This window comes from Cyclopterus lumpus, chromosome 14, assembly GCF_009769545.1.
Source record: "Cyclopterus lumpus isolate fCycLum1 chromosome 14, fCycLum1.pri, whole genome shotgun sequence".
Classification (NCBI taxonomy): Eukaryota; Metazoa; Chordata; class Actinopteri; order Perciformes; family Cyclopteridae; genus Cyclopterus; species Cyclopterus lumpus.
In genome coordinates this window covers 10108060-10180148 of record NC_046979.1, presented here as the reverse complement: position 1 = coordinate 10180148, position 72089 = coordinate 10108060, and the positions used below count along the sequence as shown (strand labels likewise).

At 40.7% G+C, this 72089-nt stretch overlaps 3 protein-coding genes across 4 annotated transcripts; 2 read left to right on the top strand and 1 right to left on the bottom strand.

Moving 5' to 3' along the window:
• The first annotated feature begins 1420 nt into the window (after window positions 1-1420).
• On the top strand, window positions 1421-11028 carry pygma (phosphorylase, glycogen, muscle A). The gene is made up of 20 exons (XM_034550117.1): window positions 1421-1663; window positions 3456-3557; window positions 3667-3745; window positions 3856-3959; window positions 4147-4278; window positions 4382-4493; window positions 4574-4656; window positions 6066-6209; window positions 6419-6511; window positions 6741-6887; window positions 7627-7790; window positions 8001-8115; window positions 8207-8308; window positions 8680-8827; window positions 9000-9058; window positions 9158-9299; window positions 9480-9687; window positions 10204-10338; window positions 10620-10686; window positions 10879-11028. The coding sequence occupies exons 1-20, from the start codon at window positions 1421-1423 to the stop codon at window positions 11026-11028; spliced, it is 2529 nt and encodes an 842-aa protein (XP_034406008.1).
• A 4174-nt stretch (window positions 11029-15202) lies between these two features.
• On the top strand, window positions 15203-20215 carry slc22a6l (solute carrier family 22 member 6, like). The gene is made up of 11 exons (XM_034550371.1): window positions 15203-15576; window positions 15736-16210; window positions 16287-16390; window positions 16598-16752; window positions 16888-17056; window positions 17184-17307; window positions 17396-17511; window positions 17614-17828; window positions 17913-18021; window positions 19056-19259; window positions 19479-20215. Exons 2-11 carry the CDS (start codon window positions 15806-15808, stop codon window positions 19564-19566), a joined length of 1689 nt encoding a protein of 562 aa, XP_034406262.1. The 5' UTR covers window positions 15203-15576; window positions 15736-15805; the 3' UTR covers window positions 19567-20215.
• Window positions 20216-22643: 2428 nt separating this feature from the next.
• Window positions 22644-71166, bottom strand: nrg2a (neuregulin 2a). 2 transcript variants are annotated; one of them, XM_034549722.1, is made up of 10 exons: window positions 71087-71166; window positions 58430-58598; window positions 57343-57461; window positions 39766-39886; window positions 36290-36366; window positions 30657-30759; window positions 30241-30364; window positions 29974-30101; window positions 29513-29734; window positions 22644-25734 (listed from the first exon to the last, which is right to left on the bottom strand). In XM_034549722.1, the coding sequence occupies exons 2-10, from the start codon at window positions 58573-58575 to the stop codon at window positions 25080-25082; spliced, it is 1695 nt and encodes a 564-aa protein (XP_034405613.1). In that variant the 5' UTR covers window positions 58576-58598; window positions 71087-71166; the 3' UTR covers window positions 22644-25079. The 2 variants fall into 2 exon arrangements, with proteins under 2 accessions (XP_034405613.1, XP_034405611.1); XM_034549720.1 differs by lacking the exon at window positions 71087-71166 and adding an exon at window positions 66563-66793.
• Window positions 71167-72089: the final 923 nt, after the last annotated feature.

Sequence of the window (72089 nt, the reverse complement as noted above, 5' to 3'; positions counted from 1 at the left end):
AACATTTATCCAAAATGCATTGCAATCCAGTACATCTCGACATTAAAGTAACAGTCACTCTTTCATCCAGCTTTTAACCAATTTCCGTCGAAAGGCAGAACCCCCCTTTTAGCCAGATAATGATAAGCGTGCAGTGCATCCCACCGAGAACAGCTTAGCAAATACTGCCTTCTCCCTTCTGCTGCGGTTCCACTCATAGTAATATACTAGTGTTGTCTGCTGGCTCTTGCTGACATTAACGAGATATGCCTTTCAAATATCATGGCCTTTGGGACTGGGTCAGAGTTGCTATTTATAGAAGGTCAAGACTTCATGATAGTTTGGCAAGAGTGATAACTGAGAATAGAGCGAGTTTTAGTCGCTATGCTGCAGCTGCTTTTGTGTCTGTTATTGCTGCAGGCTCTCGAACAGATGTGATCTACATAGACTCTGAATTGCTGGTTTATAACTAGTACCGCTGCTTACAGTACTTATGAAGTGATACAGTAGCATAGAAATATTAAACGTTGCAATACTGCTGTTGGGGTTTCAGAGCAGGTCCTTATCAAGTGTGGATTGTTAAAACACAATAAGCCCTGTAACTTGCTTCTAAAGCAGAAACTTATAAATATATCCCATCATACAATATGAGAATTAGCAGATTTGTGAAGTGCTTTGCTTTTTAGGTGCAACAAAATAAATCTAATGTATTGTGACCATCTGCTGTCCATGGCTCCCCCTGCCAACTATGGGGAGAAAAAAATAATTTAGCCACTGTAGCTGCCAAATATTGTCACCAGCACATGTTCCTTTGTACAATATCAGAAAATGCTTTCCACATGTGGGCAGTGGAGTAATTATATCATACAAAATATAACTAGAAAAAGACAATAATCCGTTTCTAAGTCATGTTATTATTTTCACGATGAAAATGAATCGTGTCACATGAAGTATGTAGCAGTAAAAGACAAGCATGACCCAGAATACAAAGAGAAAAGGCATTTTCTAAATGGGAAGATTCAAATTGTTTGTACTGCTTTGATCAGGTTGACTGAAAAATAATCAGTGATTTATTGGTTTTAACAGGTGTAAATCAAAGAAGAAAACTGAAAGGTTATTATATATGGATGTGCTGTACATGACATCATCATCCTTTTGGGTTGCCATGTAGTGCTGCCAATCTTATATTTGGGCCCCTTAGTTAATCATGTGTCACATAATTGAAAAGTTACAACCTCTATCCTCAACGTATGCCCCACCCTTTACCTAATATATCCACTACGCTCCACCCTCTCCTTAATATTCATAGCTGTGCCTTTAAAATGCTGAACCTGAGCCTGTGGTGTGTGCGCCTCTCTTGCTGTCTGGGCCTGGTGGCGTGTGTCACTGTTTCCCTTCTGCCAGAGTCAGAGAGCCCTGAGCCGCTACAACTAGTGCCACCATGTCGAAACCCTTGTCCGACCATGAGAGAAAGAAACAGATTTCAGTGCGAGGCCTCGCCGGCGTCGAAAACATTTCAGCGTTGAAGCAAGATTTCAACAGACATCTTCACTTTACGCTGGTCAAGGACAGAAATGTGGCGACCAGAAGGGATTACTTCTTTGCTCTCGCCCACACTGTGCGGGAGCACTTGATTGGCAGGTGGATCAGAACCCAGCAGCACTACTATGAGAAAGATCCCAAAGTAAGTCACAACAACATCAAGATGTATATAGAGTATAATAATGTTATAATTTGTGTGCTATTATTTTAATGACACAAAATGGCATAAACAGTATCATATCTTGTATTTGTGAAAAGATAACTACAATACTACATTTACTACAGTTTGCCCCACACACACGACACAGTGGAAAACCGGCTCACATGTAAGAAAGTCTGTTTCATTGTGCTCTCAGCACTTTGTGCTATAACTTGAATCTTTCACCGCGTCATGAAATAACTTTTGCACATTACGCACACATTGAACAAAAAAGCCATGAATGCTTTTCATAAAAGCAAGAGATTTATATTCTTCCACTGTACTCCCAGCAGCCTGAAGTGAGTGTAAGGTCATGGCATTTAAACTTCATCAGGGCTTCTTAGCACTCTGCTGGTATGCTACCGTTCTTATAGTGTGTTGAAACGTTAAACCTCTCCATGACCTTCCGTTCCCATCCTGTCTGACCATAAAGCACATATCCCTTACTTGTGTCATCTGAGCACACGCCTGGAAGGGCATCGGAGTTCATAGATAGTCTATCAGAGAAGCTATGTCTCAGCCACTGCAGTGTTATTAACGACCAGCTACAGAAAGAACCTTAAAACAACAATAGGAAGCTTATGAATGGAAGAATAAAGCCCCCATTATTCTTAGAAAATATCTCACAAAACTGTGTAATCACTATAGAGGTTTCAGAGGCAGAGTACAAATTGTATTTACTTAGCAGGAGAAAAATGTCCTTGCAAGATCATTAATAACTGAATAAAGAGGAGGATTTTTCCTTTTTTAACATGGGAAGAAAATGTCCCCCTCATCTCGGATTACCCAAGTTTAAGTTCCAAGCCCTCACGTATTGATCTCAGTAGGGAGTCATTTACTTCTCACATTAAGCTAGTTTTCAGACACTGTCTAATTAGATGTTGGTGGGCTGCAACCTCTCACTCAAAAAATGTCTGAGCTCCCAACTTTTATCATCTTGTTTCGGTGCTCTAGACTGAAAAGTCAAAGGTAAATCCCTTAAAGGTCAAAACAGAAACCTTGAGGAGGGAGGAAATCTAAGTTTAGGCTGGAGTTTTGTGTTGCATGTAAGATTGCATACTACAAAGTCACTGTTACAGCAACTTTATTGTTGACAATGGAAATATGCATTATTTGGGGTAAAACAAATAGCTAATCAGCTTAATGAGATGAAACTAGCCTTGAAGTCCCTATATATATGTATATAGTCATATATAGTTCAAGAGATACAGGTAGCTACTCAGTATTATGGCTCTGTCAGTCGTATTCATTATTATTCAACACATCTACTGTATCTGTACCACTTCCCTCTTGACTTGAACTCCGTAATGAAAGGGTATCAGGCTCAGGCTGACCTTTACAGCGACCTCTACAGGAGCTATTTTTGCCCGGGCCAAAATGTTGGTGTTATGTAACACCTAAAGCAATCTGTCCCCTAGTCCCTTCCCTTCACTCCTCTTCTCTCCTCCCCAGCCTCAGCCTGTGCCTGCCCCCTCCATGTCAGAGGAGAAGAAAAAAAAGAAAAAAAAACTAAATGGCAAAGGCTAACCACAGACTCGCATATTTCCCTGCACCCCCAACCATGAAGCGAAATAATTAAACTTAGTCTGGAGTGGATGTTATTGTGACTATTGGCATATGATTTCACAGATTTGTACCCGTCATGTTACTGTTAAGACTTTTCTGTAATACTAATCAGACAATGACACTCTGTTCATCCAGTTTGGTTATCTCGCCCCTTCTTCCCAAACTGTAGCGCGTGTACTACATCTCCCTTGAGTTCTACATGGGCCGCACCCTCCAAAACACCATGGTGAACCTCGCGCTGGAGAACGCCTGTGATGAGGCCATGTACCAGGTGAGACAAAGACACTCTATCGATTGCCCTTTCAACGGTGAGATTTCATTTTCCAACCGTAAAAGGGGCATCATCTCATTAGTCCAGGATGTGTTCTGTTGTTCTATAGTTGGGACTGGACATGGAGGAACTGCAAGACATGGAGGAAGACGCTGGTTTGGGAAATGGTGGCCTGGGGCGTCTTGCTGGTGAACATCTTTTAATCTTTTAACCCTGCCGACTGACTTAAATAATGCACTGTTTTATATAAGAGACCGATGTTGATTAATTTTTTTCATGTGCTCTGTCTGGTTTTCAGCCTGTTTCCTTGACTCCATGGCTTCACTGGGTCTGGCTGCCTATGGTTACGGTATTCGCTATGAATTTGGTATCTTCAATCAAAAAATTGTCAACGGCTGGCAGGTTAGAAATAAAAAAACGGATGTAAAACATTGTCGTCTTGTTTCAGTGAGCAAGAATAGCTGCTTCTGTTTCTTTTCACCTTACATCACCTGCACCATTACCATGTCCTATTATTTTCTGTCCGGCTCAGCTCAAAAGCCACGAATGAGTGTTTTTCCCTTCATTATGAATGTCTGTCATTATCCAGGTTGAGGAGGCTGATGATTGGCTGCGCTTTGGCAACCCCTGGGAGAAAGCACGCCCCGAGTACATGCGTCCAGTGCACTTCTATGGCAGGACCGAGCATCACTCCGATGGTGTCAAATGGGTTGACACACAGGTGAAAACATTATTTTATGAAAAATAAATATGAATTGTAATTGAGGTTTTTCCAAGTGAGGTGATTTTTTGATTTGGGTCTTTTCCTTTGTTGGTGTTGACAGGTAGTGCTGGCTTTGCCATATGACACCCCTATCCCTGGCTACAGAAACAACATTGTCAACACCATGAGACTGTGGTCAGCGAAGGCTCCTTGCGAGTTTAACCTAAAAGACTGTAGGTGTTCAAACGTTTTCAATCAAGCGACAGCTGACAAATGAGCTTGAACGAATGGAGTTTGCTTTTCCCCCTTACAGTCAATGTTGGTGGCTACATTCAGGCCGTTTTGGACAGAAACTTGGCTGAGAACATCTCCCGTGTGCTGTATCCCAACGACAATGTAGGTGAACAATATGACTATTGTACCTTTTAATCCATCAGAACTGCACAAGGATGGCCATGCAAACCTGGATTAGAGGAAGAAATAAGAAACGTTAAACATTATGGGAGCTGTGGACAGTATGGCAACTGTATGACTGCATGGCTCATCTTAAGTCAGATGGATTTCCATAATTTGGACCCCGACTAGTATCCTATGTCTGCAGCCAGAGCCACAGTGGGCTCTTTTAGCTTCCTCTGAAGCCGCCTTTTATAGTCGGCAAAGAGCTGCCCACCGTGTGCTGACTCAATAAAGGCTCAAGAAGAAGGATTTTGGAGATAACCATCTAGCTCCACCACGCATGTCAGCTCTGGTCATTTATGTCTATAGTAAGAGCAGAAACATGGTGGACCTGACAGCACAGCTTTGTTTGAATTCAGTCCAGTCAGTGATACAATGCTGTTCTATCATATTGTGTATTTTAACATTATTTTAAACACTGAGCAAATTAGTGGATTTCCTGATAAGGACACCCCTTTTCCTCAGGAACCACGCCATGTTTAATCTTATTATTGGTTTACAACAATGTCTCTCGGCTGATGGTCAACGAGGAGTTTAATCACAAGTTTGTCTTCAAGAAGCAGACTTTTAAATGTGTCCTGTCGAAGCTAATCCACATTGTTCGAGTAGACCACAGTTACTTTCTTCCTCAAACTTCTGCCAATTATACGATACAATGACATCAACAGTGAGCTACTTGGCAAACAGCCTATCAAATTGCAGCAGGACAACAGGCAATCAAGACTGTACCATCTCTATCTTCTCTAAGGTGCCATCCGGGGCCAACCACATTAATTGCAGGGCAAGGCTTCGGGCAAGCGCATTGTTGTTTTCCCACACTTGCCAAATAGCGGCCTCGATCTCGAGCCAAACGCCATTAAAACTATACTTTATCCGGACACTGACCAGACATTGTAAATAATACTAAATTACACCAACAAAGGGTTTTTATGTCATGTCTTTTGCCAGCAGGTGGGGTAAGGTAATAGCTTAGCTGTCTTGTTTTTGTTTACATCTATATATTTATCATTGATAAAGAAAACATTGTCTCCAACTCTTCAGTGGTCACCTCTACTTAGGTGGCTAAATGATAGATAAATAAAATAAGAAAAAGAAAACAACCAACTGTATATGGGTGTTTGATGTTATACAAAAGGGATTTTGCATGTTAAAACACACTATATTTTAGACACAGAGCCACTGCTGCTTATGTCTTGTTACCTTTAGTTTGGGTAACCACTTTTAAGATTCTAGTTGTCCATTAAAACCACGTCACGGAAATGCAAAATGCTATGTTTAATGAATAAAAAAAAAAGATTCATGTTTGCCCGCAGAACAGAAACAGAACTAATGTGTGTCTATATCCTCAGTTCTTTGAAGGAAAGGAGCTCCGTCTGAAGCAGGAATACTTTGTGGTCTCTGCCACCCTGCAAGACATCATCCGTCGTTTCAAGGTCTCTAAGTTTGGCTCCAGGGAGATTGTTCGCACAGACTTCAGCAAACTGCCTGACAAGGTGAAGCAAAAGAAAATTAACAAAATACTTTATGTCAAAAATGAAAAGATTCCCCTCCGATGTTCTCTCTGTGCTTTTCTTGAATTGCCTCTGTCAGTGTTAAACAGGTTGTAGGCGTTGTATCTTACTGAAACGAACAGTACAAAAGCACTTCATGCCATATTCTAATTCTGTGTTGACATTTTTATTTTTATTTGCTGCATATTCAGGTCGCTATCCAGCTGAATGACACTCACCCAGCCATGGCTATTCCTGAGCTGATGAGGGTTCTGGTTGATGAGGAGAAACTCCAATGGGACATGGTGAGGAAAGAGCAACACTGGTGTAACAACAGAGCTTCGTGTTTCACGACCTCATAGCTTGATTTTTCAAATGTAGAACTTACTTCTGTTGCTCTGCTTCATGTTGCAGTGTTTTTGATTGGGGCATCCCCATTTTGGTGTAGTTCATAAACTATTTACCACCACCATTACTACAAAAAATGGTATATAGTACAATATTTACATGTATTTCCTTTTTGCTGGGGTTCAGGCATGGGACATCTGCGTGCGCACCTGTGCCTACACCAATCACACCGTCCTCCCAGAAGCTCTGGAGCGCTGGCCGGTCGACCTGTTTGCTCATCTGCTGCCTCGCCACCTGGAAATTGTCTATGAGATCAACCGTCGCCACCTGGAGGTTATTACTGCACATTGCAACTTGTTATCGTTTCCATAATGCACTGCATATGTATATTTATGGCAGCAGAGGGATCGCGCACTGTCAATATTGCCTGAGGTTAAATGCCATAGTGATAAAGTGATATAAGCTCTGCACTTTCATCAGCGTGGTTGAACACGAGGTAGGCTACGAGTTAGGGAAGTGGGATGATGTCAAAGCTCGGTGCAATCAAAACATGTGGGTGAGGACTACTTTTAAAGTGGGACCATCACAGAGAGAAATAAATTAAAAACAATATGAAATTAAAAACATGTGAGATTAAGCAGGCAGAAAAAATGAAGCACAGTAATTCAAATTCAGATATTAGATGTGATTATGAATAGATATCTTGCATAGTATATTCTTGCCTCTGTGAAAAAGATAATGAACACATTAAAAGATTAGCATGAGGACCTAAATGTCGGAAGTCAAAGAACAACATGTCTTTATTAGCTTTTCATCGCAACATCTGTCAGAACTAAGTTACATGGCCTATGTTTCTGAATGGAAGGAGAACAATACTCAAACAATACACTGAATATAATATATTTACTTACATACTGATATAAATAGTCCTGTTGCTGCTCATTCGTATGATTTTAGATTGGCAATGTTGAATTACTTTGATGTATATGACAATATAAATCTCCAATTCAGCATGCAAAAACAAAAAAATACATTTGTACATCTGTGCCTCATGTTCTTTTAAACTTTTCAGAGAGTTGCTGCTAAGTTCCCTGGTGATAATGATCGTCTTAGCCGCATGTCCCTCATTGAGGAATGCGGACAGAAGAGGATCAACATGGCCCATTTGTGCATAGTGGGTTCCCATGCTGTCAACGGAGTGGCCCGTATTCACTCTGACATCCTCAAAGCTACTGTGTATGTCCGCTAAATACATATCTTATCCTGTAATACTCTGAAGTGGTAAATAACCAAAATACAGTACATGTATGTGTAGTATATGTTGTAGTATCTGTAAATCCCTCCATGCTTTCATGGGTTGCTGCATTGTGTATGTGTGTGCGCGCGCGCGTGTGTGTGTGTGTGTGTGTGTGTTCTGATATATGTGATGCTTCACTCTGCCTGCAGTTTCAAGGACTTCTATGAAATGGAGCCAGATAAGTTCCAAAACAAGACCAACGGCATCACTCCTCGCCGCTGGCTGGTCATGTGCAACCCTGGGCTGGCTGAGGTCATCGCCGAGGTCAGCTGTGTTTTAACGCGCGCAAGTCACACAAACAACATTGCCGGCTTATATATCTTTGATTTGCTTATTATTCCATTGCTGTTAACAGAGAATTGGTGAGGACTTCATTCGTGACCTCGACCAGCTGAAGGATCTCCTCAATTTTGTGAACGACGAAGCTTTCATTCGTGATGTTGCCAAAGTGAAGCAGGTGAAGTATTGTTTAGTCCTCAGTTTGCAGTTACAGTTTGGAGATACTTGTGAATAGATGATCAGGCTTTATTAATGCTGGCAATAGCACAAATCATCAGGTAATTATTGCCTTTTAATTATAACATGCAGAGATTATTTAACGATACACTGGACTTCTATCAGGCAGAGTCAACCTGCTGAGCTCTGTGATCAATGTCACAGCATCCATGAACAGATTTAGGTAGTCAGCATATATGAGAGTCAGGGACTTTGTCTTCTTTGACACACACCACATCTTATTTTCTTTTTTTAATGTTAATATCTGATAGCATTCATAATGTTGAACTTGTTGTCCTTTATGTAAAGAAAGTCAATGTTTTGATGAATTAGGAAAACAAGTTGAAGTTTGCTGTTCACTTGGAGGAACACTACAAGGTGAAGATCAACCCCAACTCCATGTTCGACCTTCAAGTCAAGAGGATCCACGAATACAAGAGGCAGCTGCTCAACTGTCTGCACATCATCACCTACTACAACCGTAAGCGCACATTCAAAATCCGCTGTGTGACACATTTTATTCTCTAATTTAAATACTGTGAGTTTTAAGATGGTTTCAGGGCAGATTGTGCGTGCGTGTGAGTGTGTGTATGTGTGTCTAAGACAAAAATGCACACACCCCAAACCTGTAATTTCTTTTATATCTCCGCCAGGCATAAAGAAGGAGCCCAACAAGCAGTGGACTCCAAGAACGGTGATGATTGGAGGAAAGGTTTGTATAGTTTAACGGCATGCAACTGGGCTTTAAAAACTTACCCAACCTCACAACTTAGGTTAAAATCATCTTTCTCCAACTGTTCCTCTCATGCAGGCTGCTCCCGGATATCACACTGCCAAGATGATTATCCGTCTGATCACAGCTATTGGTGAGGTGGTCAACAACGATCCCGTGGTCGGAGACCGTCTCAAAGTCATCTTTTTGGAGAACTACAGAGTCACATTGGCAGAGAGAGGTAATTTCCAAGTCACAGCCCTATCCCTGTGATCTTTCCCATCTCTTTATCTGCTCTCAGGCTTGTCATCCAGTTAGTTTCTTTATCTCCAATAACCCCAATCAGGCCTTTTTTATACACAGCATAAAACAAGAACAAAAAGCTTATTGGAGTCATCAACCCTCTACTTCTGTCTTGCAGTTATCCCCGCATCTGACCTGTCAGAGCAGATTTCCACAGCTGGCACCGAGGCCTCCGGCACCGGCAACATGAAGTTCATGTTGAACGGGGCTCTAACCATCGGTACCATGGACGGAGCAAATGTTGAGATGGCTGAGGAGGCCGGCGAGGGCAACATTTTCATCTTCGGCATGTTGGTGGACGACGTCGATGCACTTGACAAGAAAGGGTAAGGAAGGAACCATCATCAGTCCAGACTTTGCATCTACGTTCTCCTCGTGTACCTACAACACATTTAGTTATGTAGCTCATAAAATCACATCACCTTGTGATATTAGCTCTCCACCACATGTGTGTCCTGTTTGAGTGCTGTCAAGACCCCAAATATGTGTAATTGTAAAGTAAGGGGAGGTAAAAGGAGCAGATTCAAGAAAAAGATTCATCCCTGCCAGTATGTAATAGCACAGTGTGTTACTTGTTATTGGTGAAGTACCTCCTAAATAGTCAGTGAAGACATGTTGACATCAATGCAGCTCTGACAAGCTTTGAACTCCCTCACAAAGGTTTTCACCTCCACCAGACTCAACCTGATATTGTCCACTGGTGTGGCCTTTGGGAACCTGCTGATATTTCTGTACAGGCACTGGCTACTACGCCTTCATAAATGGGCCGGTTATTACAGCAACAAGCTTGTGCTTCTGTTTTTTCTGAATATGCATATCGTTTATTTTTTGGTCCCGCTTAGATACAACGCTCAAGAGTACTACAACCGCCTGCCTGAGCTGAAACAGGCTATTGACCAGATTGCTGGAGGCTTCTTTAGCCCAAAGCAGCCTGACCTGTTTAAAGAAATTGTCAACATGCTGATGAATCATGACAGGTAAAGACACATCTAACATTACCGGCCTGAGGCACACACACACACACACACACACACACACACACACACACACACACACACACACACACGCGCGTATACACACACAAATAAGAACGTGAATAAACTTGCATGCTGGCACATACAAATAAAGAGATAAAACAGTCTGTTGCATGCACACCAGCATTCAGTAGATGTAAGACTACACACACACACACATACACACCAGATGTATTTGCACCGCATTACATATCTGAGTTGATTGCATTTTTTTTCCCGCACAGATTTAAGGTCTTCGCTGATTATGAAGAATATATAAAATGCCAGGAGAAAGTCAATGCTCTTTACAAGGTATGTTCATTAAAAAGCTATATAAACCACACGGTTCCTAAATGTCTGTTATGCATTCATAGTAGGATTTTAATTAGTATGGGTATATTATGAGTATAACCATGGAAGAGGACTCAGGGCTACAAATCCCTTCACCTATTGATCATATTAATATTATGATTACTTAATCAATCATTTTCATCCTCACATCAGGACCCCAAGGAATGGACCAAGAAGGTGATCTACAACATTGCAGGATGTGGCAAGTTCTCCAGTGATCGCACCATTGCCCAGTACGCTCGAGAGATCTGGGGCGTGGAGCCCTCACTCGAGAAACTCCCCCCCCCTGATGACATGCAATAAACTGTCCACATGACGGCACCACACCCCAACTTTCCCCGCTTGTATCGCAACACGAACACCAGAAGAACCTACATGGTGGATCCTGTGCGTCTGGTTGAAGCCCCCACAAACCTGCGTCCAAAAGGCATTAGCATTGAATGTTTCCTCCATTACTGCATTGTGTCTCACACAAGCTCTTAGCTCTGGCTCAGTTTACATTCTTCACACCTGGAGATCCACCATAACCAGGTTACAGTGGATACAAGAGCATTGTGGTGAGCTTTGTGAATTAATCAGTGATATTTTTTATTTAAAAATACAAACTCTTGTATTTCCGCTCAGAACCATTCTGAATAAAATCTATCTTAAGCCTCTGTGACTTCTTCCAACTGATCACATCCCATTTCTGGGAAAACCAGACATTTCCAAGTAATTTCTTGAAGTATCATAGTGGAATAAATGTGAACACATATAATTTTCTTGCAAGGGTAACTATTGTCGGGTAATAATTGTATAAAACACTTTGATATTCAACAGTACATTGTATTAGGTGGAACTGATTGATTTTGCCAACGCTGCCAACAAATCCAATGACATTAACGCAGAAGCGAACCTACGGATATTTGCCCGTAACTGGGCTCATGACAGAGAGTGTGACATTGAATTTCAGGACTCTGTCTCTGCAGAGTACCACATCCCAGAATCAGGTTTGAGAAAAAGTAAAAGAAAATGTATAACTAGAATTATACACAGAAAAAACCTAACCCTAAAACTGAACTGAACGGTACATAGTGTCTTGAAGTACACTACAGCAGTCTTATCTGTAATTGAAAGGAATACCCACCTCTACATGTTTTGATGTGTGTGTGTGTGTGTGTGTGTGTGGCAGTTGACTGCTTTCAGATGATGAAGATCTGTAAAGGTGAAGAAAGGTTCTCAACATCTCCATAATCCTCAGATAGGTATATCAGATTGATATTAGCTGAAGTAAGACATCAAACGTTTTTATTATCTGTATGTCAGATACAGATATCATGTGGTTTTCCCCTCCTCTGAAATCATCTCGGCTTAGAAATGTTGAGTGTAGGCCGCTCAAATTCATCCTATTGGGAAGGGAATAAAAGTTAGCTATATAAAGTAAATATTGGGACAGAGCAGAGTTAAGTGGTGCAACACAAACAGGAAACAGAAAAGAGGCATACGAGTGTTTGATACAGCCCCCTGGATGACAACAGCTGCAGACCCAGTTCAGCAGCACACAGGACCTTGGCTGTGTGTCAGTGAAGGCAGCACTCCTCCTCACTGTGCTGGTGACGGGATGCAGCCAGAGGCAGTAAATCAGTCTGAATGTGTGTTATCACAGCAGCTCCTGACAACACGCTGGTGTTTTCTTGCAGTACACCGCCTCCACCCAGAGACTTCACACCAAAACAATCAATCCCAACATCACCGACTGCAGTGATTGTTTTACAGTTTATTAAATTACGCTTACAATGTGTATAGTTGCCACAGATGTTTACCAAGGTAATCATAATATGAAATGCAACTTGACCTGCATATTAACACAAGCCTCACCAAGTAGGTTAATATTGGTTGATGACATACATTTTGGGATGTCTTTTACAATATTGTTTTTGGTTATTTTCATTCATTGTTCTCACATTAAAACATGCACCTGCTTGGGAGGGATCCTGAAATATTTCCAGTGACTGAAACCACTCAAAAGTCCCCCTTGGTGCTGCAGATGGAAAGTTATTTGAGTGATGATGAAAGAAACAAAGCGGTGGCGCAAAAATCTCCTAAACAGAAAGCGGACACGAGCAGATACTTGGATAATCATACTGACATTTCATTTCTGGAATAATGTGAATTCTCAACCCTGATGTTTCGTTGACATTGGTTTTTATTCCTTATTTTTGGGGGTCTCACAGACTCCATTTCTGTATGGGTGAAATCGATTGATAATTGCACAAATAACTCCTTTTTGTGATAACTCTTCCATTTGACACAAACTGGACTCTCATCTTTGATTATTTGATAATGAAAAGAAAAGAAAAAAAGACCATGAACAATTCTTATTACATTAGATACATAACTGTTGTACGTTTCATATGTGAATTTTCAATTTGTGAATTTCAAATTCTGAAATATTGATGATTTCCCAGATTTAAAAAAAGTACAGTATGTAAACTTTCTGTGCATATTAACTTCCGCTTGGGGTTAGTAACTCCCTGTTCCCTGCTCTTATGCACGGCTATTAAATCTCCAATCTCAATCTTAATAAACTCATTTGGGAATTGTGGTCAAAATCATGTTTCATAAAATCAGCAATTTTGCACAAGATAGAGTGTATGTGTAATAGAGCTGTGATGCATCAGGTTGGGATGACCAGCCACACAGATGTGAATGAGCCAATGAGTGAGAAGCAAACTTGCAGGTCATAAGTGCAGTTGGTTCAAAAGTCTAACCATAAGAAAAGGTTTAACAGAGTCTTTATACATTACGTGGCATCTCTCAGGAAGAGCCATCTCTCATGCATGTTCAGCGTTAAGCGAAGAAGTTACATCTATAAAGTGCAATATGATACATTCCACAACAGAAAGCTTTTATTACTGTATAGAATTTGAATAAATAAAAAAACAGTCTGTGATTAACTCCTGCAATGACCCCTTTAAGTATATTTCCCTTGGCTTTGCAGATGAAAGATCAAAGTGTTATGGGTTCACTGTCTGTTTGTAACTATTAACCGAACAAGAAGAACAAAGCATGAGGACAGAATGTGTTGTCATTGTCAACGTGATTGCGGCCTTACCTGTGTAATAAATATGTAAGATAACACCTTTAGGACATGACTTTTATGAGTTTAAAGAGTTTAAAGTCCAAACTTCCATGAAACCTTAGATAACTGCAGAAGTAAATTCAACTAATTCTTTAAACAGCATATTCCTGTAGATTAGTCGCGAATCTGTAAAAGGGAATTTATTTTCTCTTGCAGTTTTGATTATTTAGGGATCTAAAATGTAATAATGGAGATTTTCATAAATTGTTTAAGGGTTGAAGGTGTTAAACTGTAAATCTTTACTATATTCCTGACAGCTACTGAACACTCAAGCTTCAAGGAGCTCAGGGTTCAGGGCCCCAATGTGTTGGGGGCCCCATAGAGAGGAGAGAGATGGAGGTGACAGGACCTTCTTTTTCATTTCAAAATGTTGCGGCTGCTTCGGTTTGTCTGCAGCTCAGAATGAAGTCTCTGTGCGACTATAAAGCCTCTCATAGATTCTGTTGAATATGCACATTTTGAGGCTCAAACTACAAAAGAACGTTGACGAAGGAGGAGGAATATAAAAGGACAAATCTTTCTCTGGTTAGAGTCTGGCAGCTGAAAAAACAGAAAGTTTATTGTTTTGCTTTGGTGCACCTGCAGATTCATTCTGCCTGACATGTCATGCTGATCATTACATAAGCACACATTCCTCACAACTAATCATCGGGAAACATAACTAGCAACATGTACTCTGAATACACAATACAATACAATACAATACTCATACACAGACACACATATATATATATATGCACATGCATTGCTGTAGTACTTTTAGTTTTTTGTTTCAGAACTGCGTCAGCATAACGTGATTATAACTTTTGCTCTCTGAACTGTCACTTATTGACTGCAGGCTGTTTTACAATAAGTGGAAACAGTGTGTTAAAAAGTTATGGTTTTGAAGTGCATTTAAATAGTTGAACATTTCTCACAATCTTTTGCAATACAGACAGACAGACAGACAGACAGGCAGACAGACAGACAGACAGGCAGACAGGCAGACAGACAGACATGCAGACATGCAGACATGCAGACATGCAGACAGGCAGACAGACAGACAAACAGGCAGACAGACATGCAGACAGACAGACAGGCAGGCATGCAGACATGCAGACATGCAGACAGACAGGCAGGCAGACATGCAGACAGACAGGCAGACAGACAGACAGACATGCAGACAGACAGATATACAGGCAGACAGGCAGACAGACAGACATGCAGACAGGCAGACAGACAGACAAACAGGCAGACAGACAGGCAGACAGACAGACCCTCTAGCACGCTGTCCTTCATGTTAATTAATCAATAAATGCGAGGGAGTGTGTCTCAGTGCAGAGGGGAACAGAGCGGAGCTTAGTTATGTGACCACTCTTGATGCTGGAGCTCAGAGTCACTGAAACTCTTCAACCAGACATTGTTCCTGCACAGCAAGGACCCGTCATTCTACCTCAGGGTTCAGTCAAGGAGCTGCTAATACCCCAAGGTTACATCGCACTCCTAAAAATAATCCAAAGTTCTTAAAAGCTTTGGAATTTGAGAGCCGATTACTTCCTTTAACACACTGCAGCAACGAGACCACTTTTACATCTTTTTTTATGTTTTGGTGTTTTTTCTTAAGGACCCCTTTCTGGAAAACTTTTATTTGAACTGTGTGTTGTTTTGATGAAGGTCTACACTTTGTGAGCCAGCATTTCTATTGTATTTTTGTAGATATTTTATGGAACAAGAGAAAATTAATTCAGAAGGTGAGTCTATAACATTTGGTATTATTAATGTAACACCCTGGAATGCACAAGACAAATACACTCTGAATAGTGTGTCAACTGATGTTTTATTCAATATTTTCAAAAGTGCTAGAACGACTTACTGTTTTTTTTGCTGTTTATCCCATCTAATTCTTAAAGAAACCACAAACAAAAGGATCTAGTGCCATTAACATTAAGTTACCTTGTGAAGTTTTGGTGGCACACAACTATGGCGTTTGGTGACCTCCTTGAGCAGGTGGGGGGCAACGGACGGTTCCAGGTCCTGCATGTGACCCTTCTCTGCATACCGGTCCTGATCATGGCCAGTCACAACCTGCTGCAGAACTTTGTGGCTGCCGTGCCTCATCACTACTGCAGCGCACACACAAACCTCTCTCAGTCCCATCTGAGCCCGGAGGAAATACTGCTGGTTTCAGTGCCGCTGGACAAGAAAGGGAAGCCCGAGAGGTGCCAGCGTTTTGTAGCTCCACAGTGGAACCTCCTGAATAAGAATGGGACTTCCATCTCAGGGGAGGAGGGCGACACTAAGGATGGTTTGGATGTTGCCCTTCAGCGATGCCAAGATGGATGGACCTATAACATGACTGACATGAGCTCCACGACCATATCTGAGGTAGGAATATATTTTCTTTTCCCATGTGTAAATTTTTTCCTGTCACGTGTGTTAAACTGTGTGACATTTTTGTCAGTGGGATTTGGTGTGTGATCAGCGTTCTTTGAAGCAAATGGGACAAACGGTCTACATGGGAGGGGTGCTTGTGGGAGCTGTTGTCTTCGGAGGTCTGTCAGACAGGTAACTTTAATTGTATCCCTATTAATTTTACAGTTATGGAAATAAGTTAATCAATCAAACATGTGTCTTTTAAACATGAATGAGTATAGCAAAAGACAACTTGTCTCTTCGTCATGCAGTTTTGCCCAAGATTTTTATTTTAGTTTTTCAAGTCATATGATGTGATATAGTCTGATCTGGCTCTTTGCAAATCCACCTGGTTTCCAGATACGGTCGACGCATTCTCCTGCTCATATCCAACCTGCTGATGGCAGTGTCGGGAACATGTGTTGCTTACTCTACCTCCTTCCCCCTCTTCTGCCTGTTCCGCTTTGGATGCGGCATGGCTCTGTCTGGGCTGGGGCTCAACACCTTCTCGCTCAGTGAGATACAACGCGCTATGTCTTCCTAGCTGGATAGAGCACAATCAGTGGAGAATGACTAGACTTGATGCATAGAGTACTAATTGTACAACATTTTATTAAATATCTCCTGTTCTGTGATTCCTTAATTTCAAGTTCTGGAGTGGATCCCCACTCGTCAGCGAACTGTGGTGGGGACAATAACAGGCTACTGTTACACATTGGGTCAGCTCATCCTGGCACTCTTAGCCTACTTTGTTCGGGACTGGAGATGGTTAACCTTGACTGTGTCTTTGCCCTACTATGTCTTCTTCCTCATTGCATGGTGAGACACCCAGTACTTGCAAATAAAACAATATGTTGCAACCAGAATTACTGATTAACGTAAAACAATTGCAAAGATGTAGTGATCAGAGATAAAGTTATGTTCATTCATTGAATGTCTCAAACAGGTGGTTTCATGAATCTTCAAGATGGTTAGCTCTGACCAATAAGCCGGAACAAGCCATCAAGAACCTTAAAAGTGTGGCAAAATTTAACGGACGGCATGAAGAGGGAGAAAAAATCAACATTAATGTAAGGGAGCGTGGTGCACAATCTATCTGTGTTTAGAATTGTGTATGAAATCAATTTGAACAGAGAACACTCTCCTCTTGATGCACAGGTGCTGCAGGAGTCCATGAAGAAAGAGATATCCTGTGTGCAGGGCTCCTACTCTTTTCTGGATCTGTTCCGCACCCCCACAATGAGGAAAATGACAATCTACCTCAGTGCTGTCTGGTACGCGTTGAAGAAAAACTCAGTGACAGTTTTTACGCACCATCTATGAAATTGCAATAACACTGTGCTTGTTGTTTTTTCCCCCCTATTTTACTAATTTAGGTTATCAACCAGCTTTGCTTACTATGGACTTTCTATGGACCTGCAGAAGTTTGGGGTGGACATCTACTTAATCCAAGTAATATTTGGAGCTGTTGACTTCCCCGCTAAAATCATCATGACTGTGTCTATGAGTTTAATTGGACGGCGACCATCACAAAGTGGTGCTCTCATCATTGCTGGAATCACTATTTTGATCAACCTGCTGGTACCTTATGGTATGTTAGAAGATATGCATTGGAGTAAAATATTATACTCCAGAAACCAGAGAGTGATCTGATAGATGTTTCACTCCTGTGCAGATAAACAGATGGTACGCACCTGTCTGGCTGTAATGGGTAAAGGTTGTCTTGCTGCCTCCTTCAACTGCTGCTACCTTTACTCTGGAGAACTGTACCCAACCATCATTCGGTAAGTCATATTTGTCAAATATACATGTCAATTAGTTCATGTTTTAAGGGATTTTAGCTTATGTTATTATAGAATTTAATAGAGATTATTTTTCGGAATTTAGTTCAATTTATTGAGTTTTTTTAAGAAATCCGATCTCTATTTAAGAATTATCTTACCAATTGTATTGACTGAATTGCTTTTGACTGAACAAATTAGAAATGTGGACAATGCTTGGTGTAGGTTCATATGTAGGGTTTATTCAGAAGAAAGAATAGGTCTAACACTTAGGCTGCAACGATTACATCCAGACATGGATGCAACAAATAACTTGTAACAAATGATCAAATTTACAATAAATAAATAAAACCACAGCAAAGAAGGGCTGTTTGGTGTGCATTTCGTTAGACTGCAGTTCATGCAGACAGCAAACAGAAGGTCAAAGGGGCAGATGAGCAGATACAAACTAATGTTCACTTTCTACCACACAAGAGCTACACAGTGAAGGATCGTTAGAAACTCAATGACAACATCATTACAAATACTTGAATCGTAACACGTAGAAACATTTAGCCAAACTCTGCATTCAACAAGGTATCGGAAGAATCACAGGGCTTTAGTTGCAAGTTTGTGGATTCATTGTGACTTTACTATCAGCAGAGGCTCATCGTGTCCTCATAAACTTTGTCATGTGCGTTCCATAGCAACCTGTTTGTCCTAGCACACTAGTTCGCTGCCTTCTCTTGTTGATGGAAATGTGCCCTGGCAGAAGTTTGCCCGTTACAAATTTTTCCAACAGACACCATCAAACAAACCACGTTGGTCCATTGTTTCCAGTTCAGTTAAACAGTCATTTAAAATGTGAGATGTGACCCCATCAAACAATCCACGTTTGTCCATCTTTATCAGTTCAGTTAAACAGTAACATAAAACGCCTTGTCAAACATTCTTCATATTGAAGTCTAGCTGCACTTTTACTTTATATTTGCTTCATCACCAGTACCACAAACACTGATTTAAAGGAAGAGTGTCGTAATGTTCTTTTTCCCTCTCAGTCAGAATGGCATGGGCTGGGTATCCATGATGGCTCGTATAGGGGCCATGGTGGCCCCTATGGTGCTTCTTACAGCCGACTCCATACCTTGGCTTCCAGGATTAATCTATGGAGGAGCTCCAATTCTCAGTGGACTGGCTGCAATATTTCTTCCAGAAACACTTGGCTCACCTCTTCCCGACACAATACAGGATGTCGAGAACAGGTAATATCGAGCTTGAGAAAACAGGATCTGTTCATTTTCTTAAATCTCTGCATGTTCCAAAATCAAAACAGAACTTTGCTAAACAGTCCGCATGAGGGCTTTAGATCGAGCATTTACAGTAAACCTATCAACATGGTTTACTCAAGAAAAAGCACAGACGATCGAAGTGAGCGAGAGAAACAGATTTAACCGTCTTTGCATTGTCTATATTCAACACAGGGGATCTGGGAGAATCTCCAAAATGCCACCAAAGGAAACAATAATCATGAACGACAAGCAGGAGAATCTCTTGAAGCAGGCTGCCTGAGGACATCTGTATTGTACTGCTGATGTTTTTGCTGACACTTTAATGATACTGCTGCTTTTTGCTTGGCCTGTTAATCTGTTTGATGAGCACAATAGGTTTATTGTGTGGTATTGTGTGGACAATTGGAGTTGCAATGTTATTTTTGGACAGGTCAATACAGTGGAATTAAAGACTGCAAATAAACAGACCTTTGTTTATTTGTTAAAGAGTAGCTTTGTGGGCTCTATTTTAATATCGGCGTATATATACAAGCCTTCTTCACGTCATACACTATGTTATGCTTTCACTGGTATATTTCGCCTGTGTTTGTTAACACAAACGTATGTTCATGAAGAGTTCCATGATCTTTTCTGCAAAATCAAAATATTTGTGTTACTTTTATTTTTTGGGGGGATTATCTCTGGAAGACTTAGACGTTTACCTTACATTGCGACCAATTGGCTGGTCACAAATGTAGCTGCATGTTTCCAACAAGGGCTCTGTTGCCATGGAGTCCGTTCGAGAAGCTTTGTAATCCATCCTGGAACTGCAGTATTTTTTTTTTCCTTTCCTGTCTGACTTTAGAAACTAACAAGCGAAGAAGTTCTTAATGTCCTTAACTGTTATCTGAAGTCAACCGAGCGCAAGATGTATCCCATGATACATTGGATTGAGAATTGTCGCAGTATGTTGTCAAATCAGTGTGTTCTTGTTGTGCTGACCTCGAAGGCCTTGCACAAAGGTAAAAATGACATGTACTGACTATATCCAATATATATATATATATATGTATATGTATATATATATATATATATATATATATATATATATATATATATATATATATATATATATATATATATAGATAGATAGTTGTTATTCTGTTTTCACACATTTTATTTTTATTTTTATTGGAATGCAAATTAGTACAAACAATAAGTCCTACAATTTCAATAGACAAAGAAAGAAAAAGAAAAAATACATCACACATCCTAATAGAAATATAATATAAAACATATATAATTTGCTAAAGAAAATGGAAAGAAACATGAATGTGGCTTCTTGAATGAATAATTCACTGTCATTCCAGACAGGAACTGCTTTCAGGAATGGACCAGCTATCCTTTTAGAGAAAAAGCAAATAGTGATTTGAAATGAAGAAATGTAATGTTTCTGATATGTGTTGGCTACAATGTTTATTCCCCCCCCCCCCCCCCCCCCCCCTTTTCACCAAGGCCTAGAAGAGCAAATAGCATAACACTGTATACTATTGCGTTTGATTTGAATAAATATATGTTAAAGTAAAACAATATATATTGTTGTTTTTCTTTTGTATTTATGGTCATATAACTATTTATACTTTATGTGACATCACTCTTGCATACATGTTGTAATAGCCCAGTTTGTTCTGAAAAGAGATGTAAAAATATGTATGAAGCTCTACATGCATTATTACCAAATGAGACCAGGTGGACCAACGTTGGAAAAATAATTAGCTTAGTGGCTGAGAGGGTTTTAAAATCAACACTGACGTATTTACTGTATGTCCTGCGTCTGTTTGTCATCCCAAATACTCAGCATGATTTGTTATTATAATTGTTGTCACTGTCAGCTAAATATACTGACACGTCAAATGATGAACCTGCATGACCACGACAAGTACACAGATACAGAATAAAACAGCGCCACCCAAAGGCAGAAATAAATACAACAGCTGAAAAAGGGTAATTGGTGTGCCTCTGTGCTTCACCTAACTGATCTTACATCATTGTTTTTCCATAGAAAGCATGTAGCGGATAAAGTATTACCTTCACACAGACATAATACGTACTACTCCAGTGTTTATTTTACTTTACAGTTTATTTAACTTCATGTCCACATGACCCACAGAGAGTACAAATAATCTCTGCAGAACTTTTAATGGACAAACTGCATGGTCAGTGAACATGTGGGCAACATGCATCGAACGGGATGATTATTTCACTTCTGAAAGACACAGTTAAGTATAATAGAATAGTTTTTGTTTTGAACATCATTCTTACTTTGATAAGTGCTAAAGATGACATTGGATCAGACTTTGCAAAATTATTCCACAAAAAAAGGTAATCTGATTTCAGTCACTTTATACTCTGGATTTAGCAGGGCTTTGTCTGGGGACCTGAGCATTTCCCCATCATTTCAAAATTGTAACACAAAAATAGTTAACCGTATCAAACTGGAAGGATTTGAATAGACACACGTTGGATTTTTGATCTCAAACCTTTACAAGATAAGTATATGTTCAGCCGGCTCTGCCAACTGATTCCCATAAACACCACTGTTATTATATATAAAGTGGGTTTCTATTAAATGAGGACATATGACTGGATAGAATAAAGAATACAACTCACCCCTGCAAAATGGCAAGTCATAAAGTGTGTGATGTATTAATCTCGTGGTTATGGCACCATCTAGTGGATAATATATGCTACTGCGAAATAAATGTATATTCTACATAATGAATTAAGAATCTAAATATAATAAATGTCAATGCTAATATATAACATGAAATCGCCACCTGAAATTCTTACATAATTAAGATGCATATATTAGGACTTCTGATTCAATTAATTGGCCAATTGTCAATCGGTCATCCAACATTTTATTTTAAATATGCATTCTTCCATACTTTACAAATACACCCTCAGGAGGTGATTAGATGCTGTAGAAACAATCACAATTTAAATGTATCAGGAAAATAATATATTAACTGTGATAGTGAGTCAACCATGTGTTTCTTCAAAGTTTTAACTTTTTTCTTTAAAATAGTAATGTCACAATTCTCATTTCAGACGCAGGATGTGTGTGTTTTTATGTGTTCACTGTATGAGTTAAGACTTCAGAGATCACGACTACCATGTGAAACAGTTTTGATATAATCTACAACCTACCTTCCAATCACTAAATTAAACTTAATGTCAAAATCTGATTTTTATGAGTGTACTCCTGAGACAAACCAGATGTCAAAACAAAAGATCAACCAAAATGAAGAGCAAAGACTTCTACAGAAATAACTACATCGTAAAATGATATGAATAAAGATTTATTTTCTCATATGAACAGGTGGATTCATTTTTCATTTTATTTTACAATCTATGACAATCTCGCATTTTTTTCATTTTTTTCTAGCATATTTCGGGAATGACATGTGGGAAAGGGTCTTTTTTATTGCTGAATGTTAAATGAAATACACTTTCACTGACTGGAAAAGAATTGTCTGCTGCTTTTTTACCATGCACCCATCAAACCGTGACCACAAGGACATGCAGAGGAGAGGTGTTCAAACATTTCAAGCGAGGGTGGGGTCAGGTGAGGGGTCTTAAAATCAAACAGGAGAGACTGACAGGACGTTCCTGCTAGCATCTCATTTCGGTGAGAGGACTGGCAAAGTGAAGGGAGTATCACATTTGGACCAGGGGAGCACTGTCTTCTTTTACATTTTTCAGACATAAAAAATCAGACCCAGAGGTGAGAAACTCATGGAAATATCTGCAAGTGAGGTGTGACCGAAGACCTTTCTATAACAATACCACTGTGGATTTACCACATAGCAGTTAGAATTGCAGATCTATCTTTTTTTTTTGAGTTTTTAAACCAATAGAATTCTGATAATTCCGCATAATTAACAAGGTAGAAACATACAACAGCGATGAAACATCTACTGTTCTCTCTCACTTCTAATGGATTGGACATTCTTTGAATTTCCTTTGAAATATTGACTTTTCCTTCAGTGGAGCACAGGGGACTTAAATGTTTACTTTTCAAATCATCGTTTTATGGAGTCAATTTAAAATGACTAGATCTGCCAACAAGACAAAGTAGTACACAGTACTATTGGAGGAGACACTATTGGATGCTATTTGACATTACTTGGAAGTGTGTGTGTAAAGTGAAGTGGTCTAAACCAAGTGATGAAACAATTCATGGACACAGTCATTCAGTGGGCGTGAGTACATGAACAAGAAAGGCTGACAACTTTAAAGATGGCTGCATAATGGCTTTAAAAACTAACTAATGTAAATATGCATTTATATCATGTTATTTCATTCTACACTATAGGCATCACATAGTTTTTTTTCACACAACACACTACAGTCACTTCTTAGAAAATGATGTAATCAATCAGCAAAATAGAAAGTTTGCATATTTTTGCATTGTATGATCCTCCAAAGTTTCACAGCTACTTCGTTTATATTGTCTATTATGTTCTGGACTGTTCTCCACTGAGCTGCTTCCACTTGGCCTTCCTTCGCTCTGTATGGGAATGTTCGGGGAACTGGTATAGGCTGTCTCTTAACATGTAGACTGTTTTTTAACTGAGGACCTTAGTCTTGGTTCGACCTTATGACGAGGAAGAGGGTGAACAGGGTTTACGGTGGAGGCTAGGGTAGGGGGGTGGGGGTCGGGGGGCATGTGGAAATCCTGAGACACTGTGTGGCCTTTAACACAAGCCACAAAAACAGAATGGACACAGGAGGATGATGAGGCATGGGACTAGGGACTGACTTGAATGAAAACAGATGCAATCTTTCTGTTTTGCCATCACCTCTGATGGCAGAGGTCACCCTGTGCCAGGCGGCTCCGTGTTTGTTGGCCTCATAACAGACTAACATGAGGAAAAACCTGCTGGGACTTAACTGGGCTGGGTAACGGGCAAAATAGCTTTAAACACATCAAGCAATGAGCTGCATAACACACAACCCGACAGCAGCCGTATCTGTCTACCTACACTGGGGGTCACTGTTCTGATAAAGCACTGATCAGTGAACTTCTGCCAGAGACACCAGTAGACCCACACGCCTGATGTCACCACAACAAACAATGAAGTTCATCTAACGATCACAAATACATGCAAGCAAACTGACCTGTGCTTACACACACACACACACACACACACACACACACACACACACACACACACACACTCTCTCTCTCTCTGTAGAGGGCAACAAGGATCTACATTGTATTTATCAGGCGTTGTATCAGATCCCAAGTCGTAAACCCTACAGGCAAATCATATTAATGTAAACATACACTTTATGTTGAAGTGGTTTATATTGCGTGACATGGAAGGGGTTATGTTCCAGTTGGGCTAGACTTCTCAAAGAATGCAACTTGGAAAGAAAGTAAAACAGGAAACCAGAGAGGAAAAAAACATAAACGTGTATAAAAAATGAGGCGTCCATATAAGAAAGGCTACAAAAACCTCCACTGGCCCTCTGGCATCGGCATACAGCAAAAGGCACCACAATATTACTCTATTTTTTTACGTTGTGAAAAAACTGGCACATCTTTTTATGCTGTAAATCAAAATGTACATATAAATAGAGTTTTCCCTATAAAAAAGTCTTCGCTGTTAACTAGTAGACAACATTTGCTAAAATGAAAATAAATATTTCATTTGTTTAGAATATCTGTCAGTTATATAAAATAAAAATATTTCTTATAGATGCAGGTCTATACTATATTGATTTTTGTTGGTTCATTTTCACTCTTTAATGGGGTGTATTGTCCGGTTTGGAGCGTGAGTGTGTAAGTCTCGTGTGCATGTTTCCATGCCCACTGTGTCGCCCCGATGAGTGAGAAGTCCGACTGTCCACCGGCCTGTAGATGGTGGAGGGCTCGGCATTCATGTTCTGCATACTGAGAAAGGGCGTGCTCTCACCGTCCTCCTCCGACTCACTATCTGTTAGGCAGCTTCGAGACCCATAGTCCCGGGATGCCTCATATCCACGCGGGGCCACATGGCCATTCAGTCGGGATCTCCGCCAGTGCCGGCTACCAGTTCCACTGGACCCACTTCTCTTTGGTTGCTCCCGAGAGGAGAGATACTCCTGGGTGGTCTCATAGTCTTCTTCTTTAGCCAGCCGGTAGGGGCTGGAGGGCAGGCTGCCCCTGCTGTCATTTAGATAGGTGCGACGCTGCTGCCGGTAGGGCTCCTGGCACTGGGCATCGTGTAGGGGCACCTGGTAGCGGCGCAGCAGAGGCTGGTCATCCTCAAGAGGGTAAGGGTTGTGGACAGCAGGAGGGAGAGACAGGGCATGGCTGGCATTGGGGGATGTGATCTGGAAGGTAGGCACCTGCGAGGGCAATGAGTAATGGAAATCCACTGGGGAGAGACGGGCTGGTGTTGTCAGGGCCGACACGTATCTGCAGTAAATACAGAGGAGAGTAAATAGTTAAGCAGAGAAGAGCAAAGAACAAACGTGAGAAAGTCTGAATATACATTATACATTAAGTGCCAAGCTACTAGCAAGCTGTACATGGGCAGTAACATATTAAAAGGAAAAAGGTATTGTCCATACATAGATTTAACTTGGATTTGTCAGGTAGTTTTCACACTGGGCATATTGGCGCTACTTTTTAAAATCTTTCCTAACCATTGACATACTTTCAAGTGAAATGATGATAGAGAAAATTCTATTTTGAGTTTCATTACTTGGGAAAAAGTGTGCTGGTAAGATTGATTTTGTCCTGTCTGCAGAACGGAAATGTCTGTAATGTGGCATCCCCCAGGGATCTATTCTGGATCCACCTCTTTTGTTAATATCCTTTGGTCTTATGCGACATAGGTGTCTATCGGTTGATGCTGATGATTTGCAAAAGTTATTTAAAATTCAGACATGAATTGGACATTATGGACTATCTTTAGAAAATATTCCAGTTTTTTCTGCTAAAAACATTTGCAGCAGTTTTCAATGACCACCTGTCTATATCTGAGCCTCTCAAGCAGCCCAGCCTGAGGAGCAGCTGGTCTAACAGTTGATCACCATGCATACTATTCCATACTATTCCAAATCCTCTTGAGTACCTTAACCAGGTCCTTAACTCTGCACAATAAGCAGTCAGCTATTAAATATTATGATGGTGCAACCTTCTGAGTCATCTGTATCATTTTTTATTTAACACATTTTTATATTAGGAAGCTTTGTTAAAACATGTGCCATGACCGCGTGGCCACCATGGCTGAATGCTGAAGTCAATGTGGAGTTTCTTGAACCCCTAATTAATCTCGGACTATAGCTCTAAAAATTAGAGTTGCACCGATCCAACTTTTTCAGTTCCGATACCGATACTGGTGCTTTACGTACCGGCTGTTACAGAGGACCAATCCTCTACCAGTATTTCATTAAAAAGCTGCATATACTTCACTGTGTGGAAGTGACTGGGATCATTCTTATACGTGAAAGGCAACATTAGGCCTTGACTTAAACATTGTTTCCTAAGTATATAAAACAAAATATCACAAATAAATTTGTAGATATAAATTATGGTATCAAATACCAGATAAGCCCATTGTCCCATTATCCGATCCAGCTATTTGAGTCAGTATCACATCGATTTCTGACTTACTGCTTACTTATACATTGTCATATTCATGTAATGTGTTTATGTAACTTTGTAATGCTGTTCATTCTGTACACATGACATCTATTGCTTCTGTCCATCCGGGGAGAGGGATCCTCCTCTGTTGCTCTCCTGAAGGTTTCTTCCCTTTTTTCCCTGTCAAAGGTTATTTTTGGGGAGTTTTTCCTGATTCGATGTGAGGTCCTGGGACAGGGATGTCGTATGTGTACAGATTGTAAAGCCCTCTGAGGCAAATTTGTAATTCGGGATATTGGGCTATACAAAATAAACTGAATTGAATTGAATTGAACTTACTAGACTGACAGGAGTCTGAGCCTCACACTCACTTGCCATGCTTGCCACTTTTCCATCCCTCCCCTATCTTTGATTAAACCCAAGTAGCTCCGATTTGTCAAAATCAGAAATGTATGGGTGTCATCAGTTTGGTTTCCCTACAGTTAGAATACCATAATCATAACCAACTAAACATTAATGTCAACGCATTTAAAAACTCCTAATTATAACATTTGTATTAACGGTTCACTGCCTTTAAGAAACGACAACATGCCGTGTGACACACACGCCTGAGACATTCCCACAGCCATTCCACACTGCTGATACAGCAGAAGCTGTCGCCATGATGGAGGAGGCGCTAATTACCTGGAATGACTGAGGAGATGTTGGTTATGCAATCTGGCTCTGCATAACAAGTCATTGGCCAAGGCTCTATTTGTGCATACACAATTGCTGTATGCTGACTTTGCTGATGCCTTGCAGCACATAAAGCTAAAAAAATGTGAGACACAAGATTGTGTCTGGTTAGTTTTTGACAGTCTTTAATGCACTGATCTGTTGCTTTAGTTGCCAGCACTGCAAAGTCTAATTTATTTTTCAAGTTCCTATTTATATCAACTTTTTCTGTTGGACATTCTGTCAGTCATATAGTCAAACACTTAATGGATCCATGCTGCTATAAACCTCTTTGGACCTCCTCGCTCCAATACTGCATGTCACTTGTTAAAGCATGGCTGAAGCTGGCATGTGCTAATTTGCATATTAAACAACTCAACTATTTTGCGACATCTGCGACATCTGGTCCCGAATGTGCCTCTGGCTGGCCAGAATGTACCTAAAACTGCATAGCTAATGGCACCTTGTTAAGGCAGCCGTTGGCTCATCCAGTTGCATCTTCGCTGCAGATGATCTGAGGTCACTATGCACACTGATTGAGTGGATGCTCCTAAACCACACACATTTTTCTTAATGACTGTAGGTTTTTATGCATTTGACCTCGATTTGTTTTTATTACCCCTTGAACGACGGCTTCATCCAGTGCACTGTTGACACAGGCTTTGCAATTTCACAATCAATTGTTTGCTATGTAGCAATAATTTAAAGAATGTGACCATCTCTTTGTTTGTTCAGAAATAATCTCATAAAGGATTTCTACTTTGTGGCCAACCTTTTTCTAATGGTGACCAATTGGAAATGGGTCGGCTGATGATGAGCATAATTGAGGTTCCATGAAGGAAGACATTAGGGTTAATAGTGATTCCAAAGACTTAAAACAAAGGTTAATGGGGGCCTGTGTATGAGCGATACGAGAGGAAAGGGTGTTGTGTTTTTTCAAACTTTAAACACAGGGTCTTCAATTTCAGGGTCAATAAACACAGACATCCTCTACCTAACTGAACCATCATTCCCTCCCATTCAAAAGTATGTGTACCTTGAGCAAAAATACTGAGCCAACATTTCTATGGGTGTTGTGTAGATGCTTAGACATACACTCCATAAGATTGGTATAGGGCCCAGTTGTTGCTCCCATATCCCCAATTTTCCTCCCAGCTCAATGTTAATGCAGGCTTACTGAGTGGTGGATGCTTTGCTGTAAAACGTGTTTGAATTCAAAACATAAACAGTGAGTGGGGAGAACATTTTAGGATTTGGAGGATCACTATTGAGCCCTATAACAAAATCAGGGGGTGTATCTTATGCACTACTAAAGTAGAGCGCATGGAGACGTGAAAGCATATTATTTAGAGTGAATCAATTGTGTTTAAGCTGTCATGTTCTGGTTTATGTTGAAGGAGCATGGCAACATTTTGGGAAATGTGCTTGTTTGCCCAGATGAGAAGAATGACTTCTCTGTGGCTTCAGGATGGAAATAGGTGCAGGATAAATATTGAGTTGTTGAAAGGCATATTTCCACACTTCTGACAGACTAACTGCTTCTTCCTAAACTCATATTGGACCTGGACATGGAAAATAAGTGGATTTCCTAAAATGTCCCAGTGTTCCTTCTGGAAAAATAAAGGGAACTCTCTAACCCATAAGAATTGCAAACTGGCCACGGGATAATGTTATAGTAACTGAATTAGTTCCTATTTGAATAAGATCTTTCACTCTTACCCACGTGGCATATTTCATCATCATGCCCGCTGTGTGTCAGTTTCCACTGAGTTTCTCTGAGTTTCCCTAACTGGTCTCTAGAGGCTGAGAGAGAACCAGCAGAGAGAGGACACTTCTCAAATTGTTCACGACAAACCCAGTGCCATGTCGGCCTCACGGGCCTATTTCCCACCTGTCGCTGTGCGGAGAGTCTCCCAGCGAGTCAAAGGAGTCTCTGTACTGCAGGCCCGGCCGATGAGGCTCAGCATAGCCACAGTGTGCAGCACGCCGGGCCCGTGCCTCCATGCACGCAGGACTGCTGCATTTACTGGTCCCCACGGATGATGACATCATTCCCGGCGAGTCAGAGAGGATGCTGTCAGAATGTTCCAGGCTCCATGTCCGTTCCTCTTGTCTGACAAATACAAAAAAAGGTGTTAAAACGCACACACCCCGGCGTCTCCACAGTGTGATTCTTATTTATTTCTATCCTTTTTTTAAAAATGAAGTATCATGCACGTGTTTCTATAGGCACGGTATTTACCCAATTAATCAATCAATGGTGATTGATTAGTGTGTGATTGTGTATTCATGTAAAAGGACAGTGCTGTGAGGTAGGCATGAGGGCACATGGACTGTATGGTGCATGCTTACCTGTGAGTTGATGAATGGGCTCGTGTGGAAGAGTTGTGAGATCTGGAAGAGGCATGGCTGGCAGGGAACGATCCCTCCGTTGCATGCCGTATGACTCGTTCAGTTGCAGGGACATTCTTTGATATGTACTGTTTCGGGAAAAATGGATTTGGCAGATGGAAAAGAAGAAAAAAAGAAGCTTTGATCATATAACTGAGCATGAAACCATTTGGTGTACATCTGTGTGCGTTTACTTTAATAACGTTAGGAATCTTTTCAGAAACTCACATCTACCATAGGGATTTCCTCGGGGCCTGGTCCTGGGTGATTGGGTCCGTTAGCAAGGTTGCGATTGGGATGTTCTGGACACATGTTTTGTCGCAGATGATTGTGCATCTTCTTTCTTTGTTTCCTGTTGAGCAAATCCCGGTCATTCTCTCTCACCATTTTTTTTGTAACTTTTTTTACTTGATGTAATAACTAGATCAACTATTAAAAACTTCATAAAACTATATATAACTATATCAAAAGGTTACATTTAAAAAAAGTAAACACAATGATCTATTTTTCCCACCATATTACAGGCACTGCCATAAGTGCGTCAGCAGCTTGAGTATAAAGTTTTGTCTTAATAAAATGCAGGTGATGATAGAAATGTGAAAGGAAATGTGAAAAGAGCTGATTCATTTATCAGCAGGACTTACTTGGTTTTACAGTAGGCAACCACACACACGATGCCCACCACCAACAGAGCGACACAAATACCCGTGATTGTCAGGACTCTTTTCTGGTAGAGTTCCTCTGCCTCTGTCAACATCACACCCACAGATACACGCACACACACGCACACGCACACACACACACACACACACACACACACACACACACACACACACACACACATACACACATGCACACAGTGAGAGAAATAACAGGGGGAAAAAAATGAGTTTCTTAAAGGTGCGCCGTGGCTTGGGGCTCGGCAAGAGTTAGACTGATCTATTAAGCAAATGTAAATTATCTACAATTCTATAAAGGTTTGGGCCCCTAATGGATGACCAGTCAAACCTTCAAACTGTGCAGTATAGCACCAATGCACTCGTGATATGGAAATGTGCAATGTTTGACATGATTCTCATTTACTTATAGAAGTCTTCATCTGCTCAGGCATTCAGTTAGCACAGTAATTAGATCTGATAGTAAAGTAATTTAGGATACAAGTGATTTTTTCATGAAATAGCATGAAATATGAAACTAGAGAAATCTTGATCGAAGCTTTTTCCTTTTCCAGAGAAGAGCTTGTGTGAGGTTGAGGCAGACTATTTGTGTCCCTGGAGAAAATGATGGAGCAAAGAGGTTGAGTGGTCCCTTGATAAATATTGTCGTAAAAATGTAATTTAATTTAGACAACTCTTTCCATCTAAAGCAGCCATTTTACATCGGCATACCAATTTGTGTCAAGTTTCTGACACTGTAAATACATCATAAATGGTATTACTGCTGGTATGACAACACAATGTGCTCATGGCCCAGTACTAAAATGTACTTGTCTAATTACATGATAACACACATTTAGCATGTATTCTACACTCTCAACCACTAAAGCCCTTTTCTGGAAAAGGTAGCAGAAAACAAGATCTAACAACGAAGGAGGATGGAAATAGCGGCAGATAGAAGACAACACGACTTTAGGTTCTAAATATAGCATTGCATGCTCACATCACAGCATCTACTCCTAGAAGGTTAATAAACATGGGTATTGTATTTAAGACTTCAAAGTTACATTTCGCTACGCTAACGACGGGTTGATGCAAGAAACAAAATCACACATGAATAAAAAGTATAGAGATGGCATATCAAAGGGAAAGACTACTAGGCATGAGACTAAAAGGATCGGATAGAGTTGAAGATTGAGAAAAGACATCAGGTAGCTAAAAACATGAACATAACGCTTGTTACAGACGGCATGAGAAACCAAAAGTCAGTCCATAAAGGAAAGTATTCTACTGTGAGTAAGAGGGAAACTCTGTTAATAGTAACTACTTTTCCATTGCACATGTATAAGAGGTGCAGGTGATGGCATCCATGTTAATGATGATTGATGAGGATCAGTTGCATCGGCTGAGACTTTGTCATTTTAATGAGTTATGGTACGATCGGCTGAGAGATTGATTGGTTAATCGAGGGACGATATGATTAACAGTTCACACCACAGACGGAACGGGAGCAAGTCAAAACGGAGGACATCTATTTAGTAACTATGCTAGGCCTGAGAGGAAAAATGGATTGTTCCATACCCATAAATTCAATCCCAAGATGCTCTGCCATTGCAGAGGGTTGACAGTTGGAAGAAAAACAAAAAGAAACAAAAGACCAGGTTAAGAGAGTGGCACCTTCTAACATAAAGTGGAGCAAACAAAAATAGGCATTACGGCAACTGAGACAACAAACACGTGTCAGTAATTGTCAGCGGTCAGTAACGACGAGGACGTGAACACACTAACAGCATGCAACACAGACTTCAAACCACACAACACCAAACTACATGGCTACACAACGACAATTTCAATTATGAATATAATATAAATAATAACGACATTTCTTGAGTTTGACTCTGGACGTTCCTCTTGTGTGTATGTCTCAACACTTGGTTATGTTGCTTTCACCCTTCTTCATTGTGCAAGTGATTTTAGATAGATAGGCGCAAAGCCACTATCATTATGTATGGGGAAAATATGCGTCATCTGCTGAGATTACCTGTGAATTCAGTTTTGTGGTACAAAAACGCTTCCAGTTCCCGAACACACCCATCACATGAACAGGCAAGTTAAAAGGAGTGTATTTATACAGTATCGGTATAATCACTCTGAATAAGAAGAATTATAGTTGGACTTTATATTATATGGTAGTGAGGCCAAAGGTCCATATCTCTGGCAGTTCACTTGCTTTACTTGAGTTAAAGTAAGTCCCAGCTGTTCTTATGACAACATGCTCTTATAATGCCACGCCCTTATGGCTGAGGAGCAGAAGCCATCCTCCTTCTCTTTGGTATCTCCTGGGGATGGGAGGCGCCCCTCCCGGAGGTGGGTCTTAAAGTATATGGATGTGTGTTCATGTGTGCCTGCTCTTTGAGAATATATATGATTTATTCTTCTTAACTGAGTAGAAAATGTGAAACATGTGAGAGGTCTCAAACGTGGAAGTGCATTTTTGGACCAATAAGATAATATTAAATCATACACTTGGAGGAAGGCTTTTCTATTTCAAATCACAGCCTGTAATATAATAGGTGATGCCTACAATATAACACGTTCTTGATAGATGATAGTTTCATTATGGACAGCGGACATTAGATCTGATTGTTCTTACAAATCTACTAGTGGCGCAATCTTTCTCACTCTCACCCAATGCGTCAAATACCTCAGCCTGGTCAGAGAACGGAGGAACTATTTTCCTTATTACACGCTCAGAGAAACTGACTCTAATGCTACAGCGGTGGGTGGAGCTTCAGAGTTTGAAGCTTAGGACCACCGACCGAGCATCGATATCTGACGAGTATTCCATTTGAGGTCAGTGATTTGAACATGTACTGTACACATGTAAACCAAGTAATCAAAACCTGATCTGTGTTCATGTGGCTGGATGAGAACTGGAAATAAATGTCCTTGATGCAGCCACACAGCTGCACTGAGGTTAGACAGAATGCGGAAAACAGTGTAGCTCCCACACACCACTGTCTGCGCTGCCAAAAAAACAAGTAATTTCAGCACAGTGCATTACGACTTAATGTGAGATGAAATTACTTGCACTTAAGAAGGGGGTTTTCGCATTGTGCTCTTAGCCAACATACAACAAACAGTATGTGTGAGCTCTACAAGTCAGACTGCAGCGATGAGACTCTGTAGGCAACATCGGAAAACCTCTAAAAGCAGATGCAGTTAGTTATTCAACTGAAATTGAACCACATGGGCTTGCATAGACATGACGCTGCCAAATCTGCAGAAAGATTGATAAGCAGAGATTTTTGCTTTTATCTGCCATGAATATAGGCTGTGCATTTAATTATATATTATTACCAGACGGTATCGTTGTGGCCTATGTATGCTTCCGTCTTTCAGAGAGTCACTGCTCTCAATATCACTTGAGATATTTTATGTTTACCTTGCTTGCTACAACCAAATTTCCTCCTGGGGATGAATACAGTATCTATCTGTCTGTCTGTCTGTCTGTCTGTCTGTCTGTCCGTCTGTCTGTCCGTCTATCTATCTATATGTCTGTCTGTCTGTCTGTCCGTCCGTCCGTCCATCTATCTATCTATCTGTCTGTCTGTCTGTCTGTCTGTCTATCTATCTGTCTGTATGTCTGTCTCTCTGTCTGTCCGTCTGTCCATCTATCTATCTATCTGTCTGTCTGTCTGTCTGTCTATCTATCTGTCTGTCTGTCTGTCTGTCTGTCTGTCTGTCTGTCTGTCTGTCTATCTATCTGTCTGTCTGTATGTCTGTCTGTCTGTCTGTCTATCTATCTATCTATCTATCTATCTGTCTGTCTGTCTGTCCGTCCGTCCATCTATCTGTCTGTCTGTCTGTCTGTCTGTCTGTCTATCTGTCTATCTGTCTGTATGTCTGTCCGTCTATCTATCTATCTGTCTGTCTGTCTGTCTGTCTGTCTGTCTATCTATCTATCTATCTGTCTGTCTGTCTGTCTTTCTATCTGTCTATCTATCTATCTATCTGTCTGTCTGTATGTCTGTCTGTCTATCTATCTATCTATCTATCTATACTTTAAGTAATCTGCCAACAGGTAATAGTGGATGGTTTTCAATTCAGAAAACCTTCAAGGCAAGATCTATCAAGCCATTGTTTTCCACAAAGCTTCATCTAATCTAATTTTACATTTGATGGATGTGTTTTCTGATGTTGCCGTGTCAAGGGGTGCAGGGTTGGCTTCTATTACCCCAGGCGAAGCGCTTTGACACGCCACTCTAGTGAACTCTTTGCTATGGACATTTACCTCTGGAGCAAAGGTAGCAACGTTCTGGCGTTTACTAGAGTCCGGAAGAAACTGAGGTCTGCAGCACGTTCTGCGGTTGATCAGAAAGTGAGCAAAAAATGTCTCTGTGCCCGTCTGTGCATGTATATTATACTTTGAGCAAGAACACTAACATGATGAGGTTTTTGACTTTGATGTTTAAGAAGAATTAAAATTAAGAATGCGTGACATTTTGTCATGCTGGCTCATTGACAACCTACATTCTTATAGATGCACATTAAAAGGCATCACATTTTGACACTACTATATTTATGGGGAAATCCTACATGACTTATCTTGTTGGCCCCTCAAGAAACAATTATTTATCAGTGCACCACTACAGTCATTCAGTCATTTGTCATGCCGATTACTTAAATGCTAGTTGTTCAGACCCATTTCTCTGTCAGCTCCAATAGAATTGGACATGCTTGTGTTTGCAGCTGATTGCATGAACAAGCATCATTAGTTAGTGAGATAAAGTTAGGGTTTTAGTAACTCTTTTGCCATTTGACGGTGTTGTTACATGCAGCTGACTTTGTGCAAATCAACAACCACAAAGCACCTAAATTCAGCCGCCTACTTGTTGCCATCAAACTAACTATAAGCTCGTATTCTGAGAGTGTGCATGCGACACACTGCAAATTAAAGGGCACACAATATCACATGCAGACCAAACACAATAACAGACTCTACTAAACTGTGCCAACTTGTGAATGAGTCATTGGAAAGGCACAAGACGCAACTACACTATTAGGTAATAACAGGAAATTAATGCAATCTCTCTACACCCAGCATGCACGTATGACACGAAGACAGTCCGACAGAGTGACAGAAGAGGAAATTGACATACGGTAGAAACTGGCCATAACGTAGGTTTGACAGCGATCACCAGTAAAGTCATTTGGACACCTGATGGAAAGAAACAAAGCCACAAAAAGAGAGGGAGGAGCAGGGTGGTGGGTGAGTGAGAAAGAGATAGAAGACAGAAAGAGAGAGAAGGCAAGGGTGGAGTGAAAAGGAGAGTATGCGTAAGAAAACGTGAAGAGGGAGGGAGAGAGGGAGGGAGAGAGAGAGAGAGAGAATTAGAACAATAGCACCACTAAAGACAGCAGAACCAGAGTGTTCCCATGGATGACACCACCGCGTACACGGTGTCGTGCACAGCTCATTGCGTGTTGACCTGAGAAGGAGAAAGAGGAGGAGAAAGAGGAAGAGAACTGGGGGGCGAGGGGAGGCAGCAGGAGTCCACAGAGGTAATCCAGTGACAACTGTGTCTCTGTTCTCAGCTGCTCATATCAAGTGGACATACTTTTATAAGGATTGGGCATATACGACCGCAGTGGCTCAGTCTGTAAGCATCGTGGGCCGAAGTATCCATCCGGACATCTGGGAAGGAGCAGACAAGTGTTATGAAAAGGGAAAACACAGGAAGTGATGTGCACTGTAAATATTCTGGGTTTAAATCCTTTCAAACACTGTGGGTCAGTGGTTAGCAGGTCCGTCTTTCAATCATGGGGTTGGCGGTTCCATCCCCGTCCTAGTTGAGGTGTCCTTGAGCAAGACACTTAACCCTGAATTGTTCCCTGTAGCTGTTCTACAGTGTATGAATGTAACATGATTTTAAGTCGCTTTGGATAAAAGCGTCAGCTAAATTACATAAAGTTTAAGGTCATAGTGAAGCCATATGCATGCAGCAAGAAACTGGGATTGTCACTTCCAAAGATGATCCAACTTTAGTGACAAGATCATATTTCAATAAAAAATAAATGAATAATTATTATCAACGCTAATTGACTAAATATAAGGTAAGACACTTAACAACCAATACACTTTTTCACTGTTTCTTTTTTAAATGAAAAGAAAAACAATATAAACAAAAACTGCGACCCACAGTATACTAGAATATAATATTAAAATATATAGAAAAAATGATCTGTAAAAATAAAAAAGTAAATAAAAGGCATGTTTACAAAGGATTATATGAAAAGCAATATATAGAGTTTAGTCTGTATTTTGGGGGATGAGAGAAAAAATCATTAGTATAAATGAATAAATAAGTTCAGGGTATCTGTAAATTAGCAATCCACTGCTTTATGATTAATAACTCAAATCTAGGAAACCGAAAATGGGGTAATATGCTTTCCTCTGCTGGTGCCTGTCGAGAGCCTGGTATGTGTTCATAACCTCCAAATGTGACAAAGGAAAAGTGGTCAAATCAAGAAGAAATAAAATCCTGAATTTCCATTTCTCAAACAGCAATTTCATTGAGGAGATCTCTTTAAAGCAGACACATGGCGGGACAACTCTCTTTAAATCTGGTTTGAGATATAAATCAGTCAAGAAACATTTTCTGACCTGTAGTTTGTATATATTGTTGTTACTGTATACAGACTACTGTATCAGCAGCATCAAGTGCATTGAGCCAAACCATATTTCCTCATTATAATCCCATTAGGATGAGTAGTTGGTCTTTTAGGGGAACCGACATTCCACTCACATTCACAACTAGACCACCAGTCCAACAAAGGTCATTGCTCGTGATTTACTGGTTTCACACAACGCCTCCCAGGAGCACCATAACATTCAGCATTAAATTACTCATCCTGAGCGATGGTGTTTAACTGGTGGGATAGCACCACCTAGACCAAGGAAACTTGGCTGAAAGATGAAAGAAATAAACTGTCACTGCATCATTTAAAAATCAGATGAGCGTGCAAATGCTCGTAGTGGTGCAGCTGCAAACTCTATTACCACTCTTTTATCTTTAGTTTAAAATAAATCACTTTCATTATTTATTATACTTTGATCAAGAAATAAACATTTAGGAGAAAAAACCTGAAGGTTTTACCATGTGTTAGGAGACATACAGCAGGACCTATACTTATATTCTACATATGTATATACAGCAGACTTACACAATCCATTGCTCTCTCAAGTCCCAGAGAGTTCATTTGTTAAAAGTTCCAATGCACCTTGTTCATGATTCTGCTTTTTTTTTTTCTTGTTTTTCTGAAGAAATAATTTCCTTTTATTAGAAAAATCTAAACACTAAACGTGTTTAACTTACTATTTTACTTACCCCGTACTATTGTCACACCATAAAGACCCATATAGATACTATGTTAGAAATATGATACTAAAAAAGATCTAACTAAATGTGAGGACACTAACATACATTTTTACGCTTATTAATTCTGTGAATCATTTTGTGAATATTTTTTTTATGATATATTCAAATGAGGCTAAATTCCTTTTTTACAAGTCATTAACAGGATGGAAATCATCAGAAAAAAATGTGTTTACTTTCATGAGCTACTTACTTTGGGTCGTGTATTAACCTGACGTCTCCATAAAACATAATTTATACTTCAAAGTGAAGGAGCAGGGCATTAAAGTAGGGCTAGCTGTCTGCAGGACTTGTTTAGCCAGTGAGTAATACCCACTGAAGCTTGGCCTGTATTGAATGAGATGGCTGAGGGGCAACAAATCCCTGCAGGCCTTCACTGCATTATCCAACTTTTCTGGACCCATGCCCCGGTCGTGAGTTAATTAGCTGCAGCAATTGAGTTATTGCTGCTTCCAATTTGTACACAGCGTATTGAACGGCTGTTGCAGCCATGTCCTCATTGCTTGTCGAGCATTCTTCCTTGAGCCAACTGGGCACAGAAGCCTCGCCAATGTTTCAGTTCTATATGAAACCAGCCAGAGGACTTATGCGATCATGACATATGGTGGAGAAGAACATGCAACATCATCTTTGACAACCATAATGAGAGATAATCTGCATATTGTGTGTTATAAGTACACTATTACATTGGTTTTATTGCATTATTAAGGCAGCAACTATAACATCCTTTTCATTAGTAATTCATTTGACAATTATTATCTGGATTAATTGATGTCTTTTGGTCTGTAAATTACAATTACCAAAAGCACAAGTTGACATATTCAAATAGATTTTTTTGTTCGATCTATAGTCAGAAATATTCAGTTTAATATGATGGAAGACGAAGGAAAACAGCCAATATTCACATTTGAGAAGCTGGAAACAAGTTAATGTTTGGAACTTTTGTTTTTAAAATGACTTATATAATCAATGCATCTCTACACATGTTTCTCAGTGTTCTGATAAATAGAAAGAAAACGGTTGATTTTGAACTCCTCCTGAAGATTGCGTAAAATAATGTCTCTTCACCTCGAGTCTAATGCAAACTCAAATGTAAATCTTAAAGTTAAAAAAAGAGATAATGTCAACCTGTTTTCCTCCTGAAAAGCAGAGATACATGTTGCTGCAGTGCACTTTACACACGGGTCTTGATCCCTTCTGCCAAGAACCTCAAATGTAAGCAATGATTCTATTTACCTCACTGGGGGCCTCTAACAGGCATAAATATTTGCTCTCCACTAAACCAGTGACTCATGACATTTTGAAAAGGCTTTTCATGGCCAGCCCTCCTGTACACTAAACATGACTTAAAAGGATGAGCACACCGCCGCCTCACTCCATTATTAGTGTTAAAATACACAACAGGTGGGTAGTTAGGCAGACTGGCAGCATTTTCCTGTGATGTGTTGCTGCTGCTGCTGAAAAGAAAGAAGAACGGAAATCAAGTGCTATCAGGAAAATAAACAGGAGGATCAAATAAATGAGTAGTTAGGAATATTACTAGAGTAAAAATAGTCATGAAGGGAGTTCTCATTAAGACTGTGACACAAGGGAAGAAAGGTTGACAATGAAAGTTACATTATCGAGATGAATAAAAAAAGCAAATGAAGGTAACTCACTTGCAGGAGATCTGATTTATACCATGTATGAAGTAACAGTCGCCACCATTCACACAGTAGGCCTTGTCTGTGTCGTTGCATCTACTGGCGTGGCCCGAGCCTGGAGATGGCGTTGTGGTTACTGAGAAAAAACACAGAGAAAAAACACATTTGTTTTGCAAATTTGACTCTCTGTCTTGATGATGCTGATTTAGGGAAGAAATACGGCAGCATCATGATACATGATCACACACAGGATTTTCATTTAATATGAACCTGCTTGTTATTTTTATCAGTAGTCTTGCATTTCCACAAGTATTCCCAGCTTTACTCATATTATACACTTGTCTTTCCACAAGAACTCTTCGTTTTACATCCACAAATGTGATTGTGCCTCTAAGCAGTGTTGACACTATCTCAAGAAGTTCTATGAGGAAAGATAAATATTTCCCTGACATCGCGTAGAAGTTGTTTACACGTTGACTCAGGTCCTCGGAATGGCCCTAAATGTCATGTATCTGCACTTAATCCTCCCGCCTGAATAGATATAATATGTTTGGGATGAAGTCTGCTTATCGGGACCAAAGCAGGGACATCTGAAGGAAGGGGAGTGCTGACAGAGGTACACAGTGGCAGGATTGGGCTTGAGGAGGGAGGAGTGTGCCAGACGTCGACACATGATTGAAACGCGCGCTATTGGCACCTTCGCAGCATGTGTTGGTAACAATAAAGCAGATTGGAAGACCGTCACAATTACATCAGTTGTGTTGTGACAAGACAGTTGCAAGAAAATTTTACTCAGCTGGGCCGTTGGCTCCGAATAGATTTCACAACTCCCATTTGTTACATGGTTGAAGATTGTGATTTATAACTGAGCTTTTATAACTGAGCTTTTGTTATTGGAGTTAAAAAGGTATTATATGTGTAATGATACAAGTAAGTCATAGGCTGTCATGTTATTCTTTGCTAAAGTTTCCTAAAGATGTTTTAATGTGTTCAACATAACACAGCACTCATCCAGTCACCTCAAAAAATGTTCCGAAAACATTTCCAAGTCTACCAGTTAATCAGAACTACCTCATCGTCACACCTGACCTCTCACTCGTTGTGCTGGCATGTAAAACGCCTCATAAAAAAAGATCAGTCAAAGCAGTCGGGAGGAAGGAACCTGAAAACATTGTAAAATCCTCCTACGCTCAAAATAGAAGCCTTGAGCAGTCTCCAACTGTAAAACACGCTACACAAAAGGCAGCGAAACAAGCTGAGTGGATCTCTATCTGGGGCAGTGGCCCGTCCCAGAATGCACTGGTGGAAGGGAGGGGAGCGTCCTGGACACATCATCAGTCCTCTGCAGGGGCGTCCTAACACGTAGACAATCGTGCTCACACATCATCTCCAGTCCACCTGGCGTACATGTGGGTGGACTGTGGGTGAAAAACAGACGACCCGGAGAAAACCCACACAGGGAGGTGGAGAACATGTCAACTTCACACGGAGAGGATCAAGGCTGATGTTTGAACCCTGGACAAGTTTATTTGGCTACTGGTCACACCAAATCTGTTTCGCTGTACTGACTGTTTTACTGGTTCTCATCATTTATTTTGTCAAAAAGATAACTTCTATGATCTGGTTCTTTTTGAGAATGCATTTTAGTTTTGGTGATTGATACTGTGACTGCAAGGCTATATGCTTTTGCTCTTTGACCTTCAAATATATTCTTATCAACCACAACCTACTTTTGTCTGTTTTAAGGTCACAGATTCCTTTTCACACAGCGGTTCCATGGGCATATTCAAATTTAAATATTCAGCAGGCCACCCACTGTACACCGTTGGCCAGATTTGTATGACATTTTGGATTAGAAAGATCCAGAACCAGACAAAGGTACAATACTTTCAGATAATTCAATGTCCAGGCAAAGACATTGGTGGAGCTCAGTGGTTTAAAAAATGCATTTGTGGTGACATTGTCTTCACTTAATTTTGCAAAACAATCTGATCACTCTCCATAACTGTAAATAAATAAACATCAATATATGTAAGATATATATCTCCAGAAATATTAATAATTGCTTCTAGTTGTTTTGGTTGGCACGTAAACCCAATACAAACAATCTGTTTGCATGCAGTCACCAACTGAAATCCAATCCTTTGACACAGAAAGTGTCAACATGCTTTTCTTCTCTCCTCCTTTTCTCTGCCATCCTCCCTTCTTTCCTTTGTTTCCTGCAATTACTTCCCCATAGCAGACACACTGTTGTAACACAGAGGAGTGAGGAACAGTTCTGTTTGCAGGATGTCTGTGAGCACAAAATCCCAGAACACTTGAAAGCAACAGAAACTATCAACCACTAGAGCTGCAACGATTTAGATTATTACGTGTAAAGGTTGAAGTTTGGCTTCTTTGATTGAGGCCAAAGTGAGCGAACTGCAACTAAACTGATGCAGAGATCCTCTATAAATCACACTGGTGCACCCTCTTCAGGTTTTATAATAAACCTGTAAAACTTGACAATAGTATGTAAAAACCTGCTGAGCAGCTGTAAAATGTTGACGTCCCTGAGATGCCATGGACTTTCTGTACAAGCGTCAGCTACTGCAGCCTTCATCATAAATACTGTCACTATTCGGTTGGCGCCAACAACCCATCAGGTCAAGATGAACTTCATGAGTTAGCAGGTCATTAAAAAAAAAAAAGATAAACATGTGATTGTGTTTCCATGAAATGTAGCAGCAACCAATCAATTAGTTTGTTGGCATTTCTGTCATGAGATAAATAAATGTGGCCTGGAATATGTTTTCATTTAGAAAAATGAAAACATATTTGTTTCTCAACAATATCCGTTTGAAGTAACTTAAGCATTACATTTATGTTCATGTTTAGACACTCACAGTCTTTGGTTAAGGTTAGGAACAAAATTGTGATCTTGGTTAAATAAAAAATGTAAATAATACAATTTGGTGACGTGTTTATTCTAACTTTGAAACCAAATCCAGAAGCTTTCCCTAAATGTAACCAAAGTGTCTTTGTTTCCCTGAACTTAACCACATTATGGAATCTTAGATTTGTATGTTGTCTATTGCTGATTAGATTATGCACTATCCTCCTGGAGTCTGGCATATATGATGATCTGTTCCAACAACAAGTAACAAGTAAGCAAAAACAAAGAATAACATTCTGATTAACAATCGTTATTCAGAAACAATATTATTGTACAATAAATCAGAAGGCCATTTACTCACTGACAAACGACTGAAAAACTTTCTCATTCTCTCTTTCCCTTTAGATATTTTAACGTAAAAAGGCAGTCCACCATCTAACAACAGACAAACAGCAAGAGTTGTGGTGACCCTAAATGTTTTCGGGCCCCTGGACTCGAGTCTAATTGCACTTTAACGTGACAAACCACAACCACCACAGAAATCGCCGGTAGTCACTTATTAGAAAACCCATACAAGGAAAGGTACACGCAGACCTTGTACCCAGTGATAATACACAAGCTGGGATTTCTGAGGTGATCTGGCTCAGTGTTTACTCAGGCTGCACCACATGTTTACTTCAGATTAAAACTAATGACAAGGCCTTCAAATGTATTAACAGGGTTAAGGATACAAATACAAACAACAGAGGAGCATCTCATGTAGGGGCGTACGGTGTGAATGAAAAACACTATTTAAGTTATTGTACAGTGTGGCTCACAAGAGGACTTTTGGCGAGCCTTTATGAAAATACATTTCCTCAATAACTGAAACCGTCTCCAACTAAATATAACAAATCTGCAATTTGACAACAATGTTAAGCTCTGAAACAACTGTTATCAACTGTTTGGTTTTCAACATATCGCGTTGTTTGGACCACTGTAAGGTTACATATACATTCCATGATCACTGCAACCTCTGACAGTGTATGTCTTTTCTCAATCTGTGTTTGACTGTTTGTGCTCTGTATTATTTGGTTTTATCCAAAGCAAGTTATTGTATGTGAACAGCGTTGGACTCATTTGTGATCATTAAGTGGGGCTGCTGTGAACAGACCACAGCAATTCATATCACATGTGTAGTGAATCATCATCGTGTAGAGCAGCTGTTCAGCCGGGTTAATGTGGCAGTGATTCCAGCATGTGTCAAACAAAGACAGTACATTGCACTGTCATGCATCAGTTATATATATTGGTTTCACTCCCCCCCCCACCCCCCCACACACACACTGTGTAATTCAAACAATTTATTTCACGAACCAATCAAGACACGTATTCTGTCTGTCCTTCATCTCTTTGTTCCACCTGCTCCAGTTAGTCCTGTCAACTGAAAGATTGTTTCCTCTAAATAGTGTTTTGAAGTGGTAATTGAGGGAAGGACAACAGTGGGCAGCACCGTTAACTAAAATAGCTTTGTCTTATTCGGAAATGAGCTGTTTAGTTCTATGTCCCCTTTAGTGTTTTTTATGGTTGTCAGCCTCTTTCCGCAGACAGCACTTTTATGTGCATCCCCAAGAGGCGAGGCGGTAATGCTGAGGCTAAAGACGGTTGATTAAAGAGAGACCATAGCCTGATCATAGCAATCTCTGTGTTGCATGCTCATCTTGCATTGCGGTGCGAATGCGTTCTATCACTGCATCATTTGAGTCATCGCCAGAATGATACCAAGCTCCATTAAAGTCTTTACATGTAACAGAGAAAAAAACATAAATATCATGCGGCACAATCCCCCACATCACAAAGGAGTTAAGTTGTTTTCGTCAAGGTTGACTGCTTTCCTGGCTAGATGTCGGACACAAATTCCTTTAACCCATGGAGGAGATCAGCGGCTCTGCGAAACAGAGTTTGTTTATCTGCACTTATGTGACCAGGGATTAGTTAAGTTTGCTTAGTTTTCTAACCCTGGGTTTCAACTTTCCTCTGCCCTGTAGCCCTGGGGCTGAATCTGAGTTGGAGTTGAAGAGGGGTTTCCTCTCGGTTAGTGAAAGACACAGTGTTTAGCCATCAGGCCTTGCCGCTGACTTTGATTAATCCTTCATGGCCCAAGAACTGAAAAGAAAAGCTGGGGGTGCAGGCAGGACCATCTGGAAACCTTCATAAACATGCCTGTCTTTCCACGCTCTCCAAAGGATTCTAGGAAAATCATAAAAATGAAAAGAGAGGGGTCCCTATAGCACCGTTTTTCTTCCTGTTGAGGCACCCGTGCATATGCAGCAAACAGAAAAGTGCTCACACTGAATCCCAGCCTGGCACTGCACCTCCCAAACCAGACGCTGAATTGGATAATGAAGTACATTTTCAATTGGCTGTCTATGGTGCAAAGTTATACACATGTGCCTCTAATTTATGACAAATGTTGCTAATTTACCTCTGGTCGGCTTAATCTTTTCCACTTCTGCGCTGCAATTGAACAGAAAGCCATCTCAAAACATGAGCCAGAATTTGATTCTGCGCAGGAAGAAAGCCAAGACCAGTTATTCAATCAGCGGTTCCATCTGGACTTTGTTACGGCTTTGTGTTTTCATTCTTAAAAGCAATGCTATCAGGATAAAATGTATAAATTATGGAGCTTATTTGAGAGTGTGTCAGTGAGAGAGAACAGTGTGCAGACCAGGTCTGTCTCAGCCAACACTACAATTCTGCAGTGAAGCAAGGAAGATTAAAGGACACGAAGGTCCAAAAACTCAAATCTATATCTCCCATTAAAATCTTGAAAATATTTTTTTTAAATATATATATAGTATATATATATATATATAAAACTGGGCAGTAGAGTGTCAACAGGTGGCAACATACAGCAAAACCACACAGGGGCTTTAACTCTTTCTTTCACCGTGTAATATACATCAACACAAATCAAACATAAAAATAAAAATCTGTCAGATGGGAAAGTGATGAATGTCTTAAGTACTCAACCTTCAGGAGACGCATAAAGAGGACGATTTCTGTAATGGCTCTGCCACCCAGATATGCAGAGCTATTACAGATACAAGTCAGTTTTATGATGCAGAACAAAGTTGGGAGCCCCCCTCCACTAACCTCCCGACACTTGGCAGAGAATGTCTGACATGTCTCCTGTTACAGCTGGGTCCAAGATCTTTTATCTCTGTACTAGAGGCTAATTCATATTGCATTCATCCTTGCTACACTTGGACTGCATTATGGCCAAGTCTCCAATCTGACAAGAATCTCTATCCAGGATGGAATGAATTAATAAGATAAAAAGGTAACAAAAAAGCACAAAAGAACAACATGTGTGTGGTTCTTGTTCAATATGAAGTTGTTGACAGATGGTCTGATGTGGTGAAAGAGGATGTGCACTGAGGGTTAAGATCAAGCTTGCATAAAAGAGGTATTATAGTTCTATAGAAAGTGGAGAAATTGCACCAATAACAAAGAAGATACATGCCTGGACCTTGTTTGCAGACATTGCATGTGCTGCAAGTTTCTATGTATGAAAGATTGATACTTTATTATAATGCAACACATTCATTTTCAGATTTAGCATGGCAACATATTTTGACAGGAGCTCAAGTCCAGACAAATGTAGCAGCAATCAAAGAAAAAAACAGAAACCAAAAAGAAGGAAGTAAAACAAAACAAGAGATGGATACAGGAGTAATGAAGGGAAGAGGTGGGTTGAGAAAGGAGGTTTGTCGACAGGATCTTAAGTTGGAAAATATATTTCAGCTTGCCAAAGCCAACAAGAAACATGCACGGACCTACTTCCACACATACACTATACTGTCGGCACACCCAATCAATGGCGACATCCAGCATCTGTGTCTTCCAGCATGTTGTACAGAGTTTAAAAGGAGCAAGAAAGATTTCATACAAATACCCAAAGAGGAATTAAATTACTATTTACTTGAGGTAGGACTCACAAAAGAACCCATTATGAACGAAAGCACACTTAATGCTTTTTTTTTCAATAGAAAATTATCGACAATTCAAACACCTTCAATATGAAACAGGAATGTTTAGAAATGAACAAAATGGAGCCTGCCAGGAACATTAATCTACCACCCACTCTTCATCTAGACTGCCACTGCCACAACCAGTGTGTCTTCTTTTATATTCTTGTCTCCTATTACAATTTTTCAGTCACATAGCTGATATGCCTGGTCTTGCCTGCCTCAATTGTCTCAGCACTGAAGTGAAATCAAAGAGCAGCCCAGTGTGTGATTGCACAACAGCTGCGAATGCATGTCAAAGAAGCAAAGTGCACTTAGGAAAAGGCAGGGTATGGTGCGGTTGCACAAACGGGTGCTGGTATGGCCGCTGGCGTGGCGGCCACCAGAATGTGTACAGTTGGCAACAAAGTGACACATGGTGTTTCCCAGACAGGGCGGCTCCTTTCAAAAGCAGCTCAGGCTCAGCGTTATGCTACCGCACTTCTTTGTTTTTCAGTCTATGGATGCCTGTTGCTTTTTCCCACTCTGACCTGAGAAACTATTGTTTACTGCATCCTTGTGCGTGCATCTTTGCATCTTTCTCTGGCTACTGCCGTCACAGATGAGCAGCACAAAGTGAGAAGGAGCAAGATGACAACTCTGCAGAAAACCTTCAAAGGCACCTTCAAGCAGGGACATATGCTTAGAAATTAATCACAAACAACATGCATGCAATTACCAAAGAATCAACTCACAAGATCACTCCGGTGAAAGAGAAAATTCCTCATATGTGTACAGTACATATGGTCATCCACTATATGAGCAAGTGAACCTAGTGCCATATTTTGTTCAAACTCTGTAGATAAATATAGAATATTCTGAAAAAAGACACTCTTCTGTTCTGCCAGCTTCACCTGTTGGAGTAATATACTGAAGCAAGATGTTGCTCATCTGAAGCAAGTCAGGGATCAACAGCAGATGTCCACCACTGTTTAATCTGGAGAAAATTTAATATTTGGGGCATAAGGATTTATCATGGGGGATGTACACGTGTCAAACAGTGACTAAAGCCTCGTCTGACTAATTTAAGATTAGATTAAAAAAAAGATATATTTTCATGAAGCCAGCGTGATTTAACTGTAAACTGTAAACTGTAAATTTCACTGAAACGTTTCAAGTTTTGTAAATAATATCCTTTATCTAAATTTGATGGTGGATGTTACTAATTACTCCATTACATTTTAGAGTGAAATATTGTTCTTTTGTACTTGATTAAAAACTGTTGATAACATTAGTTACTAGCAGGCGGCGTGCGGTTCTGCATAGTGAAGACAATACGAAAGTGCCCATAAAAACGTATTATTATTCTTTCTAATGGTCAGCAGGGGGTGACTCCTCTGGTTGTAAAAAAGTCTAAAAGAACATGACCCGACTTCTCACTTGATTTATTACCTCAGAAAACATTGTGATAAAGTGTCAAGTCTTTAATACAGCATGATGTTCATTTTGTAAATTATGATCCAATTTATAGAAAAATGGACCATGAAGCAGGATGTGCTTTAGGGCGTGGCTACCTTGTAATTGACACGTCACTACAGCAGCGGTTTCAGTTTTTTCTCCTTTGAACTTTAAGCTTTTCACAGTATGTTTTCAGTTAATAAAAATGCCTTATTTTATAGTTTGTATGTCAACCCTCTAGTGTCACTTCTGGTTGGAAAGATGGCCAGTTGCAACTTTAAAAGTGATTCTTACACATAATGCAATAAAATCTATAATCCAATATTATATTTTGATGCTAATACTTTTGTACTTTTACTTAAGTCACATTCTTAAATCGGGACTTTAACTTTAGTTTTAATGAGCGGGACAGACAAAGAAATCACCTACAGAAACAACCATATATTAATATTACAGTATATTAGTTTTGCAAAATTATTCTTCATATTTCATCACTTTAAAAGGACAAAACCTGAAGCATCCACAGCTTTTCTTTGCCCTTCATCTTCAACAGCTGGCCCTCACTTCTGGTACCAGATACAGAAGACATATACCACAGCTCCATATTTGGGTCTTGTGCTCACAGTTACAGTAGTGGCCAGCTGCTCCTAAAGGTTTTCCCTCTGCTGTTCCCCAAAAGCCAGAAAGCACACTTGTATGTGTGTGCCACGGCCCTCCTTCACTCATATACACACACACCACCCACACTCGCTGTACGTCCGGAAAATAGGCCAATGGAGCCCGGCTGTTTTGTTAGGCAGCCACTCTCTGTATACTAAAGGATGAGTTCCCTGTGAGTGTACCTGTGATTAAAGAGAGGCCTGTTCCATCCACAGTTCACACCTACACACTCAAAAGGAAATGGCCTCTACACTGTGCTGACGTACCCCATACAGAGTCCCCGGGAAAGGACTTACTCACCTCGACAGTAGTGTGACGAGTACAGTTACAACATCACTAACAAAAGGAAGCAGCGTGATGGAGTAATGGGAGGTTTAGGATGAGAGACAGCTGTGGTTACCAAACTATAGTACTACACTTCTGTGCTTTAAGCAATGGAATGTTAAGTATATGTTCCCCCTGTGCTCAAAGAAAACTTTGGAAAAGTTTGAAGACACACAGTATTGCTCATGTCCAATTCTGTAAGTACCGGTAATGGGAAGAGCAGGGTTCTTGTTTGATGTGGGTGAACAATAGTTATCAGTGAGCTGGCTTTTTTTCACTGGACCTCCAAGAAACTGTTCATTATTACTTACTAACCCAGTACAAGCAAGCCTTTATGATGCAATTGATATATTTTTTAGAATAAGTATTAACAAACACAGAAGTGCTTATTAGTTGTTTGGCAAGTCAAAACAGAATCCTGCACAGTCATCAACAGTTGGGGGTCAACATCGGGGAAAGACCACCAGGACAGCTGAGAGGGGCCTGAAAGGGAATCTTTGATAATGCTATTAAATGAAGTCTCAGATAAGTTGTGTCCCGGGCCCTGGAAGAGTTAACAAAGCCCTGCACACAGTAATACCTCATGTCACCTCCTGCTCACATCACTCAGCGTTTCAAGTGTAACAGCTGCTTCCTTCCACACACATAGCAATATCCTCACTCATTCACACTGAGGGCTTAGCTGTCCCACATAACACAGCTAGATTACTGGATATCCTACAAAGTGAGATGTGTTTTGATTTTCAATGACTTACTTGTTTTTGCAAAGACTTGATTGAGGACGTCCACTTATCGCTTCGGATGGACGAGATTAAATTGAATTAACAAAACAAGCGAAACATAATGAAGCTCTGAGAAGCATTTATTTTGATTTAAAATCTTTTACTGCTTTATTTTTCTCTGATTCTGACAATGATAGCATTTAGCAGCTTCTTCTTCTCAACCATATTACCATATATGTACAAAGCTAATAACTCATACCGTGCATAGCACTTGTCAAAAAGCAATAACATTACCGACTTATTAGGGGGCTGATTTATGTGTCATCAGTCAACCACCTAACATTACCTGTTTTCTGTGACAATACATTGATGTTGTTGGAGTTCTTAGTAAACTATGCTCATGTTGCATGAAAACTGAGCTGACATTTAAAGAAGGGTTCACAACATGTGGGATACAAAATGTCACCAAACACAAACCATACAGTTAATATACGCGTAGTCAAAACAAATGAGCCCCAGGCTTATAAAAAAAATACCTAGATGCCAAAAAAAGCAGCCAAAACAAGTACGTGTTTGTTTCCTTACACGTAAAACAGGCATGCAACAACCTTGTCCGATCAAGTTGGTTTCTATTCATCATGAATAACTATTTCCCCATAATATATAATTTCTTTGGATGGCAAGGTTCAAGTCCTCCTGCGTCCTGCGCTGTATGTAAACACTGAACCCGTTCGTGACAGCCCATGCCGTGCCCCGATGGCTCAGTGATAATGCACCATGCGTGCTTACGATGCTGTGGGTGTTCATCCGCTCATGAAGTAAACTCTTCCATCTCTAGATCTTCCCACTGCACAGGATGCTGCGCGCTAATACAGAAAGGCCGAGGCGATAAACAAAAACAAAGTGGCAGCGTGGGTGAAGTTACCATTTTGTGACGGCCTCAGAACTAAACACTATTGAGGATGAAAATCTAAACAAACTCTGACACGCTCCAGCTGCCGTGAGGTAAGACGTCATATCCGTTCGTGACATTTTACCTTGGAATGTATAAATAATTGATTGAGATTTAAATTGTTGGTTTTGTGTGGTCGTTGTTTAGCATTTGCTCAGATATCAAATGTAGACCTTTACGTCAAGGTTATTTTCAACTTCTTAATTTTGGTCAGCTGCAGTAAATATCATCAGGGTTTTTTCAAAACTTGTTAAGCTAGAGCAACATCATTTTAAATATATATATGTTATATGTATCTCTGGGAACATCTTTTCAGATTTATGAAAACCATGCAGAACTGAAGACATTGTGATACTGCAACTTGTTAAGATACTTTTTTAGTTTAGCTTCCAAATGCGAAAGTCGGGATCAATTCCTTCTTCCTTCCTTTCCAACCACAATGCTCATGCTAACAACAACTTGTTTTGTGCAATGCGTGTCTTTTAGATTACAACATACTATTTGTTCCACAGAGCATAAATTGGATCCTGATTTTGTGGTCAAACCCGCCAACTGTCAAGACCTGAGATTTTGGTGCAATCAGACCGCCATCGTAGAGGAATGCCTGTCCAGACCCCGGGACTGAAGATAATTTTGAAAAAGTGGGCATGACGAATAGCACAAGCGGCTTGATCCACAGAACCCCGACAAGCTGTTCTCCTGTGGCCTGTAAATACAGAACGCTTGGCAGATGTGAAAGGTCTATTCCTCTCATGGCTGCTGCTGCTTACCCACACCAATCAATAGAATTGATTGGCATAGATACTCCACATTCAGCCACGACCGCAACTAACTTCCTTCTGCGTCATTAGAAATTAGTTTATCTTGTCCCTTGCGTAGTAAGAGTGAGTGAGTTTTGTTTTTACTACGCAGACTAAATGGAGACATAGAAGGAGCGAAGGAAGTTGTTGTTTATCTAGTTCAAAGTCGTCCTTACTGTAATGCTTCACTTAGGTAGGACTGATATGACAAATTACTTAAAGAAACAAAAAAGGCAGTGGGAGTTTTTTGTCTGGTGTTTATTTGTGTTGAATCATGTCCTCTGTTAACATTAAATATAAATTAAAAAAACTACGTCTGTCCATTTCAAAGCTAAAAGCGTCAACAAGTCATAAGTCAGAGTGTCATCACATCGGTTAATACGTTTTCTCTTGTCGCCGACTACCTTCAGCAAGTATGAGGAATCAACCTGACCACAAACCATTAAACGTGATTTCACCGTTAATGACATGTGACAATTAGGTCGCTAAACGATTTAAACTCTACCAAAAATAATCACACTAGAAGCTGACTCGTTATTAACAACACAATACATCTTTTACTCAAGGATGTGTGAAGTGTAACACATCGGCTCAACAACTTAGCTTAATTTGTAAATAATGGTTATTGACTATTTGTTTTTGTTTGTTGTAATGGCCAATAGGTGAGTTTATTGCAAACTAAACGTGAACAATGTTCTGGTTTTTTATTACTTTCTGATGTTAATGGTCTAATTTTCATGCCACGTTGTTGCTGAGAACTATTGTTTTGTCCACTTGGTTATAAAGGTTGTGACATTTCGAGTTAGTTAAGCATTAGTTTTGTGATGAGGTGTGTGTGTGTGTGTGTGTGTGTGTGTTTGGCTTCAGGATGGGGAGTGAAAACATACATGTAAAGGTGTGTGCACATGTGTCTGTGTGTGTATATGTGTGCGTGTGTGTGTGTGTGCGTGTGTATGTGTGTGTGTGTGTGTGTGTGTGTGTGGACCTGCGTGCGTGCGTGCATGTGCAAAAATGTTGCTGGTGGGCCCCAGCATGACTGCTGAGGTTGGAGCAATCATATGTTCAGCTGTGATTTCCATCAACACATTCCTGGACGCTCACACACTCTCTCAGTGGAGCTGAGCACAGCACCCCCCAAGGATGTGACCTGCAGCCTGCAGACACATGGCTGCCTCACAAGCGCTTATCACAACACAGCAGCCTGTAGGATAATGGGAGGCCTTAATCTGAAGCCACGTGGAGCCAAGCTAACTTTGACTTGTGTTGCCCCTTCACAGTGGCCTTATAGAAAAGAGTCAATGATATACTATACCATTCTGCAGAAGGCCAGCAGGTCTTACCATGCCGGACTGATTACAGGGTAGAGGTCAGACCAAATGGACAACAAATGGTGCCTGGTCGTCTACACTGGGGGTTGGGTATAAGGCTGGAAACACCACTCTGGAAAAGGCAGCAATTGTTACAGAAATGGCCAAAAGGACATATGATATTCGAGACCACCAGGAAACACACAATCAACCACATGCTGTACACTCGCATGCATTCTGTCACAATGCCGAAGTTGGCGAAACACAACAATGAAAACGAGGTGAGGAAAGTCTTGTGGATTCAGAAAAGAATATAAAAAATTGCTCCACTGATTGATATCATGTTTCCAACCGTCTGTGCTGAATAATTGCACAGTAACTGGCACTGCCCGGCTGACAGTGTGCTTTTCTCTTCTCCTGGTCAAACAACAAAGACACCAGGTTCAATCAACGTTATTGGCCAACTGCATGGCTGGCATTACACCAAAATGTACTGCGTGCTTTAAAATGCACGAGGGGTTCACTTTGAGTATAGGTTCAGCCTTGAACACACTAGTTATGTTTTCCGCCCAAGGCTGCTCCATGTCTCAGCTCAGAGTTACAAAGGTGTCACATTTGTTTTGCTACACAAATATTGTTGGCTGGGCTGAGTAATGACCAGCTGTTACATGTAGTATTAATAATGAGGGTTTATATGTTTCATGGCAAGTGGCAGTGATTCTTCACCGCACACGCCTTTACGTGACACATTTTGCACTACGTGGAGGAATCACTTTTTATTCAAGGAATATTTCGGCAACTCCTATTTAATCACACCTCAGGGCTACGTGTCAGGTTTGTCTGGCACTCCTTGTGTAATTGATGTTGATCAACTCAAAGTGGCTATGTTAAAACTTGTTAATAAAATATGTGTTGTTGCATTTGGTGCGACTGTTTTTAGACTATTTGCAAAAAGAATTTTGAAGGAACAAAACCCACTGAATATTAATCGGGAGCTACTTCCACGCTCCAACTTTGACAAACCCAACAACAACTCAAAACAGTGACTGGTACAGCGCAGGGGTCTGTGTGAGCTGCTGAGCTTGTGGTGGCCTGTATTCACCATGTGGTGGAGCTGAGTGATGGTTTCCCAAAGCCCGCCTTCACCAGGACAGACAGCAAGGCCGGCACAGCCATGTGCTACGCTCTCTCTCACTGTGAGGGTGAGGATGATGCTCCTGTTTGACTTTCACTTTCTGTCTCGAGCAATTCAGTGGGAAAGCCGATATTTCTAATGACTGCATTTTCCTCAGAGACTTCACATTGATGAAGCAGGTTCAAGCCGTGTTAGCATGCTAGAAAAAGCCCATGCTAGTAGCTGACATACCAGATACAGTAGGTTGCCTCGACAAAGCTAGCAAGCAAAAACTGCATTCTAAAATGGGTGTGAAAGTCTCCCCTGCAACACAGCGGGCTCTTGTCTTCCTCCTCTCCACACTTTTCTCTCTGTGTTCCTTACTGTCTGTCTCTCTTTCCTCTAGCTGTATCCCCCTCTTGTTCTGTATCGTAATGTCTTTGTCTGCTTCCTGTCATGCATTCCCTCGTTTTGTATTCCCCCCCCCATGCCTTTATTCACGCTCTCTTCTTCTTTTTGCTCTCTCTGTCCATCTACATCTGCACCCCTCCCCTCGCTCTCCCTCCCTAAAAGGCACACATACACAGATAATACTGCGGCTACATGCGGCTTCGGCAACATACTGCAGCAGGCAAGCGTACTCCGCTGCAGCCCTTTAACACAATAGTAATTTAATCTTATGACCTTAAAATTAAATTAATTACGTGTCCCTCTGCAAAATCAAGCAAATAGCTCATTTGCGCTCAAACAGATGTTTTTAAATCCAACCTGTTTAATAGGCAGAGAGAACCCATTATTGTTGCAATCATTCTCAAATGTCACGTGTCTGTCTTTTCTCAACATCTGCTGATTTCAGCCTTTCATCAGAATATGACAAGCACAGCAACATGCAGTTTGCTGCCATTTCCTTTTATTGACATACTGTATGAAGTTTCAGTGAAGCTCTCCCCCTGCCTATGGACATACCACCCCAGCTTCGCCCTGTCTTGCCTTCTCCCCTGAAGCATGACAGAACTAGACGAGCTGCTGTAACACAATGGGACATTTTTTTATATAACAGAGAACAGGAACATTCGCACATACACAAACAAAAACACCTCGGAGACAGACATCTGATGATCCCGGCACATGATAGGACTTACAGTGATGCCATTGTTTGAATACCCTAGGGTGACTTAAGAAAACATCAGTGCTGACAGACAGCCGCGGAAAGAAAACGTCCGAGAATGTGCAAAAATGTGTCACAAATATACAGGGTTTTAACATCAGCGGATATTTTGCACCAGATGTTATGGGTATCGTGTTTTAAAGAATGTGTGCTGTAAGTGAAAACAGTGTCTACCGTATAATTGCTCAGTCATGTTTTATCCATTGTGGCTACTGTACACCTCAGCCCACTTGTTCATTGCTTTGTAATATTATATTTTCTTTCATATCGTTGCAGTACGAGCCCTTTTTCCGGCTAAGATCATCATATAGAGTTTCATGGGCCACCAGTCACATGTTCATAAGCCTTCATTAAACACTCAGGCAGACAGGTGCTACCATCAGGGATTCCCCCGACCTTTGCAGGATGTACAGCAGTTGACCTATTTTATTTAATTGACATCCTCGATGGACTGGCGGCCTGTCCAGGGTGTCCCCTGCCTTCGCCCTATGTCAGCTGGGATAGGCTCCAGCGCCCCCGCGACCCTAATGAGGATAAGCGGTATTGAAAATGGATGGATGGATGGATGGATGGACATTAAACATGACTCAGTGATTACCGCTTAATTTTTCATAAATGTTAGCGCCGCATGTCTGAGGCTTTGAATCTTGCATAAAAATAAATATATCACTGCACTGGAATAGCCAAGTGTCAAAGCAAGTGTACAGTAAGCTGTATTTCACACGATCCAGCTATAAAACTCCACTGAAGCTTTTTAGATGTCGGGAAATAAAAGAAGAGGCGATATGAAACCCTATTTAAATAGAAGATGGATGACTTCTTTCTGCACTATTGTTTGCTGGAAATCAAACTTGGCTGTTGGAAGCACTGATAATCTCTGTGTTTTTAAACACAATGGGCCCATTCTTTATCTGAAAAGAGCAGCTACTCTGATAATGCAGCTCAGCTTAAGTAACCGTAAACAATAGTGCTAAAGGGTGGCCTTGACAAATAAAAAAGATGAAGGGGGAGTGATTATTGTGCCTGAATGTGAAGGACACTGAGTGATGGCCAAACTCCAGCCCCTTTCATTTTCCTTACCAGCTATACCTCTCATGCCAATGTGGGATGTCTCCATAAGTCCTCATGCTGTCAAGGTCAGCAATGAAAATTAGAGTATCTCCTCTCTCGTGCCACTTTTATTTTCTCCATAAGCAGGAAAAGTAACGGCTATATGAATCTAGTCAACTCAGACTCAGTTCACATGCTCCAAAATGAATATGTGCATCATGCACGTTGAGTTTGATAAAAAAGAAACGCAATCTGCACTAACTCTTTTCAACATCACAGACCTTTGTCTGCGCAGCATCAAAGTCTTGAGACATTACGTAGCAGTCTTCAGGTCTTTCAGGTGAACTTCCGATTTGTGACTCATGCGTGCCAGACAATCTGCCGTGGAGTTCTTTGACAGTCCTGAACCAGATAACATCAAGTCCTCCCTTGATCCAGTAAACCTTCATGAATTGTGTCCGCTCTGTAAGATATATATATATATATATATATATATATATATATATATATATATATATATATATATATATGTATATATATATATGTTTTTATATATATTTTGTACTGGCTCCATCCACTCAGACAACAAGCCACCCACAGCAGCTCCACACTCACTACCCGCGCTGCTTGGAACAAACAAAAACTCAACACCCCACCAAATGGAAGCAGCTGTTATCAAAACTCTCTCATCTGCTACAGTACTTTGCAAAACTCAGCAATGCACACACACCACTGCTGAACAAGCCTGTTAGATTCTATCACACACTACAAAGACTTCCTTTTTTCTTTTTCTTTTTTATACAACTTTCATACTTTCATATTCTGTGGAGCTATCTTTTGCATTTTACGGTCTACTGCTTTTGTTGTGTGCTAGTGGCGGCCAAAGGCAATGTGCAGTATAGTTATGTTGGATTTCATATTGCCAGCAGACTACAGTAAAGAAAAAAAAAGAAAAAAAGATCACACCATACATTCAATTCCACTCTTCTCCAAGTACGATGTACTGTTAATGAGCCAGAGACACATGTGTGGACAGTTGCTCTTCATGCATGTTACCATCGTCACATTCCTGTTTGCGATGGCTCCTTTTCATCTCTCATTTGGCAAGAGAGCAGTCACATCAACAATGTACATCTGTGCCTCTTCACTTGTTGCTTAGGAGTCAGTACTCACAGCTTTGGACGTTAACAGTGCCAGTGGAGTTGTCCTTTCCCAGCGGGTTCTCCACCACACATGTATAATTCCCAGAATCCTCCAGTTGTGCTCCGTTGATCTGGACTCTGGAGTTTTTCCTGTGGGAGACAACACTTGCACAGCTGAGTCAGGGGAATCAGGGCAGGGAGGAAATAGCATGGAAACGCAACAAGTGGAAACATGGGGGACAGAGAGGCAGCCAACAGGGCATGGCAACAACTCTGTGCTGTATAGGTACATATAATATCTTTTTCTGGAGCCAAAGTTGTTACCTAGCGTTCTGTATTATAAAAGGGGCTCTTGGTTTTACAGGCCAAGTCAATATCCTTTTTTTGTTGTTGTTTGTTTTACTATAGTGTTTTCCAATTAAGCTATTTTTGCTGCTGGGTATTTTCTCCTAAATAACATTTAGATATTGTCTCAAAATGGATATATTAAAGAGCTGAATATGGTGGCGCCAGTGTTGCTAAGATTCCCCAGTGGTCAACTTTAGAACTGCAACAAAATAAATCATATGCAGCCCAAAAAGTTGTTTTTTCCTTCCCAAATGGGCTGCTATCATTAAGAACACCTCAAACTGCAAACCAGGTAAATTATGACACTTTATGTTATGCCTTATTGAAGTGCAAAAAAACAATTTATATGTGTGATGTCATCCCATTGTAAAGTCTATGGGCTGAGAGTAACTGAGCAGTGGGCCCCACAGCAGCTCGTTTGGCTGAACAATTCTTATTCAAATGGGTGGGCACCATCTTGGTGACTTTTAACCATTTTTTAAAAATACAAGACCACAATTGAGGGCGGATGCGGTTTATTTCCTCTAAACGTTGCTTTTTATTTGTATGAGAAAGACACATGGGTATAAGGACGGCTGATACATTGGCTTGATTTAGTAATATTCATTATACTACATTTCAATAAGGAATACTACAGGTTTTTTTTCAACCGCTCTCTTGATGAAGATCTTTGAATTGGTTTTAAACAGTTTCTTTAAAAACTGCCTCAGTCTCTTTTCATCTTACACTGTTTGTGTTAGGTTTCCAGGACATGGGTGACTTGTACTCACAGGCTGTTCCGTATTCTGATTTTTCTGCTTTTCTTCAGCTCGTTGCCATCTTTGAACCATGTGTAGGTGGGGTTCGCTGGATTCCCTGTGGCCTCACACTTAACTATGAGCTTGCTTCCCTCTTCCACTATTATTGGATTCTTCATTGGTTTTAACTTTGGAGCCGAAGCTAAAAGGAGAGAAAGAGAAATAGTCAACGTTATTAACCGCTATAGACACAAACTTGATTATTGTTTGGTTTGCACAGTTCATTTAGGTTTGTGTGTGTTGGTGTTTTAGGAAAAACAGCGAGACGAAGAAGGACAGAGCAGAGCAGCCAATCATCATCTCTACAGACTGGGCCAACAACTCTCTCATGTGACCACCAGATGTTGTCACTAGAGACATTATCAACTTGGCCTCAGACTAATAAACAGGCCGAATTTCCCTCCATCTTTGCGCCTATAAAAACACCTGAAGCAATATTTAGTAAACATCCACTTGCTCATGAGGAAAATTGGCAAGTGGTAACTACGAAAACATTGACACTATAATTACTAGTTTGTTGTGATGATAACATCTAAAAGCTTTTGACATTTGTTTCCTATTATAACTCATTCATCGACATGTGAAATGTAAAATCTGTTATATCACACATTTTGAAGATTCAGTCACTTTTTACAACTTTCATATTCTCTTGAGCTCGGTCATACCTTATACTGCACTATGTTATGTTTGAGAAAAAAATGTGGTCTTAAAAAAACCCATATATTCCGTAATTTCCGTATATATTTCTTTCCTCAGAAGAAGAAAAAAAATAATCGAAATATGAAAAGGTATCTTTGTCCAAATGCACACATACATGCACACGCAACACACACCGACACTTGCCAGCTGACAGCTGCACACATGTTTAGGAGAAGACTCATCCAGGGCGGAGCGAGAGAGAAGGGGTGAACAAGGGTCAACCAGGGGCTGGCCAAGATGCCCCCCCCCCACATTCTCTCTCTTTATGTGTAACATTTACAATTGCATGCATATGCTAAACTGAGTCAGTCCCACAAGCTTCAGCTGTTTGCTGTGCATCGTCACTAAAGGATACTGGTGACAAAGAAGGCATGACAAGCAAAGTGAAGAGTTTACACAGGTAACGACTTCGATTAAACATTGAAATATAGGTGCACATAAATAATCCCCTGTCGTTCTCCTTTTCACTTCACTGAGTGCCAATGAAGCACTTCCGTTAGCTATTGGGGAAATAGTCAATGTCATGTTTATTATTGGTCCTAACTCAACTCACTGGTATCAGCCACATACACAAGTGATCACATGCAAAGAGCTTTGTCTGGCACATATGTGTCTATTCTAGCTCTGCAATGAAGTCCTGTGCCTCGTGAACATGTATTGTGAGACCTGCCACCTCTGGTCGCCTGGCACTAATACTGCTGATCTGAGCCAGAGGTTCCAGCTCTCAGTTCCAGCTGTGGATCTCGTTGTCATTGAACGACCTTTCAGTTGATGCAGATCTAACATCATCCATGTTGGAGAAAATTAATTTGATGAACTCTGTAACTTCTCTATAGCTTGAACCTATTTCACTGTGTCAGCAGTGTTTGCATTACTAAAACACATGTTCTTCTTTTCTTGTTATAAAGTTAATTTTCCATATGAACTGACTAGTCAAACATGAAATAACTGTCCCTATCGAGCTGAATAGTACACTGTGCCTCTGTTTGTACTTGTTGGCTCATGTTTGATGTCTTGTACCCTCTTTATAATGTGTTGTCTCACTTTAAGGTCTGATGCCCATAGATGGAGATGTTTGCCTAGATTGTTTAAGAAATACATATGCTATTATTGGAATTAGTTTAATTGTACAGTAGCCTGATCGTAGAGTGATCATTGACAATGCTGACGATAGTCAAAGATGTCAAATTTTAAAATAGCTCATAAAAAGCTCAGATCAATGGAATTATTATTATAATATGGACTATTATAAAGCATCTATTTGTTACTAAAATTATTCTGTAGCTGATAAGACCGTGGACCTTTATCTGTTGGAAAATGTGAGTGATGATATTCATGGTGTTTGGAAAACAAAGACAAAGATTCACACACAGATGTGCATTTGTGTCAAGACACTCAGTAACCTTAATGAGCTTATTATCAGGATAGATATTTGTGCTGTGATTGCTCCAGCTGTTAGTTTGAGATGTCACAGTCCCAAAAAGGGTTTTAGACAACAACATTAAAATTGGCTGAAATTATAACATTATATAGGCAGCACACATGCCGTGTGTCATATGTATGTATTTCACATTAACTCTGCGTGGTGAGGGTTTATTGATAGCCTCCAGCAAGAACATATATACTGAACATGAGACTCCTAATACTCCAGATGTTCTACATTAAACATTTTCTGTTATTTAACAAATACACTGCTATATGGAACTTGATGTTAAATAAAGATCGGACTGTAAAATGTTCTGTGGTCTGCTGATCCTCCTAATTTTCACATTAGGCTGGCTAACTGAATCAGTTGTACTGTACGTAATTACACAGATGTTTGATAAGCAGCTTCATTGCACATTTTCATGAGGTGCTCTAAAGTATTAAAACTTAATTTTGTAAGGAAAACTTTTATTTGAATCTAGAAGCTAACTAATGACTTAAGAAATTTCCACGCTCTCAAGTTGCCGTCCGTACATGATTTCTCCTGGACACAGTGTTGTCCTTGCCAAGCAAATTAAACACACTTTGTCCTTGCCTGGAATAGTTACAGAAACACAGGACTGCACCTCTCATCAGCCCAGTGTGCCAGATGTGTAAGAGGGTCTGATCCATCTACAGGATGCCGTTCTAATGAAGACACAGGAGTCTATCAGACACTTCAGCTTTCAGATACAGATGTTTAACATTATACTGCATCAAGATTAGTCTTCACGCCATGCCAAGTATTTCTAGCCCCTTAATCAGTGTAACACAACATGAATTAATAAAAACAAATGCCTTTCAACATCCATGAACTTCTAAAAAAGCATAAAAGAATGTACTGTGACAGCCTGGTCAGTGATTTGGAGAAGTTTCTCATGTTTCGATTGATGTGAAAAACAGAGTATGTTAAAGTTGATATTTTGATGCGCAAAGTACAATACAAATCCACTGCACTCGAGATAAAGCATTCATGTTTTTTTCCAACAACATAATAAAGCGTTGTTATCTTTAGAAATAGAATTAATTTCTCTGAGACAAATGGTTGTCTCATTTTCCATTACACAAGTGGAAAAAGTGTCAGGCAGCAATGATAAACCCTCGCCCGAACAACAGCCTGATTCTCTCTTTTTGAAGCGGAGGGGCAGCTGCAGACATGGACTATAAAAAACAAATTTGAGAATACAAGCCTAACCGGCGTGTCAACAGCTCTTGCCTTGGGTAACAAACAGTTGGAAACCTCAGACCAGAGAGAGGTTCAAAAACAAAGTCACTTGATGAATTAACAATGGATTGCTCGTATTATTGAGTTAACATTTCTGTTTTACTTCCAGGAGCTTAGAAAAGGAATCCGAGGCATGCCTTTGTATTTCCCCTTCTAGACAAAGTATCCCTGATTACTCTGGTGTTATGTCATTTCACTGCATGTTGTCAAAAGACAAATTGCATGGCGAGATCGCAAGAGAAATGGGTTCTGCATGTGGGAATGATCTTCCGCCACTGCACACTAGTCACTGTAACACAACATCTGCTTAAAGATATCATTTCAACAGCCTACCAACACAACCAATATACTTTCCCCAAATAATTATCTGCTACATTGTTTACACGTGAATCAAAACACTCGACTTCTCTCTCACTAAACTCTGCAAACATGCTACTAACAGGGTTTCCCTTCGGGTGAATTGAAATCAGTCAAATAATTTGTACTTGCATACAAGCAGCTGAACTGGTCAGTTTGGTGCCCTGAACATCTTGAAACCAAAATATTACCAATCCAGCATGATCACCGTACTGAGTTTCTAAGTTTGTCTCATTGGTTAAGCAATCAATATTACAGTTTTAACTGTGAACTGTTATTTTTGAATGTTTTGGAATATTAAAGATAATTAAATATTCAGTACAACTAGGCTTGTCACAATAATATACATGACCTCAAAACTAAAATAACATTACTTTTGCACAACCTTAGAAACTAATGTATAAGTCCGAGCCTTTTGTGGTCTCTGTGTTTTGTTTTGTGACCTTTAGTAGTCCCAGTGCACATTGCTCTTTTGCAATAATAATTGTTGTGACTTATTATTATGAAGAACAGTGCATTAGTACAAAAATTAAACATTATATTTGAACCATCATGTGCTGCGTCCTGGTCTTACTGCTTAGTAAATGACTTTCATGATAATGAGTATTTTTGTACACTCTAGTCATTGTGGAATCCCCCAACTGGTCTACTAAAAGCTGAATGCATATTGTATATAAATTATCATTTCTTTGACAATGGTCAACACTAACAGCACTGCGAACAAATGTGTATACAGTATTCACAGTATTACATGGAAGCTCTTTGGTAAACCAGCAAAAAGTTTCATTTGCAAAACGCTTTCATATTAAAAGCTTGTCATAAATTATCCCTAGACATTTTACCACCTTTCAAGAGACTTCGTTTTGCTTACCAATTAGTGGTTTTGATTAGCCATGTCGAGACTATGGCAGCGAACTTAACACAAAACATTCACCGTGCACGGATTTCCAGATGTTCTTTAGGCACTATAATGCTGAACATAGGCCAGTTGAAGCTGCATTTCTGATTAGTTTTCCAGTAGTTTTTTTAATCAGCAAATTAAAAGCCAATGTTGTAAGAGTAATTACATAAAGCAAGATCATACCTGAATTGTAAGCTGAGAATGTCTAAGGCTTCAAACCACCTCCTCTGACTACTTGTCTCTGTAAAACATTTTATTGATACATAATTTGAGTAGCTCTGAGGTGTTAGGGCATGATAAGGACGCATTTGGCACAAAATGAAGGAGCCAATTCTCCACTTCCACAAGTAATTATTACCTCCCGCACGCAAACCCAGTCAGAAAATAACTTGTTGAGTTTTGTCTTGAATATAAGATGGAGGTTAGAAGTGAATGGATTACGAAATTATCACCAACACACACAAGGTTATTTATGTAAGTCAGGCAGACTGTACAGGGCTATCTGACTGATAAAAGAGAGATATACGTTCATGTTGCATTGTATTGATGACAGATTTGATGAAATGCCTGTGGCATTTCGTTCTACTCATCTTCACATCAACGTTTTCCATCCCTCAGGGGTCGTTTCTTTCCAACAAGGACCCACATTTTGGCACAGATGTCTTTGTTAAGCACTGCAGAAGTTTCCCCTAACCCTCGGCTTGATTCATTAGAAAGGTCCTGCAACATTATTTAAAGAGTGTCAACTTTCAGCCACAATACACAGGCCTTTAAAAAAGCGAAAGACTTGAGAGGAATTTAACATGAAGGCAGCAGAATTCCATAAATCAACACTTTTTGAAATACTTACTGGTACAAATCCTGGTGATGTCATAGCCAGGGAAATGGCAATTATAGCTGAGAAGTACCTGCTGTGTAATTTCTTTAATAAAGGTATGAAACTAAGTTCTCTGGGAAAGTGTGGTGCAGTACAAGAGACAATACTGTCCTGTTCCTGCGACGTCAGTGTTAGTTGACTGGCAGCCTAACACCCTCAACGAAGCGCTCATGGGCTAAATTACATACAATTATACTTTGACACATGTCCTCCATACGAATATGTGAACATGTGCATGCAAACACAATATATTGTATACTGTATTATCCACAATGTAAAAGACTGTTTGCATATATGCAAAAAGTTAGTTGAAATAACATCTTAATAGTTGTAGTTGCATTTAATACCAAGCCTAGAATTCCAAGCATATGCCATATTAGCAGCCATGACAAAAAAACTAAAAGTTAGAATGAGTACTAAACAACTTGACTGCAATTAATAATCAGGGAAGATTGAGCTATATCATATCTGGAAGCAAGAACACAACGATCTGACCTCAAATTCCTTTTGCTTTTCATTATCTTATCTTATCATGCTTATATATTTTTGTGACAAATCATGAATCCATATTTTGGTGGATAATGTAAAACTGCACAAGATGCAATACAGGCGTTAATCTCCAATTGTCTCTTTGAGCAGAACTCACTACATTTGGGTTTGTCGGCGCTGCTTCGTCAGAACACCAGCGAAGCTCGCGAGTTAGCTAGTGATCCTTTAGCTAGCTAGCTAGATAGCTAAAGGATCTTTTGATTATCTTTTTTGAACAGAGCAGAACACAAAGGCAGTATACAGGAAGCTGGCATGCGGTTCTGATGCTACGTACATGTCTACTCTTTTAAGAAAGAGATAACACATATCCTCAGAAGATTAATGTCCTTTGTATATAATTACAGGCTGGCAACATTTATTAAAGAGCCGGATCCATCTTTAAAATTGGTGTTTGGTTCATCTCATTTTAATTTGGAAGAGGGAGCCTTAGGCCAAGATCATCTGATGTGGTCACGCCGTGTATGAAGTATCACTCTTGCAGACACAACAAGCATCATCCATCAGCATGTTGTCATCATGGCCTACTTTGAAAGCTCCATTTTAAAAAGGGTGGTACGCATGTAGTTTCACGAAGGTTGCCCATTTGCCCACAACGATTACGAATCTCCTTTCATGAGAACATTGATGATTCAAGATCAGATTATCATGCTCTGGATATTTTTAAATGTCAACGTATTTTATTTGATAGGGACAATGCAATACAACATATCTCTGCAAAGAAGTTTGTTGCAAATGAGAGTTTATAGCTATTGCTAATGTTCAACTCGTGTCCCTTGTTGGGCTTTAAAAAATAGCTCTGGGGCTATACTGTTAATCCAACTACTTTGAGAAAACAAAAATTGAGAAAAGCTCTCAAAGCTTGTTAAAACTGACATTTTAAGCGTCAGCTGACAGATGAACAACAACAGTTACAATTTTTATTTATTATGATTGAAAAAATAAAACAGACTATATTCTCTCTGTGTACGGCGGCTGTGCTCATTGATTAACAAAGACCTGAACAAATATTCTGCAAGCATTCTGTGTCCCTTTTAGGTCAAGGAAATATTTATCTCAAATGTTTATAGATCACAATCAATAGAGCAATTATTTATATTACATTTTTCATGAGTAATAAAACCACAGATGCTAAACATATTCACAGTAGCACATTTAAGCTGAAAAGGGTCATATCATTTCTAGAATGCCTGCAAAAAATGCTAAACCCAGTCTTGAGGGTTATCTGTTGGAAGCTGACATCAGAAGGTACAAAATGGCTACCATCATCAAGAGATGCTGTCAAAGATACAGTATGTTCACACCAAGAATGAGCAGTCATCGTAGTTGCAGTGATAATCATGGTAGTGTCCTTTATTGTGTCACTGAAACGGGGGTTGGGCTTCCCCGTGACCTGAGGTCAAACTACAATGACATGCTGCAGCTTGTAGGATCCACCACTGAGCAAGCACATTGCTACGTTCAACACTGAAAGACAGAGCGCTTCAATTCAAAGTCAAAGTAGCTTCAAGCTAATATACAGACAGACTTTTATGTTGGATGACTCACCACATGCTCATAATTCAGACGGAACTAAACAACTGTTAACGCTGTCAACAAGTTTGCTCTGAAATATTGTATTCTGCTATACATACATCACGGTTAATTCTATGCCATGAATTAACAAAAATCTTTAAAGCACGGTTGTAGCCAGCTTATAACACAACTGTGCTTTGCCTCTATGAGGTCCAGAGCTGTTTGAGCTTAAACTTCACATTTAGTTGATTTTTTAAACGAGTCATATCGTTTCACGACCCTCTACAGGCTGTCCACATCGGGAGACCAATCCATGTGACAACCAAGAGGCAAGCTTTGACAAGCCGAGGGGATACTTTGTCCCACACTTCCGTGATATAGTAACTAAACTTAATCTCATTCTTTCTCTCCAAGACTCACTATCTGTCAAAACACACACACACACATGTAATGTACATTCACATATATGTATTTGTATATACATAAAATGTTACACAAAAAACACCTTTAATTTAATTTTACCTGTTGTGGAATCAGCTTCTTTCTCCTTTTGTCCTTTCTTACCCCCCCTCTTTTTCCCTTTCTTATCTTTCCTCTTATTCTCCGTCATGCTGTCAGAAGAAGGTAAATCCTCTCAGGGGAAGACACAGGAAAAAAAACAGGTAGTCCTATTGGGAACGTGTGGCAAGTAGGCACCACCAGACTCTGAGCCTGTCAGAGCGTCTCTCCTGCTATATAGACTCACACCAATCAAGTAAAGCAAGGAACCACCTACTCACAGCAGGGCAGAGGGAGAGAGAGAGAGAGAGAGAGAGAGAGAGAGAGAGAGAGAGAGAGAGAGAGAGGGAGAGGGAGGGAAGGAGGGAGCGGGGAGAAAAATAGGGAAAGGTAGAGAGTCACCGCTCAAGAAACTCTGAGGAGAAAAGGGAAAGAATACAGAGAGAGGGAGGGGAGAATGAGGGAGGGAGCAAGTAAGGCATTTCCCATTGCTTTAAGGCAATGAACTGTTCCCTTACTGGATCTATCAGATAAGCAGTGGCTCTTCCAGGCCCTGCAGCCACAGCTGAGGACGGACAGCGACCCGGTCCACACAGAAACCTGAAGTCTCCCCATTCAAGCTCCCTCGCCCTGCTTGTAGCCAACTCTGTTGCTACCTCGGGAGCATCTTCTCTTTTCTAAAGATCCATAGAAAAGAGTGCAGTGAGACCACTTAAATGATCCCCTCTGCACTGCTGACCCCACCCAGATAATTCAGGTGGGGACCTGCCCTTGCCAGGTTGATGTCGGGGTCCCAAAACACTTCACATCTGGTATAGATTTGCCGAGCACAGATTCTGTGGATATGTGCAAGTGAGCGGTGTGTGAGCTGCCGAATGTGAGATCACAATCTGCGACAGACTGCTCCTTGCAAAATTACACAAAATCATCTCTGGCTTCCCTAGCTACTCCCCTTCCTCACCTATCTTGTCTGTCAGCCCCCTCTCAGTACTACAGGCAAGTTGCAGCTTGTCTGCGGTTGCATCTCGTTCTTTCACTGTAGCTGTTAGCCAGGTGTCATCAATGTCCACACAGCAGAAAGGAATACCAACCACTAAAACAAGCTTTTATCTTTATATATATATATATATATATATGAATGATACCAGACCGTGGCCTGGTATCAAATCCATTTATCTATTCTGAAAGGTGAGTGGGCATCTCACTTTTTGTATTTTCTATGTATGTCAGTAGATAGTTTGAAAGCACATAGGAAAGTAGGGCAAGGGGAGACACATATAAAGGTGGGGCAAGACTGAAATGAAGGCCAGCAGCGACACATTTGTGGCTGGCGGAAAAAAAGGAAATCTAAGAACAGAACTTTCTAAGTGGTGGTCGGCTCCCTGCCTGACTTTAATACAGCAAAAGGATATCTGACAATATCTAATGCGAACATGGCCCAAACTGTGACTACATGATGATCGCAGTATTATTTTAAGCTGCTGTATGAAAGTAAGGTTTTCAAATTTCATGCTGACTGAACTCGGCTGTCCTAAGTGGCAACAAAATAAAAACGCACCGAAACAACAGCCGAGTGAAGATGAGTCATCTGCGGGGCCCTCCCAGGGTTTGCCTCAGTTTAGTCTTCACGTTTCTTGGGAGGAGGCGGCAGCAGCAGGGATTGGAAAGGGGGCAGCAGAAGGGTCTTAGCAGGTCGGCACACTCAATGGCGTAAGCCTCATCTGTGGGCAACACAACTGCAGGGGTCAAACTGAGGCCAAAGTTTAACACACCATTCAAGTCCAATATAGGGCTTTTCCTTCTCCAGAAACAAATTTGCTCTTTCCTCTTTCCTTCTCGATGATCTAATCTGTCAGCAGAGGTAACTGATGGCTGGCAACGGCCCCGGTGTGTCAGAGAGCTGCCCCTGCCACCCTATCTCCCCCCAACCTCAACACTCATATCCTCCTCCACTTTTCAACAAGATGAGACTCGTTCCCAGGCCTGTATGTCTCTTGGTGGGTGTGTGGTTTATGTATGTGTCAGAAATGTGAGTATCTGTGACGTCAGGACAATATAAATGGCACTTTCAGGATGATTGCATATAGATTTAGACTGGCTTTGTCCTGCTCAAAGCATTTCTCAACCAGCTCCTTTAAGAGCCCACGTGTGTCTTCAAGGAGAACCACACAAGATGCAAATTAGTGAAATGTAACCTTAGATGACATGAGTTATATGGGTGTTCTGCACATAGCTCCCGGAGCATTGGGAACAGGTTAACCTCGAGGTTAGTGTGGACATCAATATGGAGCTCTTGCCTCAAAGTTTTTGCAAACTTGCCGAGCTTCTGCTAAACTGTGAGCAAATTTCTTAAATTGTAGCAGCATGGATGTGAAAATGTGTGAGTTTTCCAAACACAACTCGCCACAGCAGTGTTCCACTTGGCAGTTACATAAAACATGGATATGCAAAAGTGGACATACACAAGGAAAGGATTTTATTACACACAAAATAAGTTAGATTATTATTTTTGTTTGTCCTTGTGTGAAGAGCCTTGAACAAGGTTGAGTTTTTGTATCTGAGCTTCTAGAGTACATACAACAAGTGACTGAAATGAACACCATTTTTCACACCCAGACAAAAATATGGTCATGGACATGTGCATCTAAATCTCTTTCGCTTTTTTTTTTAGTCTACTCAAAAGCATCTGCTGTTTTTCAACAGCCGTGGGCTGTCCTCGGATCAGGGTCTGGAGGTGGAGGGGCACAGTGGGCCATGTGGGAGGAGCACCACTTGAGGAGCACATCCACAAAAAAAAAGAAAAAAGAGGCCAAGCCCTATAAGTTCTGCTCATAAATGCTCCACAGGCCCCATCTCTGCCTGCCTCCTAATCCCCCCCCCCCCCCCCCCCCCCCCCCCCAAAAAAGGGGAGACAGCTTTCCTGCATGATGGAGCTGAGCAGCTCCCTCCTAACAACAGCATACCTGCACATCATCACATTGATACAGCTCAACAGCACTCCTGCCCTTTCACAGGCACCAGAGTTTATCTTTTCAGACATAATGGCTAAACAGCCATTAGGTTGTGTTGTTTACATCTGTCTGCCTTTTTGCCAACAAAGTATATAGGGGTGGGGGTGGGGGGGAGAGAGGTGAGAAGCTTAAAGGAGTGTATAGTGCCTGCTTTTAACACACGTCTGCAGTCTTGACTATCAGAGGTGTGGTAAGGGTGGGAGGGGGAGGGGACGGGGAAGGGGGGGGGGCGCTCACAACCTCTAAGAGAAATACATGGAGAGAGTACAAGGGAAAAAAACGAGATGAGGGTAGGAAAGAACAGAGGGTAAAACGTGAAAAAGAGATTTGGGAATGAAAATAATATCCTCTTCATCAGATGACAGCACCTGCTAATATTTACCTTTCAACGAGGCATCTGCTTCAGCATGCACTGCAGTGTGAAGTTGGAACTTTCAGGCTGCCCGATAAATAAAATAAAAAACTGCACATCCAGCAGCAGTAGCTGTTGTAGTAGACAGGGGCTTGCGTTAAACACATAAATACAATCTGCTTGATAATGCCAGTCTTGCTGCTTTTTGTTTAAATGTATGTACTTTGAGAGTCTGTGCAAGTGGCTCTCTGTATGAATGACAGGCGAAAGAGGAGGAACCGAGGACTTATGTCACTGGGCAGGCTGGTGAAGCCCCCTTACAGACAGACACGACACAAATCAATATCAGTGACATATGGAGGCCCTGAGGAAGGGGCTTTATTCTCAAGGTCGTCTGTGCCATGGTCAACTGCGATTCCAAATCTGAGTGTTACTAATGACTCTGCTCAGCAACAGCTGAGATCCGGAGCACAAAAAGAGACCAAACAGCACACCCACTGTCTCGTTTACAAAATAGCAAAAGGATAGGGGAATTCAAATCAAGCATGGATGTTTGGTTAAAAATCATAGAGAAAACAGCAAGAAAGCATTTAAGTGTTAAAAAAGGAAGTGATCCTGGGTGGATACAGCTCTTTGACGTTTCCGCAGCACATTGCTGTCACCATGGTAACCACAGTCTTAAGGGTAGCAACTAGAGTATGTGAGAGAGATGTGGAAGGGCGGATTGAGGATGAGAGACAGGGGGAGAGAGACAAGAAAAGATGCAAGCGAGAAAGTAGAAGATAACGTGTGAGAGATACAATGGAAGGAAGAGTGAGAGTGGCAGAAATAAAAGAAAGGTAACACGGGAGAGCGCTGAAGAGAGGCAGAGCAAAAACCAAGAAATGGAGAGCGGAACAAAGAAACACAGAGAGAGCCATCCACAGAGCAGCTGCAGCCTGGCCACTGTATTGCTCCATAAGAGAGATGTCCGCAAGTAAGCCTGTGCCAAGCCTGCTGGGAAGCACTGCAGTAGCATCTCGGAGAGGGAGACATGACAAACATCAGCACTGAGCATGCTCCACTCTCAAGGCCACTGAGAAAATTAGATTTTGGCTCTTCAGCCTCTCAGTTTGTTCAGTTCTCCAGCCCTATTCCAGCCTCCATCTGTCCCTATCCAGCTATTCGGCACCACCGCAGCCTCACCTGGCTTCAGATGTGGCTCCGCGCTGGATAAAATCGGACTGATGTGTCAGATAACTGATTGATCTAGTGGTAAGAGGCATCTTTCCCACTTACCACCACGCTGACTCGTATTGTGACAGGTTTGATTGGGGCTGAGAGGAACAAGAGATGAGCATAGCAACTCATCAGCCAATGGGGCATGATACTGCAATAACAGGTCGCACGCACGCACGCACGCTCGCTCGCACGCAGGCACGCACGCAGGCACGCACGCACGCACGCACGCACGCACGCACGCACGCACGCACGCACGCACGCACATCCCCGTTGCCCCGTTGCCCCGTTGCCCCATTGCCCCGTTACCCAATGTGAACTCTTTGCCTCCAAACTCTTACTAATCTTCTTCCTTGTCAGGACGGCTGCCAGAGCTGGATCACAAATGACAGCCATCCATTTGTGCCAGACCTGCAATTAAGCTTGTGTTGATTTATTTGATTGTATTTTCTTCTTTTTGTGCTATTTCTTCTTCTGCAGGCAGAAAGGCCGACACACCCGTGCTGAGACACAATTTTGTGCTTTTCAGTTTTAGGACTTTTGACGCCTTTTCTTGCAATCAGTCAGCAGTTGAGTAATAACCAGAGAGAGCGTTTGAGCGTGCCCTGTCAGTATCCCGTGTGTGTGTTAGGACACAATAGAGGCTGCAGACTAGGATGTCAATGGAAACTCCACTTCTACTGTGGCTGAAGCGACCACTGATAACCTTGGTGATACAACTTAGTATCAAAGTTGACATGCTACATCCTCATTTATATCTTTCTTCACTGATAACAAAGAGCCTCTCATTTGGGCAATAATACCTTATTACTGTGATACCGAAATAGCACAAACATCTTCATTGACAGATGCTGTCTGAGCATGACTCTGATGATCCGCTTAAACAAAAAATCTGCTCTATCTTCTTAAGGCCGCCTGATTGAATCTCTTTCCCTCTGTATTTTTCCTCTTTAAAACATATTTATTTTTC

Coding starts and splice junctions, on each gene's coding strand:
- pygma (XM_034550117.1), top strand. CDS start 1,421: ATGTCGAAACCCTTGTCCGACCATGAGAGAAAGAAACAGATTTCAGTG. Junction 4,279..4,381: donor TCAAATGGGTTGACACACAG/GTGAAAACATTA, acceptor TGGTGTTGACAG/GTAGTGCTGGCTTTGCCATA. Junction 10,339..10,619: donor ATGCTGATGAATCATGACAG/GTAAAGACACAT, acceptor TTTCCCGCACAG/ATTTAAGGTCTTCGCTGATT.
- slc22a6l (XM_034550371.1), top strand. CDS start 15,806: ATGGCGTTTGGTGACCTCCTTGAGCAGGTGGGGGGCAACGGACGGTTC. Junction 17,512..17,613: donor ATCTACCTCAGTGCTGTCTG/GTACGCGTTGAA, acceptor TTACTAATTTAG/GTTATCAACCAGCTTTGCTT. Junction 17,829..17,912: donor CAACCTGCTGGTACCTTATG/GTATGTTAGAAG, acceptor ACTCCTGTGCAG/ATAAACAGATGGTACGCACC.
- nrg2a (XM_034549720.1), bottom strand. CDS start 66,650: ATGACGGAGAATAAGAGGAAAGATAAGAAAGGGAAAAAGAGGGGGGGT. Junction 30,365..30,656: donor GTTGCCTACTGTAAAACCAA/GTAAGTCCTGCT, acceptor TTTGCTCAACAG/GAAACAAAGAAAGAAGATGC. Junction 30,102..30,240: donor AGGAAATCCCTATGGTAGAT/GTGAGTTTCTGA, acceptor TTCCCGAAACAG/TACATATCAAAGAATGTCCC.